This window comes from Leptinotarsa decemlineata, unplaced genomic scaffold (genome assembly GCF_025532065.1).
Source record: "Leptinotarsa decemlineata unplaced genomic scaffold, Ldec_3_MD MMD2_P_RNA_scaffold_2, whole genome shotgun sequence".
Classification (NCBI taxonomy): domain Eukaryota; kingdom Metazoa; phylum Arthropoda; class Insecta; order Coleoptera; family Chrysomelidae; genus Leptinotarsa; species Leptinotarsa decemlineata.
The window spans coordinates 14,998,136-15,061,685 of record NW_027412529.1 but is presented as its reverse complement, the minus strand read 5'-3'; the positions used below and the strand labels follow the sequence as shown (position 1 = coordinate 15,061,685).

At 35.7% G+C, this 63,550-nt stretch overlaps 1 protein-coding gene across 1 annotated transcript; it reads left to right on the top strand.

The window, feature by feature from the left end:
- The first annotated feature begins 4,406 nt into the window (after nt 1-4,406).
- Nucleotides 4,407-44,893, top strand: LOC111504278 (cytochrome P450 9e2). Its single transcript, XM_074184164.1, has 7 exons — nt 4,407-4,555; nt 5,768-6,042; nt 10,250-10,413; nt 29,347-29,678; nt 35,992-36,196; nt 40,329-40,568; nt 44,367-44,893. Exons 2-7 carry the CDS (start codon nt 5,837-5,839, stop codon nt 44,801-44,803), a joined length of 1,584 nt encoding a protein of 527 aa, XP_074040265.1. The 5' UTR covers nt 4,407-4,555; nt 5,768-5,836; the 3' UTR covers nt 44,804-44,893.
- The last annotated feature ends 18,657 nt before the right edge of the window (nt 44,894-63,550 follow it).

Here is a 63,550-nt window from a genome sequence, read left to right as displayed (position 1 = left end):
CTGAATCCCGATCTTGAAATTCCGCTGCTTTAACAGTTAAACTATCTGCAAAACTGCTATAAACCACATCCAAATCATTCGATTGATCAATTACTTCATTGGAACTATTGAATGATTTTATGTCTGGAAGATCCTTAGTTTGCAGACTGTACCGTCCAAACACTTCCATGTTCACTTTCATGCATTTATGGATATCCAACACTTCTTCGAGTAGTTTCACTACTTTCTGCTTAATTTCATTGAAGAATGTTGGGTAATCCATGTGGTGGTTTTCACTGTCCACTCGGTAGCTCACAATTCGACACTTGAAAGCTGTATTGACAATTTTCACACCTTCCCCATATTGAACACATGCATTTGTTCTGTGCTGCAACGTCCTCCGATGTACATTCATCTGATCGCTTGCAATAGTCAAATTGCAGCAAACGTATGTTTGCAGTGTTGGAAGTGCTGGGGGTGTCAACCGTTGCCTCTTCGATGTTGGAGGTCCATCACCATTTGCGGGTGTGCAGGAATCCCGCTGATGACGACGTAGGTTGTCACTACGAGTGAAACTTATTTTACAATCAACGCACGAATACATCTTGTATATAGGAATATCTACCGTACGAAAAGGAGAATTTGAAATGAGTGAAACGTTCACACCACACTCCTTATAAAAGCCCAACTCCTCCCCCCCACCATAACCCAAATGAGAGCTACAAGGTCAACATTCAATGCCACATAGCAAGCTCAAGGTAGGCGAAGTGACGAACGTCAATGTCAAACCCCACACTCAAGGTCAAACACCGCAACGCCGAACCCCACTGTATATTCTATACACGTCACGATTTCATTCAAGGTCAACATTCAATGCCATGGAGCAAGCTCAAGGTAGTCGAAGTGTCGAACGTCAAGGTCAAACCCCACACTCAAGGTCAAACACCGCATTCAAGCTCATACTACGTGTACGACGTTCAAGGTTAGGTGACGTCATTCAAGGTCGTGTGACGTCTCAAGGTCAAAAGGGGTGAGGGGAGGCGTTCAGTCGGCATTAGCACCCTACTAACGGAATCGTCTACAATCTTAGACTGTTAATGTTCAGGTATCTCAGCCAGGACTCTTGCACTTTTGCGCTGTCGCTCAATTTTTCGTCAATCTCCATTAAGATCGGTTTAGGTTTCTCAGTAATTCAATTGAGGCCCACATGTGAACCTTCCAAAAGAAATCGGGGAAATTCCTGGGCATCTTGATGGACAGATCCCAATAATCGAGGGGTAAATCTTTGAATCTGATTTTTAAAGAAGGCAGTGTTTATTACTCTATCAGATGAAACTTATGACCACAATTCCTCAATAACTTCTGCGAACGCTTTGATTGAAGAAACTTTCATACTAGAAATACTAGTACTGATATCTTCCATGTAAGTATCCTTATTTTACCAACCATCTTGTATTTGATAAACATTGGATTATACTGTTCATGAAACAGGTGTTTACAATATTTTTCAACACATCAAACCCAAGAGTTTTGACTGAAGAATGTATCTCTGATACAATGTTGTTACTGTTAATACTACGTTCGCCACTGCTCTCTTCTTGTGAGTAATCACGGAATTGATGACCCCTTCATTCGATCGGTAGGATAAGGAATGAATTCGATGCTAAAATTCCTAAAACTGAAATGAATATGGCTGACGTTCTGCATTCTACAACTTGTTTATATTTCTCTGTATCTTCTGAAGGGAACTTATGGGGAGTATCACAAGGATTATGGGAGGTTTCATGAGGAAACAATCTCTCATCGTGACTAGGGTATAAATATGATTTGAAAACAACGGGATGAAGAAAAATTTCATCCAATGAATGTGACAATGGGATGATGTCAAAAACAGAAGCTTAATCAACACGCTGTATAGCTTAACTAATTTTTTGGATCAGAAAGTTGGTACATCTTTTTTTTTTTAGTTTCTTCAGTCATTCTTCTGCTAATCTCATTAACAAAATTAAGAGGTAAGAGCCAAAATACACCGAAAATTTCTACAGCCACAGGATAAAATATAAAGTTATTTCCAACATTTCGACATCTCTGCTGTTTTGCTTTCTCACTGGTTATGGTAGCAGCACCTGCATTTTTGGACGTTCCAACTAAATGAGATGGAGCCACTGTTTCTACACGTGTGAAATCCCAAATGGCAGCTTTGCCACATTTCCAGGGAACAAGGGAAACAGCTATTGGTAACATTTTCAATTATGTTAGTTAGGTGATCATCAAACTTCTTGAGGTATACTTGACTTTTCCAAAAAGGAGAGCATCTCAAAGTATAGAGTAGTTTAGGAATGGCTAAACAATTTTTCAATAAAAAAAGGAAGTATGCATTGTTTATACGAGTGGAAATCGAGTGAAGGGAATCTATTTCGTTCTGCAAACTTTCACATAGAGTTTCCATAGAGAGTGGGGCCAAGTAGTTTTATTTCGATTTTTGCATGAGTTTTATACCAGAAACAACTTCCATAATGTCGGCAAGAGATTCTGATTCAAGACTTGAATTGGAAATCAATTCACATTTATCGAAGTTCAGTTCGAGACCAATTTGTTTTGAACTGTTAATCTTTAAATCCTTCAATATAATGTCAATATCATCTCCAATGCATCCGTCATCCAGATTCCAACAGCTGAATTCTGAATTCAGTTTTATAGTTAGCCTTGAGTGGTCAGGCAGAAAAATGAAGGTCCTTAAGGATCGCCTTATTGGAAACCACTCAAATGCTCACTAAAATTCAAAAAGAATAGAAATTTGTAGCATTGGTATATAAATCACTTTTGGCAAACACTTTTGTGACTGTTGTAACATCAAATTTCTCTCAATTATGTTGACTGCGTTTTTAAAATCCAACCTGAAAAAAATGTTTGATGATGAATTTGGATGTTGATGGAGATATCGTCGTGTTGCATGGGCGACCGCTTCGCATCTTCCAGGAGTGCTGAAATCAAATTGGATGGGAAGTAAAATGGAACCAAGGTCTTTTTTAATCTGAGAACAACCTAGTTTGGCCACTAACCGGCGAAAGAAAAACCGATGGCAGTGGGACGTATTCCACCATCTTTCTTTTTTGAGAGCACAGAAAAATGCACCTTAAAGTATTGGATAGATCTCTGGATTAACTCTCCCAGATGATGAAAAATTACAAAGAGTTGTCATAGAAGTAAGCAGTTCATCTCTAAAATTACCACCACTATAACTAAGACTGTCTTGTAAGTGACTTGGGCGAAAGCCATCTAGTCCTCCAGCTGAACGCTTTCACTGTGGCAAGTATAAGTTATTCAGGAACATGAAACGTTGAATTGCTTGTTTGATCAAGTGAAGGTTCAGATGCATTTGATATTGAATCGGCTTGAGGATGTTTAAGAATTAGCTTTGACAAAATATCATTGTCATAATCAGCGAGAGTATCGTTAGAACTAAGAATCTTAATAGCAGCTGAAATATCGCCCTCCTCAACCTCATTCGAAATAATTTTTGAGATATTTCCTTCGAATCGTTTGGCAATCGTTTGTGGAATAGCAAATTATTCGTTACTCATCGTTTTAATGTTCCTCTTCATCGATGTTGTTAACGATATTTTTCTCTTCTCTTTCGAATATTGTATAGGGAGGATCGTGATTGTGAAAGTAAGTAGATATACCCAACTGGAAAAGGAGTTCTGCATTACACATTCATCGATGACTTCAGATAAGACGAATGCTACGCAAATTCTAGCTAATCTGGGGATACTTCTCACAATATTAGTGGAGTTTTTCAAAGCAGCTAATCTTCTGAAAAATTATAATGTACCCTGTCCTGTTTTATTCGAGTCATTGCTGAAAATTTCAATTAACGAATCCTTAGACATCAAAATGTTATTTTCTGAATTTGAAATTGACGTTTTGTAAATTTTTCCATGATGAATTCTGAGGGTGGCTTTTAATCTGAATGATTTATGGCATGTCTTTTGATTGTTTCCTTTTATTATCACAAGTGGAATCTATCAAAATTAGTAAATTCAAAATTGAAAACTTGGACTGAACCAGAATGACAAACGTTCACCAGAATCGCTTGTGAGTGAGGAGGCATATGTCATCTTTTTAATAAGCTAAATTCTGTTAATTAATTTTTATTTCATAATTCTTCTAATAATAAACTAATTTTGTAGTTAAAGTTGAAATGACGACTTTCTGGCCAGAAAACATATCATTATTATTTATCAAGAATTAGAAATCAACGTTTTTTTCTGTGAAATGAGGTATTCAGACACTAGGCTGAAGTCAAACAAAAAGTGATTGAAACTATTTCAAACCGGATCCTTCAATCGCTGCCACTGTCAGTATACTCACTCATCAGATAGTGATGGAATGTTGATCAAATCGTATTTGATGAGTTATTAATCTTGATAACAATAAGTTATGATGATCTCAAGGTTATTTGCAGAGTATTTATCACGTCGTGGATATCACTGAGTTGAGTTGTTTTTTAGTTGCTTGCGGGCCTGTTAAAATTCAGCAGGAAAAGTTTTTTCACAGTTGTTCAGATTGGCAGGTAACCAACTTTTTGAATGATTTCATCATTTTTTCCATAAAATTGAATGATAAAGAAAGGGTACACAAACTTTTTGGATTCCAAGTAGGCTGATATTGAAATTTTAATACTCACATTCCCCATGTGAAAGTACTAGTAAATCATACTACCAATCCTGAATAAAAAAGTTTGATATGTATCCACCTATATTTTGTGAAATTTCAGTCGCAGTTGTCTATTTATTATTTACTCCTCCTGATTGAGAAGCTATCATAACCAATAAGTTAACAGAGATACAAAAGTTTTCAAGAAATTAATCTATACAAAGGTCTTGGTTACACATTTTTTCAGAATGAAATTACGAATGCAAATAGAAATTTCATTAACTTGAGTTAACAGAATCGAAATTTGAAAAAACACCAAATAATATTTTCAATTTAAGAATATTGTTCAATTCCGACATTGTACTTGGGATGCTCAGACCTGTGGCATTACATAGGGTTCTCTTCTGCTCTTCATGTACGAGAATGATCTATTTGTCGACAGTGAAGGCAAAGTCACTGTGTTTGTCGATGACACCATAAAATAGCATTCGAAAATGAGAATGCAACATAATGAAAATAGTGACATTTCCAAGGTCTCAACTGGATTCGAAAATCAAAGTGATGCCAACATATCTTTCCTCAAGACCTCGAAAACATATATATCATTGAAATGACCAGTGCATGACATTTCTCTAGGGAATTGAATTAAGATAGTAGAGAACTGAATTATTAGTTTAACGTTCGGATTTCGGATGACATTCTTTTGTTTGATAACCATATATCAAATTCATACAAAAAACAGGAATTGACAACTAGCATTCATGAGATCCAAATGCGAAAAACTTTTTTCTATATATCTACACTCCTACACTTCTTCATGTACTAGTGACCAAACTTATACTCAGTACCTTATATTTCTGCAAATCATTTAGAAAAGTCCAATCTATCGATATTTATACCGTTTACAAAAATCTCATTTTTTAATATTTTCTCTTCACCCCATTTCTAATGAAGTTGATTAGTCACAGATGGCATATATTACTTTGTTTTCAAAAGGTATTTGATTATTTTCAGAGGGAAAGTCGTTATTTCCATTCAATTTGTTATTAATATCGAGTGAAGAAGGGTTCAAACAAATGAATAATTTTTTATCTCCAGACTTCTGAAACAAACTATTGATTGATTCCAGATCACCAACTCAGTTGGCTAAGTAATGTCAATTTCCTTGTAATACATGAATCAGTAAGATATTTGCAAAATGATTGAGTTGTTCCTGGGAGCTGCTGCATTAGCCACCATTTTCTATTATTTTTACATTAAACCCATGAACTACTGGGGAGAGAGAGGTGTCAAACAAGAAGGTCATCCATTATGGCTATTTGTAGACAGCAGGAAATCAAAATATGGAAAAGAGAGCGTTTTCGATTCAGTTGTCAGGTCTTATAACCAATTTCAGGACACAAGGTAAGTGACTTCAACCTTAAATATAATTAATATTTCTTCAAGTTCACTATTTGAATGAAACTTCGGGAAAACACTGCTGGGTCAATTCTGACGGGTTTGTGTGCATGCTTGAGTAATGTTCAGGAATCACCTTGGTATTTGTGATAAGTTTTCAATAACTTTGCCCACCTGATACCAGGAACATTTCTACTTTCGCAGAAGATAGATAATGAGTTTCCCACTGCATGTTTATCACTATAGATGCAAATATCTCAGTTGAGAATTGAGAAGCTGGATCTTCCAAATCTATTTGTCGAAATGTGAGAAACTAATGAAAAAGTTGTGTAATTATTTAAAATAGGACCCATATCAGCATTTTCAGTTATATGTTTCTCCTCATTTTGAAAGAGTTCTTCTTATCTTCGAAGTTTATTCAATATTCTAACTTCTCTCAACTTCGCCTGGTGATATATTCTTTATATTATCGTATCTACTTCTGCATTGGTTTTTCCTCTCTACTGTCATTATCATAACTTCGGAAATTCAGTCTTCATCACTCTGATTCCCAGGCTAGACGGCTTCTTGGTAGAATCTGAGACAACTGAGATCTGTGCCTCTCCAAGAACATTTTCTGCATAACTTAGTCACTCACTAATAGTGAGACATCATTTTGAAAACTTTGTATACTTACCCGAATGTGTGGCTGCTCTAGTCAATTTTGTACAACATTCTACAAAATCAATAAGAAAAATGCAGCTGTGTGTCAGTCACTCAAAGATTATATTCCATTTTGTTTGGTGAAGGGAGTGTTGCGTCACTGGTCGAGGTGCCACCAATTTCATATATCTTCGTTTGATAGGTATTTCAAATTTTCATCCAATCCTCTTTTATATTTGTGAATCTGATTTGCCGTTCTCGAATAATGAGCAGTTATATATTTGTTTAGAAAATCTGTGAATAATCAGCATATATCTCAATTCCAAAAAAAAATATATTCAAAACTATTTCCTTTCTTTTCGAGTATATGAAAAAAAACTGTTGTTGTATATTATATACTCCAGATATGACACACCTCCTCAAAAATATCTAGAAGTATCATTTTAGGTGATCCAGTGGGCTGCTGACCAACAAACAGTACTGCCTTGATAGAATACGAATGCTAGTGACTACTAAGAAGTTCCTAGTGAGGCGAGTGAGAAGTATCGCGAAAAACCTCAGATTGCGCGAGAAACCTTCTCGCTTATTCCAAAAGCCTCCGAGTGTTGTGAGTAATCCGCTGACCGCTGATCAGGTGGAATATTCCTGGAAGGACACTCGCAGCCAGTCAACTCTAACACTCAGGCCCTAGTGCACTTCGAAACTAGCTTTAGGCAGAAAGTTTTCGACAGCTTGAGCTCAATGAACTGCGCAACCATAACTTTAGATGACGTTCGAAAAACCCTTGTGGGTTCGATATGGGCCTAGAGCATTCACCACCATCTGGCCAGAGTTTTTAACTCATAACTGGACGTAGAGCAGCCGATTGTGGATTGGTTTGTCGAGAGGAGTACCGTTCTCATCCCCAAAAGCGAAAATTTGTCGAGAACCTGCTCCTCGATAGACGTGTAACGCAGTACTGGATACAGTATGAGCGTAACCTCTCTATGGCATGGATTGATTACCACAAGGTATCACATGAGCTCATATTTCATTTGCTTAGGTGCCTTGACGTACACGACAAAATAATGGGATGACCTGAATACGACTCTAGTAAACTCATTCCACCACAACATCAGGTCAGGCTAAAGGCCAAACAGGGTGGGTTACTCTCAGAAAGGGTGTGTTTCAGGGCAATCCCCTCAGTCCCCTTCTGTTCTGTATCTCATTATTGTCATAATCCGTTTTGTTCAGAAATAGTCGAGGGTATAACTGTGGCACACTTGGAAATCGAAGGCACAAGGTCACCCACTTGTTTTATATAAATGATCTTGAACTTTATACCTCCCCATCAGACCTTGAGGGTGGTGAAAGACTACACGCATGCTATCGGTACGGAATTCGTGATAGACAAACGTGGCAACGATCCATCTCCAAAAAGAACAATGCATGGACTGAGCCATTCACAAGAGACAGTAGCAGTGGAAAACTCTCTCCGTGGCAAATATCAGCACAAATTAGACAGACCTGGTTATCGAAACTGTCAGGGAAGAACAAAGTTACCGGAACAATTTTCTTGAGGTTTCAATCTTGCTCTACTCATTTAGAGTAGTGAAGTTGACTCGAGGGGAGCTGTATCAACTTGACGTAAAGTTCCAAAAAGTAATACATCTCTATGGGGGTTTGCATCCCAAATCGTCCGTTCCTAAGTTGTACTTTCCCCGATAACAAGGAGTTTGGAGGATCTACACGAGACAATGGTACTCCATGGAGCCTGCAGAGTTGTCAAGGATTCGAATCCCCTTCTCTGCATGGTTCGATATCATGAGAGCATGAATTGGAGCATTTCTCTTTAGGGCAGCTGCCCTAGCAGCTGGATAACACGGTTTAGTTTTTCTATACTGAATGGGATGGTCACCGAGTTGAAACCCGTTCAGCAAAAGGCTAATATAAAAACCACAAAGATCTCTTCATTTCTTCGGCAGCACAAGGATGAGCCAATGCATCGGGCCTTCTTCAACGATATTGAAGACCTTGGCTTTTTAAAGCGCCTGACTGTTGCTTTCCTCAGGTCAGGTGGGTTGGAGTTGGAAATCGAAGGATTATTCATGGCCCACCAGGATGATGTCTACTGCAGTCGCGTGATCAATAAGAGGTTTCTGGCATAAGGTGCAGGGCTTACCGCGAAGCGTCTGAAACCCATTGACTCTCTATATCCATCGACATAACGCGGCCCCACAAGTGCTGTGTTACCACCAACGGAATTTTTACGGTATTGACGAGACACTGGTGTTTCCCTACGTTCCCAGGGATATTGAATCACGTATGAGGAACGACAAGTGCCAAATCTATTGAAATTGAAACCATTTGTTTCTCACTTTCAGACTCATACAAGCTAATTAGCCTGATGTAGTGCTTCCCGACTAACAGAGCAAGACGATATTTGTTCTGGCGAGAAGAATATCGTTCGAAAATTGAAAAAAAAAGGATGACAAAAAGAGATTTTCTCTTCGAACTTTTCAGAGTCTCTCCAGACTACTCTGTGAATATGGTTTCTCTCATTATTGTAGTCCTTGGTGAAATTAATGCCGGTTTGCCGCACTAATGAAGAAATCTCATCAGGAAAAATGCAGAACGCTGTCATTCTTGGCTCACTGTGCACAGGGCACATAGTTCTCGGACTCAATGATCAGTCACCCCGCGGTGTGGGTAGTGATCGTTGGTTAATGATGCTGGTGCTTCCTTCAGAATGTATCGAGGCGTCAGGTGATAGGGCCTGACCAGCGCAACCTTAGGTTGAAAATAATTATTATTATACCGATGGAAATGAATATGACTTTTATTGTTCACAATTGAACTGAAATCAAACACGAAATGATACAGTTGTTACAGAAAATAGTGATAGAGAAAAGGTAACCTGTTAGATCTAATGATCGATTCTTCCACTCGATCCTAGAAAAAGCGAATAAACAGTTTCTATTTCTAGGGCTATTAGAGCTGTTTGGTGAATGGATAATAATTTTGATATAATATAATATAATAATACAGATTTCTTTAGTCACGCATACTCCTTTGTACATTCTATTAAGTGAAGAGAAATAAATATCAGTAATAGCAATCTTCTGCATTCACATTCGGGGGAGTTATTATTGTTGATTTGGAACATTGAAGGTAGTTATTAATGAATTCAGTTGTTTGTTAAAGTTTTGGTGTGCAGTATTTTTGTTCTGGCAATGTGAATGCCACGATAGATGGGTGATTCACTGGAGAAAATATCCAATCTAACAATTTCGATGTGAAAAACTTCAGTTCATTAACTACGCGAAAATGTTCAATGTATAATAAATCAAAGGTGGAATGCACTAGACAGTTGACTGAAATCCCACTTTAGGGCAATCGTGTAACAATAACCAGAAGGAAAAACTAGTCAAGTTTTATCATTGACCAATGCATTGATGATAACTTTGAAAACTGCCTGTATTTGGACGTAATTGGAAGTAAGCTTACATTTTTTAGCGAATAACTTCCTCATTCATTGAAAGTTGTGATGTGTTCATTCTCCTGTATATTAATACTATCGCTTTTTTCCCAGATATCACGGAATATATGATTCCACTCGACCTATTTTGATAATAAAAGATCCAGAACTACTAAAACAAATCACTGTTAAAGATTTTGATCACTTCACCGATCACAGAAACCATATTGAATTGGATGTTGATCCACTATGGAGCAGAAATTTATTTTTTTTAAAAGGTATGTAGATTCAAATAAATCCTAACTAATAACATAAATACTAATTTTATATTGAACATGCCTGGAGAAGCTATTGATAGTGGAACGCGTGTTGTGGATTTGTGAACTGTTAAGTGAAAATCCAGTTAGTTACTCAACGATTTTCAAAAATCTGTCACCTCAGTGAGTAACATGAGCTACATTCTATTTGAGAGAATATCGGAGATCTCTACGAAAGTTCTAATAATATAATATGCTGCGGTGTGCCTCGACCGCCACAACACCACCTGGATCCATGCAAAGCGAGAAACATCGTGACCGTCATGCAACATTTGGAAAAACCATAATCAAGCGAAAAACAGCCAACTCCCGCCATGGGAGATGCGTAAGGTGAAAGCACTCGAATGACTTATAAATAGTCACCTTTTGGAGAAATAATTCTCTTTCCTCCGCTGACTGATGTATCCAGTCCTGATGTAGATGACTGGATTCGTCAGGAAAAGCCGGGACGGAGCCCAAAGCTACTTCTCGAAATCAGAAATTTCGAATCACACTCCTTGTGTGAATAATAATAATCAAAATATGGGCACAAATCAAAATGTGTCAAATGATAGTGTTTCAGACTTTTCTGGAAGTTAAGTCTGCTCAGGACAAGGATCAAATTCTCAAGGTCCAGCCTGTGACTTCTGATGATTATGATTGGTTCTCAAGACTTTTTTTGAAAGAAAATATCCCTCACCATACATATTCTCTCCCTGAAGATCGGGAAATCTGTGCAGTATTCAAAGGTAGGCCAAAAAAACTTGACAGTGAAGAGTTAGGAGCCAAGGGCTTTGACTTAACTTCTGACACGCGAATGAAGCGTGCACACAAGCCAATGCCAATGATTCTTGTGCTGGTTAGCAAAGACCAGAAGCACATCTTTGGAGTCAAATGCTTCCTGAGTGTGAAGGTTCAGGTTGAACCTTAGCACCCTAAAACTTCGGTGGGTCGGGGCACTGCTACAGGCCACTGCCGGTGTAATTGCTTGACAGTCCTCTCATTTGAGTCAAGTGAGCTGGCAGACACCACACCAATACCTGCAAAAAGGACAGGAGTGACCCCTCGAAATGCAACAATCACAAAGGGGTTCATACTGCAAACTACCGAGGCTATCCTGAGTACCCTAAGGCTCAAAAGAAGTCCAGAGATCCAGGAAGACCTGGCATTGTACTCGTACGGCGGAACATTTCATTATTAGACAATGGATGTCCGAACTAAAGAAATTCTGAAATTTCTGTAGCAACAGTTACTTTACAAATAGTGAGGTTATGGTTATTCTACCGAAATAATGTATTATTTATCGGAATATGTAGTCGAATCAACAAAGTATTTTTCTCGAAAGTCCACAAAAGCAACTCCGATTTTGACTATTTGGTTTTCAAATGTGTATTTTTCTATATTTTTTGAAATCAAAAATTCTTTGATTACTCATATGAAAAATTCAGTTTTGCGTAGACTTTTTTTGAAAATATCCTCCGGATATTGATCGTTTTCAAAATATTAGATTATAGAAATTTACTAATCGATCAAAACACCAGAAGTGAATATAAATAAAGGAGGAACCGAAGAAAAATCTTAGATATATAAATTATACATGTATCTCAATGTATCTCAATTCTAGAAATACAAAATTGAATAAATATGGATTAATTAGTTTTCTCTGCAGAAAACTGAACAAAAATAATATTTTGATTGAAGTCAGACAGAAAATGATGCTGATCATCCACTTGTCCATCGTCTCCAGATAAATAACCTTTCATAAAATTTATTTGAAGAACATAATATTAATGTGTGAGTAACATTGGCGGCTGAAGCACTCGATGAAAATGAATTTTTTCAACCAATCAAAATGAAGACGCCATTTCGACGAAATTCAAAAACATACAATATTTCATTGAAACGTTCAGAACAATTGAGTTTGTCGCCCACTTTCCCGGCACAGCACAACACAGCCCGTCCCGTCAAAATACGTATAGGATTGAAATGATGAAAATGAATGAACAACCGCCCACTAGCCCGGCACGGCACAATCAAGAGCATCCGCCGCCGGAAAGGATTCCAGATCTCCGATCCTGTCCAGCAAATAACGGTACGTGTTGTGACGAACTGGCCAAGTGAGCGCGTCGCTGGCCAGCGCTTGCCAGCACCAACTTGTCCAAACGTGCCTGGAAGGTTTCTGTATCTCTGTTTTGCTATTCCATCACTTGACAACACGGTGTCAGACGATACCTATGAAAATGGGCGAGGAAAAATTGAGTTCCTTATTGAAGCAGGCTCTGGAATATCCATAAGTTCTGAAAATTTGCCTGGAGTCATTCGAAAATACTCAAAAAATGTCTCCTGGTCTTCTTTCAGATCATTGGAAAGATGACTAAATTCTCCCAGATTTGCCCTCTTTTCATTAATGGGATTGACCTACATTCTTCTTTTTTGTAACTTTTTTTTTCTACATTCAATAATGCGGTCACTATAATGACTTCTTTGTCAGAACTGCTAGTGATAGACATGTCTCTGTCACCTCTCGTTGTCATCTGAAATTCTCTTAAAATCGAACAAACAGCAACTTCAGTACAGTGGTTGTAGCTGGACAAGTGGGCTATGCTACTACCTGGCGCCATCAGGCGACGGACAGTGCCGCGCTGTCTGTCGCTGACCCATGGGAAGCACCTAGTGATGCAATGAATGTATTGATTGCATTCTCACAATGTACGGTACCAAAACATTTGAATGGACTGCTATACAATTGTTTCATTGCATTAAGCTTGTCTCCTATTTGTCCGGCACGGACAGCAGGAAAGAAGGATGTTGGTCCATTTCATTAATCAAAATATGGCAAATCTGGGAGAGTTCCGTCATCTTTTCAATGACCTGAAAGAAGACAACGAGAAATTTCTCCAGTATCTCCGAATGACTCCAGGCAAATTTTCAAAACTTATGGATATTCTAGAGCCTGCTTTAATAAGCAACTCAATTTTTTCGTGTCTATTTTCATAGGTACCCTCTGACACCATGCTGTTAACTGATAGAATAGCAAAACAGAGAGGCACAAACTTCCCAGGCACGTTTAGACAAGTTGATGCTGGCAAGCGCTGGCCGGCGACGCGCTCATTTCGCCAGTCCGTCAGAGCACGTACTGTTATTCGCCAGTCCGTCAGAGCACGTACCGTTATTTGCCGGACAGGATCGGAGAGCTGGAATCCTTTTCGGCGGCGGATGCTCTTGATTGTGCCGTTCCGGGCTAGTGTCCTGTTGTCCATTCATTTTCATTTGTTTCAATCCTATACGTATTTTGACGGGACGGGCCGTGCTGTGCTGTGCCGGACAAGTGGGTGACAAGCTTCAACTTCAGAGAACAAGAGATTGCACTGTTTTCATAAATATACCGAATTGACAATTTGATGCTGGATGATAAAACCAGACAGGAAATAAAGTGAATTATTCTTTGAGAATTTACAAACAGAATCACATTATATTTACAGTTATTTATTCCGTGCTGCTTTTGTTGTACAGGATTGAATTGTTAATGCGATATTCATTGAAAATACTATACAGTTATAGGAGAAGAATGCCCTAATATTTTCTGAAGAATGAGGTTGGCAAAAACTAACTGCTTGAAATAAATCAAAATGTCGCAACTTGCAGCTGTGTCTTAAAAACTCTCCATTAGAAAATATGTTACCCAAATAAATAATCGATTGAAATATAACTTATTATTAACGATTTCTCTATGACACTCAAGTTCTATCTTAATTATATTTATAAAAAAAACATCAACGTTGTTACAATAGCAGTTTTGTTGTGAATACGTGATGCACGGTTTTTATACTGAGAAATTTATATATGAGTATTTTTTCAGAGAAGTCACACAAAAGTGTATTTCCTATATTGATGTTATATGCGAATTAGCATCTCACACGTATCAAATTACAAGCGATAACAGCTTCCTGCTAAAAGTGCTAATTGTGCAGTATCAGCAAGATGAACACTTGTGTTCCAGACAAAGCAATTGCTGACACTGTTCAAATATTGTTTTTCATACTAAACATATAAATAGACCCTGCGAGGTCAGAAAGATGTTCATCAATGATTTATTCATTCTCAAGTATAGTTCATATCAATTACTTATTCAGTTGATGTTCCAAGTTTTTCACATTATATTCAAATATTGTAATGAAGTGTTTATAAAGAAATAAACCAATTTTTTAAAAAGTGAATTGTGAAAAACAAGATATAACAAATTAGCGCAGTCGTGCGGATTCCTGAACGTCGCTAGAACAAGAAAATTCTAACTGGCAGCGATGGATTCCAATCCTTGAAGGAAACAAAGAACCAAGCCCTTCAAGGAAAAGCAGAACCAAGAGAACCCGAGGAGTCATCACTTGAAGAAAACATGAAACAAATACTGTAAGTCAACAAAGATTCATCTCGTTTATTGTATTGAATTTTATTTCATTGCAATGATCAAACAGATTGATTATTGGCTTATTGTCTAAACCAATTGTTGATAATTGCACAGATCAATTATCATCAAAATAATCGTACTGTTCGATCATCTCAAAGGTATTGAGTATTGCTATTATTGATTTATTACAGTCCAGTGAATCGATTAATTGAGCGATATCCCTGACAACGAAAATGCCCCTGAACCAATCCCTGAACCTATCCCCAAAATTGAACCATATAAATTGTCAGAGATATTTTCGGTCGTCTCTGAGTTTGAAGGAGACCAACTTTTATAAATGCTTGCGATTGTGCATATCAAATGTCAACTCGTGATCAAAGAAATCTTTTGACAATACACATTAAAAACAAACTTCACGGAAGAGCTGCCCAACTGATAAGCTCTCGAAACCCCGAAACATATCAAGAAATCGGACACCTACTGAATTTGAACTTTGGTGATACCTGAGATCTCACCCTCTTAATCCAAGACCTGCAAAGACTAAAACAGCTACCAAATGAAACCGCGTTAATATTTTTCAACAGATTACAAGTACATAATGCCAAAATGCACGCTTGTATTCAAAAATCTATTCTCACTGCCGATCAAAAGACAGCTCAATCGAGACTCATCGAAACCATGACACTGAATACACTACTTACCAGACTTGAACCCAGATTAGGACAAATCATACGCGCTGAAAACCCCAGAGACATGCTCGAAGCACATATGCGAATCAGGAGAGAACTCCAACTTTCGTATTTCAAAAACCAAAAGCATGACAAACACAACCAACCGAAAAACAACATTCCCAAAAGACCCCAACAACCTCAGTCTTCAAGAACGTGTAACTTTTGTGGACGCTTTGGTCATTCGTTGAACGAATGCCGCCAAAGACAACGATCACAACCTAATAACACAAATTCCTTCCAAAATAAGAACTTTCCGAAACCAAATTCTCCTCAATAAAATCGTCCTCAATCGAATTTTCAAACCAATCAACAGAAACCACAATTTCAAAGCAATCAACAAAGGCCGCAATTCCAAAACACCCCATCCAGGCCAAATTTCCAGAACCAAAACCAGTATCGTCCCTCAGTAATTCAACGCAACCCCAACTTAAATCAACAAAGAACACTTTGCGTTGAATATGAAGAATCACAACCTCTCCAAGATTATAATACAGAATATGAGAACTACTATACAGCTAGTAGCCAAGAAAATGACTATTATACTGATAATGGTCAATGCCGCAAGAACTTGAACGATACGATCAATACAACCAATATGATCAACACGACCAATATATAAGCAATTCAAATATCTCAGAATACCAGGATTTTCTTTCACTTCCAACACAACATCACCCTCCAGATTTCAGTCAATCCCAAGACATAACATCGGATATTCAAACCCAAATCCAATCAATGAACCTAGAAGATTATCACCCTAGTCTGAACTTCCCGGAACAACACTTCATGTAAGTTCACTTCACTCCATGAACTCAAAAAACTTATACTTTATCAAAGACCTCTCAAATAATTTCAAAATTTTAATAGATACTGGTGCAGGAATTTCGATATTCAAACCAAAAACTTGTGAAAAACACCTTCACCGATTCCCAGAAAATGTAATAGTCCAGGGAATCACGGACCAAACAGTTTTAATCACTGAATCGACCCCGATCAATTTCAAAGATAATGATCCCCACAAAGTCTATGTTCACAATCTTGATATTGAATTCGATGGTTTATTAGGATCCGATTTTCTGGAACATTATAATTGTATCATTGATCTAAAAAACAAACAATTAATTACAAATTTCAAAACAGTTCCTTTATTCAAAGTTATAGATAATGAAGTAACTGAGAATTCGAAACCAAACCAAATTTCAATTGAACCCAGAACAGAAAGAGTTTTCAAACTCGAAAGTAATTCAAAAATACCGACGCTATACTGTTAGCGCAAGAAAAAGAGAAAGTCAGAATACCAAACGTTTCAGTAAAAATTGACAAAATAGTGAATTTTTGACAAAATGCCAACGCAATTCCCAAAACAATCGATTTTTCAGACCTAATTCTCGAACCAATAACAGACTTTCAATCAATTTTGAACTTTAACACATCTCATAATGATTCAGAACAAATTGACAGAACTCAAGAAATAAAAAACCAACTCAGACTTGACCATTTAAACCATGAAGAAGAACAAATGATAACCGAATTATGCCTAGAATTTTCTGACATATTCTATCTTGAAGGCGACAATCTCACCTTCACAAATGAAATTAAACACACAATCGAAACTAACAAAGCGATACCCGTGTTTACAAAATCTTACAGATACCCTCAAATCCGCAAAGAAGAAGTCTACGACCTTGTACTGAAAATTGATTTCATTTCCTGCTGATTTCAGCAACACCCACAACATATTCCCAATACTCCATTCAACACATTATTAACACAATAGGAATTTTTCTTCACGAAGAAAGCACTTTGAAAATTCCCAATGATAAATGGACTCTTCTCGTCTACAAAGACTTGGACTCCATAGAATTTGCCCTAAATAACAACATCAAAATTTTGGAAAACATGCTATATACTTTCGACCAATCAAACCCTAGAATGTTATCCTTCAAAACCGAAGTGAAAACGCACATTAGTTTATTGACCCAAATATCTGACTCACTTGACTTGAAATATCGAGAAATATTTGCAGACACCCAAAATTATTATAAAATATCCAAACGAGGATCAATTAATGGAATAGGTACCTGGAAAGCCATTACTGGTAATCTAGACTCGTCAGATGGCGAATATTACACCAACTGTATTAATAAACTCACTCAAGACGAAAACCAATTAGAAAACCTTTTGAAAAATCAAATATCGGTGACCACATCAGTAATCAGAAATTTCAACACAACTATTCAAAAACTTCAGATCGATGAAGAAACCTTCAATTGAGATATCAAGCAAATAGAACAATCAATCTATAATATTTCAGACGATCTTGCGTATTATGAAGCACAATTGAAAACATTGGAAATATGTGAAACATTAATGGAAAGCTATCTTTTCTTGGAATCAACTCTTGATGACATCTTGAATTCAATAACATTCGCTAGATTGAAAATACTTCACAGTTCAATTATCACTCCAAATGACCTAATGAACTCACTTCAGGAAATTTCTCAATCACTCCATAAAAACAATCTACCTTTAATCCAATGCTCTCACATGCTGCTCAATATATCGAAATCATCGAACTTGAAGCATATCAAGTGGACAAAAGAATTGTTTTCATATTAAAAACTCCACTGGTCGAACCAGAAACATACACTCTGTATCGACTTTTACCAATACCAAATCCAGATAACCGAACAGGACTTCATCACATATTATTAACTGTTCAAAAATATATTGCGAGAGATGACGAATCATTGTTGTACAATTCCCTGCTAAAACTCCAACCCGGATGCAGCTCATTCGTTGGAAGCACTAGAATTCACTTCAAATACTTTGTCGATAGATATAAGAACGTCACGTACAAAAACCATGCCGTTCGAATACCATACAGTTATAGCGATCATCTTCCTGAAAAACGACATCTTCCAGAACTGAAACCGCTGAAACTCAACAAAATCAACGTTGACGAGTTGAACATCGCTCAACATAAATTACACCAATATTCCGAAGAATAGAATAAACCCATCAATTAGCCGTTTATGAACAAGCACATATCATGGTTTACATATTGCACTATAACATTGATCATTGTATTAATCATACTTTACATATTTTGCAAATGTAGACGAAAAGGACCTATACGAATCGGTATAACATCCACTTCGAATCAACCACCCCCGGATCATCCAAGATCAGACAGACAACCATCCCCAACTCAACACCAGTTTCCACAAGGAAAATGTTTTGTGAAAAGTTGCAGCAAAAAGCAACAACTTTTTGTATAAAAGGGAAGTTGTTATATGCGAATTAGCGTCTCACACGTATCAAATTACAAGCAATAACAGCTTCCTGCTAAAAGTGCTAATTGTGCAGTATCAGCAAGATGAACACGTGTGTTCCAGACAAAGCAATTGCTGACACTGTTCAAATATTGTTTTTCATACTAAACATATAAATAGACCCTGCGAGGTCAGATAGATATTCATTAACGATTTATTCATTCTCCAGTATAGTTCATATCAATTACTTATTCAGTTAATGTTCCAAGTTTTTCACATTATATTCAAATATTGTAATAAAGTGTTTATAAAGGAATAAACCAATTTTTTAAAAAGTGAATTGTGAAAAACAAGATATAACATTGATATCATGATTATTATTCAAACAATATAAAATATTATGTCATAAATTTAAAAAGTTAGCGATGTGAAATGATGTGAAAAACTGAAATGAGCAAGTAGCTTTCTGTAAACAATATTTGGTGTAGTTTTTCTTTGTGGTACAATACAATGTTACAATAATATATATATATATATATATATATATATATATATATATATATATATATATATATATATATATATATATATATATATATATATATATACATATATATTGTATTGTACCAGAAAGAAAAACTACACCAAATATTGTTCAACATTAAAGTTTAAATTTTTTCGTCGATTTATATGTTCAATTAATTGTTTTTTTACTCATTTTTTACTGTGAGTATGATTTGTAATTTTATTCATTGGCAAAAAACCCACAACTCAATAAATTATAGGCCCTGAAGAAGCTTCCCACTAGAAGCGAAAACTTGGCAAAGTAAAGCAGAGTTTTGATTTTCGATTTTTTGACTGAGAGACCCAGTTATTTCATTTTACTGTACATTTCTCCAGTCGCTAAGATTCTCATATGACACGTTCACATAGAGTAGGGCCTAAAGGATGACAGCACGACCAGCTGTCGAAAACGCTCGCAGATAATTAAACAGAAGTTATAGAGCTTCAAATCTTTTTTGTAACTTACATTAATAGTAAAATACTGAAAATAAAGGAAAATTTGTTGCATCATCCCAATAAATATATATATATATATATATATATATATATATATAAAGAGATATTTTATCGAGTGGGTATGATATAAAAATCAAAAATGATACAATTAATGGACACAACACTCCAAAAGTGGGGCAAACCGCGGACACGTGTTTCTGGCTATTGGCCTCATCAGCGCGGTGCAGCCAAGTGTAAAGATGGGCAACACTTGTTTGCCGACAGCAGGAAACAACACAAACGAACGGAGTCAACAACAGGAGCCAACCGCACATTTGTGGTTCCAGTTCGAAGACCTAGAATTCCCAGGCTACATCTAACATGACCACGTAGGCAGCTATAGCTATCTGCGTAACATCCAGGTCCAGGATATAAATACAAAGAGATATTTTATCGAGTGGGTATGATATAAAAATCAAAAATGATACAATTAATGGACACAACACTCCAAAAGTGGGGCAAACCGCGGACACGTGTTTCTGGCTATTGGCCTCATCAGCGCGGTGCAGCCAAGTGTAAAGATGGGCAACACTTGTTTGCCGACAGCAGGAAACAACACAAACGAACGGAGTCAACAGGAGCCAACCGCACATTTGTGGTTCCAGTTCGAAGACCTAGAATTCCCAGGCTACATCTAACATGACCACGTAGGCAGCTATAGCTACCTGCGTGACATCCGGGTCCAGGATATAAATACAAAGAGATATTTTATCGAGTGGGTATGATATAAAAATCAAAAATGATACAATTAATGGACACAACACTCCAAAAGTGGGGCAAACCGCGGACACGTGTTTCTGGCTATTGGCCTCATCAGCGCGGTGCAGCCAAGTGTAAAGATGGGCAACACTTGTTTGCCGACAGCAGGAAACAACACAAGCGAACGGAGTCAAACAAGTGTTTGACGATAAAATATCTCTTTGTATTTATATCCTGGACCCGGATGTCACGCAGGTAGCTATAGCTGCCTACGTGGTCATGTTAGATGTAGCCTGGGAATTCTAGGTCTTTTAACTGGAACCACAAATGTGCGGTTGGCTCCTGTTGTTGACTCCGTTCGTTTGTGTTGTTTCCTGCTGTCGGCAAACAAGTGTTGCCCATCTTTACAGTTGGCTGCACCGCGCTGATGAGGCCAATAGCCAGAAATACGTGTCCGCGGTTTGCCCCACTTTTGGAGTGTTGTGTCCATTATTATATATATATATATATATATATATATATATATATATATATATATATATAGAGCAGAAGGTGATCGTTGCTGACTAGTTAGGAATGGAACCAACAAATAATGGGGCTAAGCAGCAAATGAAAGAGTAGTCTTTAAAGTTTGTCTAAGCTTTCGGAAATTTAATAAATTCTTTCCATCATCAGGGATGAACTTTTTGAGCATGTTTCATATGATGGTTATGTAAAATATTGGACACAACTGGATGGATGAACATTGATACAATACATTTATAAAACTGGTTAAAGGATGTCTAATATTGGATAAAATATTTGTGAAAAACGTTACAGTTTAAAATTATTGTGAAGGAAGAATAATGTCATATATATATATATATATATATATATATATATATATATATATATATATATATATATATATATATATGTATATATATATATATATATATATATATATATATATATATGTATATATATATATATTTTATATATATATATATATATATATATATATATATATATGTATATATATATATATATATATATATATATATATATATATATATATATATATATATATATATATATATATATATATATATATATATATATGAAAAAAAAATCCAATGATAAACATATTTACATGTCATTCACTTTGAATTTACTTAAAATTCAATTGAAACGTTCAGGTGAAGTCTCTGTCATATTGGTGATTATCAAAATAAGAGATATTATTACTATCATTTTTGACAATGAGACTAGTATCCTGATAGTGGGAACATTTTCCCTTGAACAAATTCCACTTATCATTACTACCACTATCGAACAACTTTTTGTGAACCCATATATTTTCATATGGAAAATCACTCACATTCGTGGTTCAACTCCCCGCAACCCAAAAAAAATCAATAGTACCATAATTTATTATTTTTTGACTGACAGTCTTTCGAAGACAGCAGTCAAATCTTAGAGAAGTAATAATTGTATTTTACCCGAATTGCGAGTAATGGTAGTTGAAATGAATGGGAGATTATATGGCACAATTCCACCTCTAGAGTAACAGTATAATTTTTCCAGAATGATTATTTCTATTCAAATTTTTTATTTTATTGTGAAATTTTCTAACTGCAAGAAAAGATATTCCAAAGTGAAACATGTGAGATCTGATTACTCACTGTCTGTTAGAAATTATAGGATAAATTATATATCTGGCAACGATGCCAACACACCCCTCGCGCATAGAGAAATAACAGTTTTAAGAGCTTTTGGGTAGTTAGTCAAGTGTGACGATGGTAACACGTTAGAATAGAAGACAAACAGTGCATACATTGCACATTGTGTAATATTTGGAAATATAGTTTGTTGAAAGTACTTGGGCTTTCATTAATACTAGTGAATAATTATATACCGTCCACATTGGTAACGGGTTAAAACCCTAACATTTGGTCCTTCGAGCCGGATATATTTGGATAATTGTTGGCATTCACCATTGGATTACTGTTAGTTCGAGCATAATTCAGTGCATCAAGTTTGGATAATACTGCTATTAAGAGTGAAAATTACGGATGCCGATAGTTTATATCTGTGGTTGAGACTTTCATTTATTGAGACAATTTGGAAACTGTTCTTCAACACGAAACATAAGTCACTTGAGCGCGGTAAAAGACCGCATAGCAACAAGCAACACCCTCACATCGAGTGGTCGCCAGAAGTAGTGCTTAGCAAAATTGAACTCTATCGCCCCTTGACTGCCGATACGTTCAGAGGAGTTGTCAGCGACAACTTCTACGAATTGCCGGTGTTGAAGTTGGATAGGCGGTGGGCGTCATCTGCGACGGCGACGGAAGGATTTCTAACAACGTGAACTTCGAGGTCCACGTGGTGAAGAGCAGTGGGTACATTGGTTTGTTTATTGGAAGAACGAAAGTGAGTCTATGCATGTACCTCTATACCTATTAAGGCTGTTTTTTTGACTGTGTATATAGATTGGCAATTGTTCTATTTTCAATATTTATTTCATATTTTGTGCTATTTAACTACCTACAAAAATAAAAATACGATGGCAGAGGATATGAAAACACTAAACAGAAAAAGGGGTGTAGTGAAAGCTCGCCTAACACTTTTCAAGAAATTTGTAGATGTGTATTTGGATAAAAAAAATAATGGTCAGCTCATTGAAAAAATATCTTTGATAGAATTAGAATCAAGGATGCAGTCACATAACGCATTATTATCAGATTTTAATGAAGTTCAAACAACAATAGAAATGTTGGTAGACGAAAATGACTTGGAGAATCAATTGAAAATCAGGGAAGAATTTGATGATACTTATCATAAAGTTATAGCCATTTGCAAGGAAGTTTTGGATGGGTTCAATGTAAATATTAATGACAATTTCGATTATAATATGTCACAAAGAGCATCTGTTTTGTCCATACACAGTTTGAGAGCCCCTAACGCTATAATGTCACAACCTAAACTTCCACCTATTCCTATTCCCAAATTTAGTGGAGTTGTAGATACTTGGTTGGAATTTAGAGACACATTCAAGTCATTGATTCATGAGAATGACTCTATAGGCAACATTGAAAAATTCCATTTTCTTCGAGGTGCTTTAGATGGTGACGCCAGGCAAATAATACAATCACTGGAATTCTCTGCCATAAATTATCAAATTGCATGGGATTTACTTTGTGATAGGTATAACAATGAATCGTTATTAGTCAATAATCACCTGAAATCGTTATTTGCATTACCGTCATTGGTGAGAGAGTCGTTAAGCGAATTACGGAAACTCATGGATGCAATGGAGTCTCTGGGTTTGAAAATTGATTCTTGGGACATAATTATAATATTTCTTATTTGTGGGAAGTTAGATTCAAACACACTACGTCAGTGGGAAGAAGAGTGGCCTCGCGACAAATTAGCAACATTGAGTGAATTCAAAGAATTTCTGAAATCAAGGGCCGAACTCTTAGAAACATTAGAAAACAGTCATGTTGATAAAAAATCTAATCATGGTAAATTCAAATCTGATTTTAAACCCAGTAAATCTTTGGCTTTAGTGTCAAATATAGTTTGTACTTGTTGTAATGGTAACCACTCAATTGGTAATTGCGAAAAATTTGGAAAAATGAGTGTGCGTTCAAGATATGAATATGCTAAACGTTCAAAATTATGCTTAAATTGTTTGCGAAGAGCTTCACATATAAGTCGAGATTGTTTGAGTGGTAACTGCAGAAAGTGTGGTCAGAAACACAACACTTTGTTGCACTATGAAGTACAAAAACACAAAGGACCTATTGATGAGTCACTAAACAACCTTGAAACACAACATTCTAGGTAAATTAATGAAAGTGGATCAGCTGATCCTCAAATGGGTACTTCACAAATCACTTCAGCTAACACATCTACATTAACTACACTCAATGAAAATATAGTACATGATGGAGGCAATGAAGTACTATTGTCTACAGCTTTGGTATATGTGATGGATAAAAATAATTGTCCTCAAATCGCTAGAGTTCTTCTTGATAATGGATCTCAATCTAATATTATCACATATAGTTTTACACGAAAATTGGGAATTGAGTTGGATAATATTCAGATATCAATTGTTGGCATTAACCAGTCGGTATCTGAAATAAAAAATAGATGCAACATTACATTTCAATCTATAAAGAATAATTTCAAACAAAATATAATGTGCTTGGTTGTTCCTCAAATTTCGGTTAACATTCCAAACTATAACATTGATGTGAGTCATTTGAATATTCCTCCTCATCTTCCATTGGCAGATCCTGGATTTTCGAAATCCAGTCCGATAGATATCTTGTTGAAGCAGAAGTTTTTTATTCTTTGTTATGTATTGGTCAAATAAAGTTGGGACTAAAAAACCCAATTTTACAAAAAACATCACTTGGTTGGATTGTTTCAGGATCTATAGGTAGACACACAGGAAACATGATAACACAGTGTAATCTTGTTAGCAACAATCTTTCTCAAACTTCTGATCTACACGATCAATTGGAGAAGTTTTGGACAATAGAGAAACCTCCTTCCTTGAACAACTACATGTCTGAGGATGAGCAGAAATGTGAAGAGATTTTTGTTAACACAACAAAAAGATCTTCTGATGGAAAATTTATGGTACAAATGCCACTATCTGAATCACCATGTAAATTGGCAGATTCCAAAAAACATGCTTTAGATATGTTTTTGGGTTTGGAAAAGCGGTTGGCAAAGAATCCACAGTTAAGTAATATGTATTGTGATTTCATGGAAGAATATGAAATGATGGGACACATGTCATTGGCACCTCCATCTTCATATGATGAACAAGTGTCATATTTTTTGCCACATCATGGTGTCCTAAAGGAACAAAGTTCGACAACAAAATTACGAGTTGTCCTTCAATGGATCCGCACAAACAAGTAACGGCATCTCTCTCAACGACATACAGTATAAAGGTGCAAATAACCAAGACGATCTTTTGAAAATCTTGTTGCGCTTTCGTCAATTCAATATTGCAGTGTGCGCAGATATCGAAAAGATGTATAGGCAAATTTGAATAGATCCTCTGCATAGAAATCTTCAAAAAATCTTGTGGCGCAAAAATCCGGAAGAAAGTATCAAGGAATATGTTCTGAACACTGTTACCTATGGAACAAAATGAGCACCTTTTCTGGCTATGAGGTGTTTAAAGGAAGTTGGTATTCAAAACTTAGAAAGTGCCCCAAAGGCGGCACAAGCTATTTTACATCATTTCTATGTTGACGATTTTGTATCTGGTGCAGATTCTCTTGAAGAGACAGTTCAGTTATGTAATGATGTGTCATCATTATTGAAAGCGAGTGGATTTCCACTGAGGAAGTGGATTAGCAGTGATCCGCAAGTTACCGAAAAAATAAATGGCAATTTTTCTAAATTGGAAAATGTTCATTTCGGTGAGAAGGAAGAGAACAAAACGCTTGGTTTGTATTGGTGTTTTAGTTTAGATGTACTCAAATATAGTATTGATTTTTCAAAGTCAGACAAAATAACAAAATGATCAATTTTGTCTGATATATCAAAAATATTTGATCCACTTGGTTTATTGGGTCCTTGTGTTATCATTGCCAAGATATTGTTACAGACCTTATGGTCATTAAAGGTGACTTGGGACGAAACATTGCCGTCTGATATCCATACACAATGGTATCAATTGAAAAATCAATTTAATTCTCTCAATGATTTACAAATTGCACGGCGTGTAGTTTGTGCAAATCCTACTAGATTGGAAATACATGGCTTTGCTGACTCCTCGTTAAAGGCTTACGGGTCATGCGTGTATATAAGAAGCATAGATGAAAGAGGCAATATTCACGTTTGTTTGGTCGGTTCTAAGGTAAAGGTAACACCGTTAAAATCTCAAACAATTCCACGACTTGAACTGTGTGGTGCCTTAGTTTTAGCTAAATTAATAACCAAAATTAAAAGTTCTCTAGACCTTCAATTTTCAAAAACAGTGCTCTGGTCTGACTCAACTGTGACGTTATGTTGGATTAATACATCACCACATTTATTACCGACCTTTGTCGCAAACAGGGTCTCGCAAATACAGAATCTCATTGATCCAAAAGATTGGCGGTATATTAAAAGTGAGGACAACCCTGCAGATCCTTTGTCTCGTGGTATAAGCCCTGGGAGAATTGGTGATTGTGAAATGTGGTGGAAAGGTCCAAGTTGGCTATCACTTGCAGAGGAAAAATGGCCCTTATTATTTGTAAAAAACATTGAGCCAGAAAATATACCAGAAATAAAAATACAAGTTTCATCTTGTCATGCAGCACAAAAAATCTCATATTTTCCATTTAGAAAATTTTCATCGTTAACTAAAATGAAACGCACATTGGCTTATTGTTTAAGGTTCATTCACAATTGTAAAAGTAAATTTGATAAACGTCATGATTCGTTAACACCCCTCGAGTTAGAAATTGCTATGACAACTTTAGTAAAATGGTCTCAAAAGGAGTCCTTTGTTGAAGAAATAAATAATATTGAAGCGGAAAAACCGATTAAGTTGAAGTCATTTGCTAGCTTAAGTCCATTTTTGGATGAATCACATCTACTCAGGGTGGGGGGAAGACTTCAACTATCAGAATTGGATTATGCTAAGAAACATCCCGTAGTTTTGTCATCAAAACATCATTTCTCCTATCTTTTAGTCAAGTTTGAACATGAACGACTGCTTCATGGTGGTCCTCTCATGTTGTTGAGTTCAATAAGGGAAAATTTCTGGATAATTGGAGGTAGGAACCTAGCCAGAAGAATCGTATTCGAATGTATTAGATGTTTCAGAACTAAACCGAAAGGTATTTCTCAAATTATGGGTATTCTTCCTGAAGAAAGGGTTCGTCCAATGCCACCATTTTTCACCACTGGAGTGGATTATGCAGGTCCTTTTTTAATTAAAGATAAACCTGGTCGTGGTGCAAGGCTCTCATAATCCTATGTTTGTTTATTTGTCTGTTTCACCACTCGAGCAGTCCATTTAGAATTAATTTCCTTCCTTACATCTGAAGCATTTATTGCTACATTCAGAAGATTTTGCTCGCGTAGAGGTAAACCGAATTGTGTATGGTATGATAATGCCACAAATTTCGTGGGTGCCAATTTGGAATTGAAAAAATTGGCTGAATTTTTGAAAAACGATGAGATTCCACTCGTAAACTACTTTGCAAATGAAGGCGTAATTTGGAAATTTATTTCCTCCAGTTCTCCAAATTTTGGTGGTCTATGGGAGGCAGGGATAAAATCAACTAAATTTCATTTGAAAAGGGTAATGGGTAATGTTTCATTAACATTTGAACAATTGTCAACTCTGCTCACACAGGTAGAAGCAGCTTTGAATTCTCGACCATTAACCCCACTCTCCTCCAATCCAAACGATATGGACGTTTTGACACCATCTCACTTCCTGATTGGAAAAAGACTAACTAGTTTACCAGATCCAAATTTAATGGAAATTCCAATCAATAGACTCTTGAAATATCAGCATATTCAACTGATGTACCAACACTTTTGGAATCGATGGTCAAAGGACTATATCACCGAACTCCAGCAGCGTCATAAATGGCAAATTGAGCAAGATAACCTGCAGACTGGACAGCTGGTTATAGTACGTGAAGAAAATCTTCCTCCTCTCCAATGGAAACTTGGCCGTGTGTGTGAAGTGTTCTCAGGTCCTGATGGGAAGGCTCGTGTTGTTTCCATTAAAACAAAAAATGGTGTTATTAAAAGAGCTATTTCCAAAGTGTGTCCTTTACCAATTGACAATGCAATCACATAAATGTATTGATGCCTAATTTGTAGTTGTAAAATTATGTTATTTTCTTGTAACTTTACATTTCGTTTTGAAAGACAATCTTTCAAGGTGGGGGTATGTTAGAAATTACAGGATAAATTATATATCTGGCAACGATGCCAACACACCCCTCGCGCATAGAGAGATAACAGTTTTAAGAGCTTTTGGGTAGTTAGTCAAGTGTGACGATGGTAACACGTTAGAATAGAAGACAAACAGTGCATACATTGCACATTGTGTAATATTTGGAATTATAGTTTGTTGAAAGTACTTGGGCTCTCATTAATACTAGTGAATAATTATATACAGTCCACATTGGTAACGAGTTAAAACCCTAACACTGTCTTTTGAAATTATTTTCGGAATTATATCTGTATGTTTCAAACAGTAATGGAGTTTATTTTCACTCATCTACGATATTACTCGAAACTCAACTAGAAATATACTGGCATTCTTCCCTGATTCACTAATGAAGATCATCAATATCAGCAAGTTGTTTATTATAGGCATGTAGATCAAGTCGAATGTTTTACATCCATCGAACTGAAAGAATATTTGAAGCACGCATAAAGGAATACAGACACAGTTTTCAGAATGGAAAAATGATTTCCACATATGCTACACCTCCTCGTAGAGATACTCCAATTCAATCACGAATGTATGGAAATTAATAAATTCAATTATTATCAATATTGAATGAACTATCGAATATATTTGTTTAATTCTCCCCAAAGGAATTTGTTCCCATCTCGTTATCATACTCAGCTCTCCTACTTGTAATATTGTGATATTGTAATATTTGTAATGTAGCTATCACTCATGAAAGTCAAAGTTTCCAAGAAACTAACAATAAAAGAATGTGGCCTTAATGCACTTTCGTGAGAACTAGTAATATGATTTATAATTTTTTAGGTGAAAAATGGCGAAAAATGCGATCTATCCTCAGCCCATCGTTCACCAGTAGCAAAATGCGAATAATGTTTGTTTTAATTTCGAAATGCACTGAGAATTTTGTGAATCATTTTCTCAAGAAAGATGAAAAATGTATAGAAGTAGAAATGAAAGACACATTTACCCGTTTTACTAACGATGTTATAGCCACCTCTGCCTTTGGTGTGGAAGTCGATTCACTTGAAGAACCAAATAATGAATTTTATTCGAAGGGAAAGAAATCCACCACTTTCGAAGGAGTCTCAAAACTGTTCATGTTCATAAGATATCCATTGGTTCCTAAACTTATTGAGGTAAATAAAAATGCAGTTCTCAACCATCTTCCCGAATAGGAAAACTGAATCAATTCTATTCTATGATGTAATGGCTCAATGATATTCCAAATAGGAACTCCAAATTAAGCCCTACGAAAACATACGAGCATTATTCATTGTGAGGCAAGTGTATCAAATCTATTTCTGTGTTGAATGGAACTACCTTGAATGCGTTTTATGGGTATATTCCACACATATTGATGTTATATCTAACAACAAATAACATTCATCTATTCCTATCGATCAAAAAAATGTATACGTTAATAATATCTATATCATAGAACGACTATTCAAAAACCCTCCCACTGGTATGAGATTATCCACATATTTTCCCTCATAATTTTTTATAACTTGTTGAACATATTTTCTCATAAAATTTTTCATAACTGGTTGAACAATGATTCAAACACAGAACCCATTCTAAAAAAATGCTGATTCACAAAGAATAAATATATCATTCTGCAATAACGTTACAGTTGAATTATATTTTTTTAAAGATTGACCATTGAACAATTTCAATCCTGTCGATTATAGAAAGTTGTTCCGAAGAAAGTGAGTTTGTTATCAAGTACAGTTCCAAGAAAAAACAACTATAAAAGGGTATTTATAGAAAGTTCTCAGAAACTTTCAGAAAGGAAGATGTTTAATTAACTGGATTTTTTCAGCAGTGATAACAAAACAATAGTGAGATTATTTCGCTACAGGAAGACAATTCGTACGCCATAACTAGGTCAACTGTAACTTCATACAGTTATAAATTCAAGTTAGACAAGCAGGAAGTCATCAAATGGATGTTCGAGAATGATGATCTGGCGATTGTGTTTAAAAATACACAGGAACGATGAGAAACGTTTTTAGAAAGATTATGAATATTTCAAAAACTGATAAATATTTTTTTCTGAAGAGTGTTCACTTCGGCACTTTCTGAACAACAAGGTTAACAACTTTATTCTTTGCGGTGAATAGAAAAACAACTAGATATAAATATTGTGGACTGATTTTTGAATTTGGAAACGGCGATCCCCCAATATTGAGTTTACATATATGGAATTGGAAACAATCAGAGCTACCATTCCTGAATGTACTACTTATAAAAAAACGCTGATAAGGGTTTAGAAATTGATGTTCATAGAAAAAATATCCGACAGCTCGCACCATTTTCTTCAACATATCGTGGAGTGACTATATTTTCTTGCCAATACATTGCTTGTTAGCTTGTTACGTTAAACATAATACGATATCCAAAATGAAAGTTATCAGAGACATAGGTAAAAACAATGCAAAAGCAAAATATTCCAAAAATATGGTTGTTGCTTCATAACAAAATACCCCATTGAATTAGTCTGGATATGTGAAAAATTATACATACAATACAATACAATACGATGAAATAGTCCGACAGCGAAATGTCTTTATCGAATTCATCTCGATATTGCTTGTAAAGTAATTGTTTTTTGGTTCAAGACCTGATATTTGTAAGAGATTGTGGAGAACATGATTTGAATAAAAATCGGGGTGTAGATGGAGAATTCCACAAGAAGTACGAGAAATACAGATTATATCCAGAAAAATGTTTTGAGTATACCAGAATGAGTATTGAAACCTTCGATTATATTCTTATAAATATTCAACCAGAACTGTAGAATAAACTTAATGCAAATAGAATTTCAAGTGCCGCTGAAATATTGTTTTTGACATTAAGGTATGTAATTACCTATCTATAGATATCCATCTATATTAATCTACATTACGTATTCATTTATATGCCTATGTATAGAGGTAATATTTAATTAGCTGATTATATTTTGGAGAATTACCTATGATATCCAACAGTATAAACAACTTTTCCCAAGAAAGCAATGGTCGCAAACGGACTTTTTTATAACTAAATTTATTTGGAACTATCTTTGCCAAAAATATTATCAGCTAATTAAATGTTACCCTGTATATTGATATTTCATGAAATAGAAACACTTTCAGATAACTATTTTATTTATTGCAAAAATCTAAATTAAATGACAGTAATTTTTCGTACAACTAAAGCAAAAACAACTTCTAACCTGTAATTGACGGTAGACCGAATAATGAATTTCTAACTTTTTAATCAGTCTTCCAAATAGATGGTCCAGCTAGTATTTCAGCAATAAAAGCCTCGTTTTATCACTGCACTATTCGCCGCGACTGCCGCTCGACTCCGTGGCTCGCGCCGTACTGATTCATGTATTTGTTTTACTCGCCCGTCGCGCCGCAAGTTGCCCACGCGGTTCGCTTGGTACATTTCGCCGGTCGCTTCGCCGGTCGCCGTTGCGCGTGGCTTCATAATTATATTGCTATGCGTTTGTTTCAGTCGTCGGTCGCCGTTCGCACCGCGCGAATATTCGCATCGGCGAGTGACCCGTGGCCAGGCTGTAACTTACTGTCCTTCCATAGACACGACCGGCCCATGGATGGGTAGAAGGGATTTGTTACAGTCTCCCCCCTTGGTCTCGAACTCGCCTCGAGGATGGACCAGTTCTATTAGCTGGTTTCTTCTTCTTCGAGGGTCACCTCCTTTTTCTCAAACCAAGTGTAGGTTTCTCAACTTCACTGGCTTTTCATGAGTGAGAGATGAGATATAGTAACCTCCTAACGGTGTTGTTTGGTTATTAGGGTGGGCAACCTCATAACTGACTGCGGATACCTGCCATCTCTTTTCGAATGAAACTTTGCAGTGAGTCTTTTCGCAGCATTGCTAAGCGCGTGTGTCTGCACCCACACTAGGTCACCAATCTTGTAAGGATCCACATCATTTCTCCTGGCATCCGCATAGACCTTTCGACAGTCTTGGGCTTTTTCATTTAACGCTTTGATCTCTTGCCAAATGGTTGAAATTTTCTTTAGATAAGGAGTTATCTGGGGAAGGAAATTCTTGGTATCCGTAACGACCCTGAAATCATGTTTCACGTCATCGGAAGTTCGTAACTCGCACCCAAATGGTAAGTAGGCAGCAGTCTTCCTTATAGTTTCACACCATACGGAGTTCATGGCAAATCTGGTCGTTGCAAGCTTTTCAGGCCATGATCGATAATCGTGGTTAAATATCACGATTTTTTCTCTCGACCATGTTAGCTGATGGGTGATAAAGAGGGGTAAATGTTTCCTTGATATCCAAGGTATAGCATACCTGCTGCATAACAGTGGATACAAACTGTACGCCATTGTCGCTGATGATTTTACGAAAAAGTCCATAGCGGAAAAATATTTCGTTAACTGCAAGGCAAATAACTCGACCCACTTCGTAGAAATGTCTTCAACAATGAATATCCACCTTTTGCCACTCGGCACTCAATGCCACTCAAGGCATTTACTTACATAGGCGCATCCCTATGACGTAATATCTCTTCGCAATGCGTTGGAGAGTACGCAAAGCACCATGACAAGCGGCTTCTGGTGCGTCATGATATCCATTTAGAATTCTGGCTCTTTCATGAATAGGCACTACCAATTGTGCTTCTTGTTCATCTTCTTCTGGGGAGTAGTGGTAAAGTACTCCCTGGGACAGAATATAACCTCGATCTGTCCACTTGACAAATTCTGTATCCGAAGGATCTTCGAAACTTTTGATTATTTTTGCCAGTTCAGGATCTTTCAAGTGTTCGTTTCTTATCTCATTTGCTAATTCGATAATAACCTCGCACAACTCGCAAGCCACTTGTTCTTCATGGTCGCAAGAAGGACAAGACAAAGTATCGACAACAACATTCCGTTTTTCTGGTAAGTACTCTATCTTGATATGAATCAGTAAAGCCCGTCGTGCTAACCTACCAGTAAGGGATTTCAAACTGAGTAACCGTCGTAGTGGTTGGTGGTTGGTTAGCACGACTATCGGGGAGCCTTAAACATAGCCCCTGCATTTTCCCAGGGCTCACACCACAGCTAAGGATTCCTTCTCTAACGTGAAGTAGTTTCGTTCTGCGGCATTCAGTAAACGGCTCGCGTACTCTACAGGATGCTCATCTTCTCCTTCACTTTTCAAATGACGTTTGGCATTCGGGAGTCCACCGCTACACTGCCTTTTTTTTCGTTGAGTCGTTGAGCGGGCGAGATACTTCTGCGAAGTTTCCTACAAATCGCCTATACCAGCTAGCAGTTTGAAGAAAGGATTGCACTTCTTTGACGTTACGTGGTTGTAATTCGAAGTATCCGAAGTAATGTAATGTTCAGTGTATTTTACCTTGGCACTCGCATTTCTTACGGTTGGCGTGGAATTTGAATAATTCAAATCTATCAAACACGAGCTTCAACTCTTGTAGGTGTTCTTCAAACGTTCATCCAAATAACTGAGAATCACGACACTTCCGAGACCATGTCGAAATTGGTCCATTGATCGTTGAAATGTTCCGGGAGCTCCTTTCAATCCGAACGACATAAAAAGGTAACGATCTGTCTCTGAGGGCGTAACAAAAGCAGTCTTATCTTTGTCACGTTTGTTAACTCTTACTTGATGATAACCCGATCGTAAATCAATGATGCCCATGTATAATGTTCCTTTGGCTGCATGGAGTAAATCGTCCATTCGCGGAAGTGGATACGAGTCACTTGTTGTTATGGCATTCAACTGTTGATAGTCCACGCATAGTCGAATTCCACCATCTTTCTTAGGAACGAGTACGATCGGTGCGGCCCACGGACTTTCGCACTCTTCTATTATGCCTTCAGCTAACAGTCGATCGGTTTTCAATAATGACTTCTCAGCTGGGAACATTATATATGGAGGTAAGGCAATCGAAGGGTGATCGCCAGTGTTGATGTGGTGCTGTGCATAGACAGTCGGTTCTCTACCCAGACTGACTATATTCAGAAAGAGTTCGACTCGAGAACGTTTATCATCTGTAAGCATGGTGCCTTCGGAAGTCGAGTAGGAAGCGAGATCGGAAGAATTGGTGGCAGATTCAAACATCAATTCGTAGCAAACCGATTGGTTTTCTCAGAAGTACCACTTCTTATTATGAGCGTCTAGGATAAGTTTCGCATCCTGTATGAAATCTATGCCAAAGAGAGTTTTATTAGGCGCATCTGGGAAGATGATAAATTTGATAGGTATAGTCATGCCTTTGACTTTCACGTCAACACAGGTTACAAGGACATTCTCCATTTCACCTTAACCATCAGCAAACTTCACCAAAATATTTTCTTCAGAAAATGTTTGGCCTTCACGTTCCAAAATATCATATAATGCCTCACTAGCAACACTCTGTTTTGCCGCTATGTCTATGAGACCTTGACCGTGATGTCCTAAAATGTCTACATGAATAATAATTGGTTTGGAACGAGGGGCAATGAGCGTGTTGATGCTGTAAAATTCCATTGAGAACGTACAATATTATTACATGGAGGGCAATAAGTACGAATAAATCCTATCACACAGCATCCATAGCATGATAATGGGGAACTGATATCACTCCGAGAAATACTATCTGATGTTGATTTAAACAAACTAAATCGAGCGGTGTTCGAATCACGGGTATTATTCTGCTCGCGCGCAGATATTTTAGATTTTCCGTTGTCCTGAGAATTTCTGTTTGAAAGTTTCCTACATTCATCTTTTGTGTGGCGTATGTTTTTACAGTATTGGCAACGAACGATAAATCTTGACTTTGTCAAAAGTTCACTAAAAGTTTTTATTTTATCACGTGGAACTTTCTCTTTAATTCTACGATTCAATGACCCATAAACCATATCCAATTGAACCTCTTTTGTAAGAGTTCCAGAAGGAAGCTGTGCTAGTATTGAATGCAGTTTACAAATAAAAATATATGTAGAAGTATTTAGGTCTTGCTCGGTTGCGAATAGTTCACGATAGACTCTATGGTGAAAGGGATTTGTTACACAACCTCATTTGCTGGAATTCCTATAGAATGTTATACATTCAACAAAAATTTGATGCAACCCAGAACATGTGAAAGCAAAAATGTTCTTTGCTGGTATCAGTTTCAATACAGAATATTGTTGCAGTGTTCCGAATTTATCTTCAACATATCATACCAATATTTCAGGGTTTTTTACAAAGAAGTTTAGTGCAAAGCCTCCAATGAAATAGCTTCAAATCTCAGTTAACTGTGTTATCTGAATGGATTCGATTTTCATTTGGGAATGAAAGTACTGTGAAACTTTCATATTCCGTATATCCACATAGTGATTCGACTGAACAAATAGTTGACTAATAACCAGTGTGAAATTCGACCCAAAATCGATCCTTGATGAATGCCCTAATGATTTTCATATTCATGTCCCAAACTGAAATTTGTTACAGTATCTGCAGATACCATTCATGGATCCAGTAGTTTACAGATTCTTTTGCGATCTGGTTGATAATACCATAGAAGTCCGGGAAAAAAATAATATAATACGACCTGATATGATTCATTTATTGATGGAAGCGAGAAAAAGAGGACCTCACAAAAAAGAGAACTCTGGCGTGGATACAGGATTTGCCACAGTTGAGAAAGCTAACTTTGGTGAGTATGTGATATTCGTATCATATTTACCAAAATAAAAACTTAATATTGTTTTTCGAAAAGTTTAGGACATTCTCAAAGGAAAGTGATATAAAATGAATGTAAATTAAATTGTTTCCTCAAGGAATTCTTATACTCAAAATAGTAATGAATAATTTTTTACTGGAGTTTTAACAAAAATTAACTGAAATTAATTATAAAGTTAGGAAAAATCCGACTTCCAATGAAAATGAAATAACAATAGAAATTGTGTCAAAGCTATTTTGTGGGTCTTTTTGTCGTAGTCTGCAAGTTTTTTGGTCGACTTTTCCTTGAATACTGCGGTAGACATTATCAAAGGCAATAACGCAAAGGTCGAATTGCTCAAGTTGTTGTTTCGGTGTTTCAACACAGAAACTACAATGCTGGTATTTGACTCCACTTTTATATTATCATAGGTCAGCGTGGCTTATTTCTCTTCATTGTATTACCCGACCTTGTTTGTGTACAATTGAGGACAGGTGGCCAGATTTTATTAATGGTCATTGCCACTTCTTTTCTATTGAAAGTATCTGTGTGTTTTTGAATTTCTATTGCCTCTGTGAACACTCATTTATAGTATTCTTGAGTTTTATGGAGTATTACTATATTTTCGAATGAGATACTGAGAGTGCCATTTGTGAGAGCATGTTCGGCTACACCTGATTCGTCGGTTTATCGAATATGACAATTTCTTTTGTGTTCAGAAAGACAAGTACCTATACTTCTCTTCCTGGTTCCAATATAAACCAACCCGCAGCTACAAGTGATACGCTAGCTGGGATTACTTCGACGTTCTCTCCTGGGTTTTATGGCCGCTCGAATTCTCCATCGATGTACCCATTTCCTTTGAATTAATATTTTACGTGGTTGAGTTCCTCAGAGAGACCTTAGGTTCACACATATGCCGTGCTCTTTCAACTAACGTTTCAATAATATATCTCTTTTTCGTTGTGGCTGGTAGTTAGCGTTTTTGTAAAGGGTAATTTTCTGTCTGTATTGATTTTCTGTATACCCTGTGGTCCAATGTACCATGTACCACGTCTGTTCACAAGAACATCCAAGAATGCTGAGACCAATATTCAGGACAACGAAAACTATCAGAAAAAGTCAGTATGGGTACCCATCTTTCTGAATACAACAGAAGTTGTCGCCTCAGACAAACCTACAAATCAGCTGTAGCCGAAAATGATCATAAAAAGAAGTCATTCATATTATCTCACTCGAAGATACCTACACTTATACTAGATAAAACTCAAAATTACTATCCAAAACTATATAGGAAAGCAATTGAAATTCAAAAACATAGAGATAATATCAAAAGAAAAAGAGAGGAAATTAACATTAATGAAATCCTAATACCTATTCTTCATTGTACATAAACAAGGTTAGAATCCAATTAGGAGAAACGTAGCTACGTCACCCGAGTCAAATACCATGTAACAATTCAATTTGTCACAGTTGGTTACTTGTAGATGAAATTAAAAGAGGATCAAATAAGTAGGACAGCCTGTATGACACCAAGTATACATCGTATTTAGAATAATTCTATTATGCAGACACTATTAAAATGTTTCGATGTCTGTAAAATTTTATATTCAGCAAAATCTAAAATAGATAGAAGGAGTATTCACTTTTCACATAACAGAAGTCTCTATCTTTACGAATTATTCGAAAAATAATGATAGAATTCATTCAACCATACCCCAATCTTTGAATGATTCAATTCGAACTATTAAGGTTCACTGGTATATCCTTTTCTATTTAAACCCGTGGCGTTTTTGCGAATTGTTCCTGCTGGAGAAATACGAGAATTAATAAGGGGACTTTGGTTTCCGATATTCGAAGAAGGACTTATCAAAAAACTGTTGAGTGCATACAAGAAATTTCAAATTGTTGAATTTGATACATATTTTATGGATTTGAAAAAAAATTCAAACAACGAGTTTTGTTAAATGCAAAGTATTTCAACAGAATTATTGTGAAAGTTAAATATTAAATCTCACCTTGACGCCACACAAAATCCAAGGTAAGATTTCTTTCTTTAATTCAAGTCAATCTGTTATGAATCCTCGTTCCATTTCCAGGTATCTTTTCTCTTTTTTTTTCGTTTTCCTATTTCACACAACATTCTTCGAGAAAGATATTGGGATAGAGAATTAATTGGTCAAAAATTATATATGTGATCAGAGTTATTGAGTCCACCGAGTACCAATATCAATATCTAGGACATGATTTATAGATGGAGTCCACAATTTTTCAACTATCAGGTTTGCAGATGATTTTGGCAAGGTGTGAAATTCATTTTTCATTTCTTTTAAAAATTACATTCAAAGCTTGAAAGATCATATATAATATATCATTAAGATATATATTTATGCTGTAAAGCATGATCATTCATATGCGAATGCTATGAACATTATCTCTACAAAATAAAAAAAAAATTCAAATGATTAAATGAAAAAAGTGTTTTATACTTTTTCTCTGTAACTTTAAATTGAATGTGTGACACTTTTCTACATGATGAAAAGTATTAACTTTGTTTTTCCCGTTGCCACGTCTGACTTTTTACTATAACCTCAAGTTAGTAAGTACATTTTTACCATCTGTTTTACAATTCTGTTGCAATATTTTAAAATTTCTTGTAGATGTCTTGATAAAGGGAATAAACATTCTCGAAAGCTCGACCATATGACAAGGAGTATTCTTTAAACAACAGCCCAATAATATATATAAAATTATTGGTATAATTGGGGACATTCTGCGAATCATTCATGATAATTTTTTTTCATTGTATATATGTAAAATGTTTATTTGAAGATATTATAAGTCTCAACAATATTCTTTTATTTCTTGACACTTCATCTATTTCATCTATTTCTAATTATGATTGATTTATCAGTTGATTGATTATATATTGTCTAAATTCTCAAGTATGAGCTCAAACTAATTGGCGCCCTTTCATTGACTAGAAATAATTTTAACCTCTCATTTTTTGTTGTTAACTCACGACCCATTTGCTCTCCAAAAAATACTAAGAAACCGTAGGCATAGAGAATACCCAAAAAAAGGTATAACCAGCAAATCGAGCACATCGACCGTTATCTCATCCCCTGTGATAATATCTACCACAGTAGTAGTTGAAACTTCATGCATAAAAACCTGCAGACCACGGTGAAAAACCCGGAAAACAGCTTAGACACAGCTATCTCCGGCCGTGAATGTTCACATTCTTTGATCAACAATAAAAATTGATATTCGGAAATGTTGACTTCAATTTCATTTTATTTTTCAGTCATCGTCTTCATCAAAACACCAAAAAAAATTATTTTTGTTCCTTTAATTATTTTTTTGAATTATCTATATGCTCATTCGCTCGTATATGAAAGGAGAGTTTACTGCGATATTTTTATTTCAATTTTTTCTGTATGGATTTTCGTAGCTTTGTAGGTTCATCAAATGTATTTTCTACAGAAAGTCATGAATTTGTTTGGGTACCCCAATCATTAAACCAGATCTATTTTCTGTAAATAGAGTTATTCTGATTTCAGACTTATCAAAAGTCAACAGATACATCAAGCCATAGGACTTATTACCGATGTAGAACACAATCTTGAATTAGTTTCGAATTATTTTCAATTTTTTGTTTTTGTTGCTATCAAAGCGTGTTTTTTAAATTTTTTATCAATCCTATTGAAATTGCCGGAGGTTAAAGTGAGGAAAAATTACATTAGAAACTGTTTCAAGTAATCGCACTAGGGTTAATGTCATAGTGTCAATCTTGATAGCGCTATTTCCCAATAAAATGTGTCAGACAGACTCTATGGCAATATTGGCAATATGGCAATATTGTAGGTTTTGACATTTCAACATTTTACTTACACGATATCGTATAAGTCGTAGGTTCTGGAAAAAGCACAAATATTTTTCTGTGTTCAGTTGAAAAGATAATGTCAAAAGGGGTGAAATCAGGATTTCAGAATAGAAATAATTGAAATAAAAAAAATCGAAGTTAATATAAATGTTCTTGGGATAATTTTCGAACTATCGAAAAGTTTCTTTGTAAATTCTAAAATAAATCTCAAAATACAAAGTTGATTTCGTTTTTTTCCAGAAGGAGGGCACGCCTCCGAACTAACTAACCTAGATATCACAGCTCAGGCTGTGCTATTTTTCTTTGCCGGGTTTGACACGGTTTCTTCGCTCATGTGCTTCATGTCTCATGAGTTGGCTGTCCATCCAGACATTCAAAAGAAACTAAGAGATGAAATTGAAGAGACACTGGCGGAATGTGGAGAAGAAGTAACATATGAAGCAATATTGAAAATGAAATATATGGATATGGTTATATCAGGTGAGAAAGCGATAGTAATTTATATTTTCTGTATTTCTAACCTCAAAGTGAACTTGGCGACAGTATTGACTGATATGTCATTAACAAAATGTCAAATTATTTTGGGATAGGTCAAAGAAAAAAATACAAGAAAAAATAACAAGAAATGATGGGATCAATACAAAACAAAAAAAGGAAGAAATAAAGTGGCAATCAGGAAAATTTCAAATTGGACTGAATTATCTCAAATAGAATTTACCTAAAACAAATACTTCTTGGTGTTCGCATATTGATAAACATCGATAAATTGAATCAAAAAGAGCAAGAAAATTTTTAGTTTAGTAATTATCATTGGAACTTTCAAGCGCAGCATCAACAACAGGATAGAAGAATACAAGTGCCGTTATCGCCTTACGCAATCGGAGAAATTCACAATGACAGAACATCTTCCAATAGTAATGGACTACATAATAAAATACGAAGAATAGGCTGTTTTTTAATCAACGCATTATCACTCACGTTTTCATTGAAAATCCATTGAGATCTATGAACATTTCAATGATCTCAACAGCAGAGAAGAAGGTATACGGGTCTACATAACGTATCCAATACTTAAGAAATCATGAAATAGACCAGAAAAAAATCCCTTCAACATAGAAAACCCATCAAAAGTGCGAACCGAACAGGATGAGCATGTAACACCGTCATCCCCACCAACTGCTAAAATCATAAAGACGATGGAACACGGAGTCCGAAAATACCTACCACAGAGAAAAAAAAATCTATCTAAAATCTTTTCAAAATCTGTTTTTCCGTTAACCAGCTATCGCACCCCTACGAACGACAACCCTCAGAAGTCGAAACTTGTGCGAGCTAAGAAATAACGAGGTCTTACTTTTTGACGTGTGATTCCTAACACGGGTTGGACGACAGTAAGTGAAGATCGATCGTTCAGACTAGGGCTTGAACCACCGACCAACACGGCAGTCAATTCGAGTAAGTGAACAAAGCACCCACGCCGAACCGCTTGGCTACCGACCGACATTAACGTCGGATCCTTCGATGATCGGTGTCCCAACTCTGAACCGAAGATTTTTTTGAGTGATAGACAACCTGGTTCACTGAGAAAAATGACTCCTCAGCGATATACACTAATAAAAATACATACTCTTACGTTCTAGTATAGTACGTGGGCTCACTGTGAAATAAAAAATTATAGTTGAAGGGCACCTTACTCCATTCAATTTTTATATTGCTAATTGAACAACTTTCCCAGTAATTATAGAAAATATTCAACTATGTGGCCAATTTATTATTATTTATGATGAAATGGCTTTTAAGAAATAAATTTAATTACTTTATTTTGTAAATCCAATTCATTAGATAGAAAATCAAAATAAATTTAGGATAATAGAATAATGCTTATATTATAAAATAATTTTATATCCTCTGAAATAAATGAGTCCACTAAGGATGAATAGAAGTGACTTTTGTTATTTTATGTAATCTTAACTTAAACTTTCATCAACAATGTCAATACAATCTGAGGGTTCTAACTGAGTAAGGTTCCGAATGAAAAAATAATGAAACAAGATATTTTACCAAAACCTCTCAATTTAAAAATGTGGCAGAATTTTAACTTTCCTTTTTACAGTTTTACCTTTGGCATTCTAATGAATAGCTTAATTATGTACATTTTTGGAAAATTTTCACAAGGATGAACAAAATCGACATCCTTGAATAATATATTCGAAACTGCTCCCCTAGTAGAAATTTCTGTAAATCGATTGTTAAATAAACATCACAACTGATATATAAAATTAATGAATTCATCTGGTGGTGAGCGCAAATTTCCAAACATTTTTTTTCGTAGTATAAGCTTAAAAATAGCTTAACAGATTATTTACATCCAAAGTCCTGCACTTCGTGCTGGAAGAGTAACACACATAAAATGTATGAACTTGGAGAGCTTTTTTCAAAATGTATCCACAAACGTAAATGAATGAATTCTGAGCACATATATCTTCATTTTTATAATCATAATCCGGAAGGGCAAGGGCTGAAGAAAAGTGATTCTCATCTGATATAAATATATCATTTACGTTTGTGGATTGTATACTGATTAACAAATCATCTGAATTATTCCTACAATTCATATGATAGGAATGAAAATTATTTTGGCAAAACAACTTCCGGAATGCCCTTTGAAATTGTATGGGGGTCGGATTAACATTATTTTCGCATTGTTGTCTTACAGCACCAAAAAAATGTTCAAGACAATCTGAATTGAGTCGTCTCGTTTTTAAATATTTATACTCGATTCGTGACATTTTTGTCCTCTGAATTGAAAATTTCAAGGTTTTTCAAAAACGTTAAAAAACCTCTTCAAAAAAATCTAATTGGAATTTCGAACCTTCTAAAACGTTTTTCTATTTACAGGAATGTCGTAAAGAAAACGAATTCAACTAATGAAAAAGGTTATTGAATGTATCTATTACGTGTATTGTACTAAAAGAAGAAGCAGGAAGTAAGTTCATTGCCACGAATGCATTGGCAACTGTACGGCTTAGAACTTGTGTTGATAGACTCACTTTCATTTTTCCAAAATTGTTTGGATTGATTTGTGATTTGGTAAGATTTGGTGCGAATCTATAAAATTGCCTATGGCTCATAAAAAGAGCGCACAAAAAACCAAGATGTACTTTTACCTTCAAAATGAAATGGATATTCTAAAAAATTGTTTCTAGTGACTTTTATCAAATGGATCAAAAATATAAACAAGTTTTTTACTCAAATTCAGATTCTTCTAAAGTGACCCCTAATAACTTTGACAATTCATGAAAGTTAGAGGCCATGTCACTCACAATGCCATCAACATGCAGACCTATATTAGATAATTTGGAAATGCACTTATCCAAAATATCACGTAGATTTTCTGCTGGTAGCTGTGATTCAATGAGAAAAAGCAATCGGTTGTTTCCAGGGAGAATAAAGTCCTCTAGTCATAATAACGAGAATATTTCTACATATGAAATTCCTCTTATTTGCCTCTCCAATATCTTCTAAACCAATAATTTCATCACATCCTGTATCAAAAAAAAAGATTGGATTTTAAAGCCATCTCATCTACAGATATCACACATCGCTTGTCCTATTCGTGCATTGTTTTAATTTTGATTTCAAGTGCCTTAAATATTGCTGAATTTTCCAAGCCCGGCCTATATTCTTTGCAAACATCGTTTTGTTGGAAGAGTCAATAACTTGCTAAGACGTCTATAATTCCTAGAACTTGAGAAGTAGTTGATTTCTCTCACGATGGATTCTTCAAAACTAATTACCTCCTGAAAACTCTTGCTTAAATAGCATAATTTTAATGTATACCGAGTTAGGTAGGTACCTTTTGTAACATATTTCATTATGTTTGCTCAGTGCTCACAGACTAATGGAGCCAACTAAGCCCGAGAATGACGGGGAGACAACCAAGTTGACGCATGCGTTTACGAAACAGGGACACAAAATGGCCGTCTTTGTCGCTTCTCTGTGGTAGGTATTCTCGGGCGGAGTTCGCCAATCAGTCGTTGCTGAGACTTCAAAATATAACCTTCGTCCTCGCAGTCAACCCACATACCATCGATGATGTCTGGCGCAGTAGCAGACGGAACGTTTTGTACCACAAGTTCCATTTGACCATAACTCTGATTTTATTACCGTGAGAGCTTATGTTTTTATATTATAATCAAAATGCGGTCTCCACAACTAACAATGAATGGAAAGGGTGAGTTTTAATAGCATCCATTAATTAATTCAATTTTATTTTAGAATCTTTGAGGAAGTGGCCAAGTACTATATCAACAGACCGAGTTTGTACGAAACCTTATACGATAGAGGCAAAGAATGCAGGTGAAAAACCTCTACATATTGAAAAAGGCACATTATTGATGATACCTTCAGTAGGAATACATTATGATCCCAAATATTATCCAGATCCAGAACGTTTTGATCCGGAAAGATTTAGTGATGAAAATAAAAGAAAAATTGACCCTTTCACCTACATGCCTTTCGGACTGGGACCAAGACTCTGTATAGGGTCTAGATTTGCTCTTTTAGAAACGAAACTGTTGTTTTTCCACCTCTTATTGCATTTTGAATTGGTTCCTGTAGAAAAAACTCAAATTCCACTAAAACTTTCTAAATTTACATTCAACTTAATGGCAGAAAATGGATTCTGGTTGGGCCTGAAACGATTGAAGAAATGAATCACATAGTTATTTTTCAAAATTTCAACTATCTCTTGAAAATTGTTGGAAATAAAATTACTTATAGTTCAATATATTGACTCTTCTCATGACTGGCTTTGATCTTTAGATTTCCACTCTCCAGGTGTTACCAGATATAATTTATTCAGTAAATGGCAGATCTGGTGGTCCTGAAGGCCATAATTTTCTACTCTCAATCCAGAGCCGTAGAAAATTTTCGTTTGAATATCGTCAATCAACACAATTGCCGCTATTGATCTGATTCATATCTAGGAATTTCATACAATGTGCTTTGGCACAACAACAAAAACTCGATGTTTTTTTAATAAATTATCTCAATTTTTCTGTAATGGAATAGTTAGCTGTGATAGGCTGAACCTCTGAACTGTTCTCAAAAGACTGTTTTTGTTGATAATAAAGAAGACAGACGATTTTCTGTTGATTCCATAGATCAGCGATTCTCAAACTGTTTTTGTGACGGAACCTTTTTGGAAAGCGAAATACTTGACAAAATCCTACAATAAAACAATAATGTTTAAAAGCATGATAAAAGTACAATGTAACAGTTACTTCTTGATAAATTGATAGATATAGCCAGAGTTATCAGTCGACTCAACTAGTTGTTGTTAGACGTAACTGGCCAGAACATGAATTCTTTGTGAAACAGCATCGTTTGATAGCGGTACAGTAGAAAGAAGCTTTGCAGATTTTTCATCGAGCATACATTTTGTTATGTCCACTTTTATTGAATTATGAGCAGGTTAATAAACGTTTGCGCTCAAGTGGTGATTCATCAAAACCAGAGGCGAAAAATCCCTGCACGGGTGAATCTAAGGCAAAAACCCTCATATGGGAAAGTTGTCGCGGGTGTCAAGGTAGGAATCTGGCACCTTGACAATCCGAGTATCTCATTGATGATGAAACAGCAGAGCACATACTTTGTGCCTGCCCCACGGGGGCCCAATCGGGTTGTTAGAGTTCAGCAGAGCCGTACTCTCACTATTTGTCCTGAAAAACCACCCACCATATAAACTAATCGGCTTCGTTAAGAAGCTGGGTTTATTTGATCAATTACCTATGAATAGGTGTGAGCCACAATAAACCCTTAAGGGGTTTATTGTGGCTCACACAACAATTTCTAAATGTCAGCTCAACTTGGCAGGTGCCATGGAACTACTAGGAAGCAGTTTACTACACAGCATACAGAGAGATGAGCCGTTGGTATCATTGTCTTTTGTCAGACAGTTCAGTGGTTCTGCTTAGCACCACTGATGAGACCCGGTGAATCGAATTAGTGCTGTCTGGTGTTGAATCACAAGTTCATCTAACTGCGTCCAATTTCGTTCGACGGTGGTAATACTGTTACATACAGTCATGAATAAAATTTAGTTGTTCGAATGAAGCATACTCGTACTGTTCAAAGAACGAGTATTACAATCTGCTGAAATGTCCAAACAAATGACAACTTTTTAGTTTTCATATGAATATCCACAATGTTGACATTGGGATTTGTTTGATCCAATTTCATTTCCCTACCAAGGAAAAATTTCATCTTGATTTTATCAGTACCTACTATTTTCTTCCCGACATATTGCATTAGTCTTGTAATGTTTAAAATCACGAATCTTTATATCATGTTCGGTACGAATGGCTAGAACGAAAGTCTTTAGAAAGTTTGTTTGAAGGTGATTGACAATGTTTCATGATGATTTTCATTGGTTCGGACTTCCATTGTCTGATATATGAAATGATTTGAAATTCCTGAAAACCTAATAAGAAATAAGAATTAAAGGAGAATAGCTGGAAATAACAATTATATTGGGCATAAAGACCTGAAAAGAAATAACATGTCAGAAAGATTGCAAAGTAATTTTTTTTGTGGAAAAACAAGTACAAATTTGAGCAGGTCCAAAAAACGCCGGAATGAACCTGCTTAAATTTGCACATGATTTTCCATAAGGAATGGCTTAGGACTCTTGCAGCTATATAACTGATATAAATTGGAAATTAGTTCAAAAATTTAAAATAATCGGTGCCATACTCACTGCAAGAAGTCATTATGGTTATCACACGTGAAATAGAAGAAAAATTTGAAAGTAATGTACTGAATTAATGCCTGAAGGACGAATCTTTCATAAAAACACTGGTAAACAATGTATCGGATGCCGTGATGAAAACTATTGAAAAAAAATTGTTGGACCTCGAAAACAAAACTGGAGAACTACGTACAGATTTTATAAATCATAAATCTGAAACTGAATATACAAAAAAATCTGGAGAAGACTATCCAAGACATTAGTTGCGATAAAGATGAAATTGAGAAAACACTCGATCATTTAGATCAGGGGTCTCCGAACTTTGAAGCCTTCGGGCCATAATGATTTTTTCAGTTTGTTCCAAGGGCCAATTTCTGCCCTCAACTATATTTCTAGACTAAGATAGTCGCAAAGTGCGTGACCTAAGCAAACTTACGCTTTTTTTGCATTTCAAATATTATTGTGTATTGTGGCACTTAACGACATCTAGTGGCGAGTAGTGGTACTATGTACTATATTTTTCAGCTACCCGCTAGGTGACATTAGGCGTAATTGAATATTTGGAATTACCGCGTTGGTTCGAGAAAGTTCTGGTTCTAGCTAGTGTATTCCGATCACCTCAAGATGGCAGTAATAATTGCATATAAAAAAGCTAGCGGCGCAACTGCGAGTTAGTCTGCGTAGGAGTGGCGAAGGAAGCGAAACTGTCTATTGTGAAATAAAGTAACACCCGTCAATAAAAGTATTTTGATTTGACTTATTGTTTTTATGTGTGATTTGTTAGTATGAAAAAGAAGCGAAAAATCGACAGTGAATGCAGAACGTTCCAAGAAAAATTGATTGAGTCTAGTAATAAGGTGCTATGTTTAATTTGTAATGAAACCATAGCTGTTCTCAAAGACTATAACATTACACGACACTATGAATCGAAACATCTTAAAAGTTACTCCAAGTATACAGGAATTTTGCGGAAGGAAAAATTTGAAGCTTTGAAATGCGGACTCAAATCGCAGCAATCTTTGTTCACCAAAGCGAATACTAACAAGACTCTGCAACTCACGCCAGAAAACGCCGGAAAACGTGGCAAACCATTCACCGATGGAGAAATGATAAAAGAATGCTTGATTGCAGTATCCGAAGAAATATGCCTCGAAAAGGTAAATTTATTTAAAAGTGTCAGTTTGTCAGCAAACACCGTGGCTCGGAGGGTGCAAGACATCACAGAAAATATATCATCTCAACTGTCTGTCACAAATGGACATCATGAGTGGTTTTCTCTAGCATTGGAAGAGTCAATGGATGTGTCAGATACTGTTCAGGTGTTGATTTTTATTCGCGGAGTAGATAAAAGCTATGGAGTGTATGAAGAACTTCTTGATATTGATAGTATTCACGGCACGACAACTGGGGCAGATATTTTTAAGGGAGTTGAAGATGCCATTTATAAAAAGACCGAAATATGTATGGTAAAAATAAAGGAGTAGTTGCACTTGTGTTAAAGGCTGTAGAAAATGATGGTGGTTCAAAACCATTAGTCTTACATTGTATCATTCCTCAACAGTCCTTGTGCGGAAAATGTTTGGATATGTCTGAAGTTCTAAAACCAGTCATATCAGTTGTTAACTTCATCAGATCCACTGGGCTGTATCACCGACAATTCCGCGAGTTCATTCAACAGATTGGAGAAAATGATTTACCACATCATACTGCCGTACACTGGCTTAGTTGCGGAAAAGTCCTTAAGCGCTTTTTTCAACTTCGAGCAGAGATCGAAATATTTTTAAATGAGAAGCAGCGCCCTTTTGCCGATTTAGAAAATAGTGAATGGTAGTGGAAGTTAGCCTTCTATGTCGATTTGACAAATCATATGAACGAACTGAATTTGAGATTGCAAGGAGAAAATCATCTTCTCCTTGATTTATACACCTATATCAAATCCTTCAGGCAGAAAATAATACTATTTCAATCACAATTACGTAAAAAATGTTTCACACATTTTGAAACATGTGAAATATTCAGCCACACTACAGAGACTGAATTTCCCGTCAATTTTTCAATCGAAACTTTGAGTGCTTTGAAGATAAATTTTGATACTCGTTTTTCAGATTTTGATGCCATTGCGAATGAAATTAAGCTTTTTCAAAATCATTTTGATTCTGACATTGAAACCCTGGCTCCGGAAGTCCAAATGGAAATTATTGATTTACGGTGCAGTGATATGCTTAAGAACAAATATCAAAATTCATCTTTGTTGGAACTTTATTAGAGTCTTCCACTGGAACAATTTGATAATTTGCATAAATTTGCTCGTGGGTTGTTTTCTGTTTTTGGTACTACTTACTTGAGTGAGAAACGTTTTCCAAGATGAAGTACACAAAGAATGTATACAGATCTCAATTAACCGATGAGCATCTTAAATCTCTTTTGATTGGTACAAGTAAAATTGATCCACAACTACAAAGTATTGTCGGTGGAAAATCACAATTACATAAATCCCATTAGTGTTTATGTTTTACTGTGATTCATTTCAATTATTTGTTAGTTAATAATATGATTAAACTTAGATACTTAAGTTAAGTTTTCTTTGTCATCATTTCTGTCGTTAAGTTTTACTTTGCAAGTAAATAAAACCGAGTAATTATCATTCTGTGTTTTCTTCTTCAACTCATCACAGCAATAGTAACAACAATTAGGTAATAATTGGCTGTCGCGGGCCAGATTGATGACAGTAAATCATTGGCTGTCACGGGCCGGATTGATGACACTAGCGGGCCGGATTTGGCGCGCGGGCCGTAGTTTGGAGACCCCTGATCTAGATCAAGTAAACAGAATGAAATATCTCAGATTTTTTGGCGTGAAAGAAAAATAAGAAAATACAAGGAAAGAAATTTTGAAAATTCTAAAAATACTGGGTTATCATTTCAGAATAATTTCTAATGCTGCGGAATGTTCTACTACTGCTCCTCATTGTTGGGGTTGTACAGGATGTTTATTAAACATGCGGCCAAACTTTAAGAGACTATTCCATGAACTATTCTAGAGATATTTCATCCTTTGTTGATTTTGGTAGGGCACTTTGTTTCGGAGATACGGAGCGGAAAAGAATTTCGACAATAACAATTCATTACCAAAAATGACATGTTATGTTTCTTCATCTACAAGTACTGTTGAAAATGACCAGCCCTGCTTCAATCTTCTCCTCGTCGACTCCCGAACTCTTTCAAAAATACTAGGATCGTCTCTAATTGCGTTACACTCGGCAAATTGAATGTCTGCAGCCCTTTGCTGTAATCGGAATGTTGTTGATAGGTACCAACGGAATTCTTAGATTTTTTATTACTTGACAGGTCCAGTGTATACTTTTATTTCGTCTACGTTAATAAAATTTCAAAATAATTGAAACTGTTATTGTCGAAATTTTTTTCGCCCCGTATCTTCGAATCAAAAATCATCAAAGTACAATATATTATTAAAATATTTCAAAGAATAGTCCAAAGAATCCCTGTCAGACAGTTTTACATTAACTCTCTGAGAAAAGCCGTAAAGCTCAGGATACCCAGGTAATGGGTAATGGGATACCCAGGAGTCGCCTGACTCCTGGTCAGTAGCAGAAATAAGTAGAGTGAGGGGAACTGATACTTTCCGAAAGCCTTTGCAAAACATGCCACCGTGGACTAGCCTACCCAAGCTAAGGTGTAAGAAATCGTGCCGACAGCTGAATGGCCGCAGGGTGATATGCGGTCACGAACAATCCCCTTGGGAAATTGGGCAAAACTTCATTGTAATCAGCCTACCTCTGGTAATGCGGGGCTCCGCCAGAGGTGACCAACTCTCCCCTTGTTACTCGTGGGATCACACATGAATGAAACAAACCCAAAAACAGAAATAACAACGGAAGCGAAAACCGAGGCGAAAACCGAGGCTGGACAGAAATGGAACAGGCTGCGCCTGCAGGAAGCTCCCTCACTCCCTCCACGGAGGGAAACCCCCAAAAAGGTTGAAGAAGCTGTTACGTTTCAATTTAGCACTAGATCAAACTGCTCTTATGTGACCTTTCAAAACACTACGTTACCTTTTAAGATCTTTATTCAAAGGATATTAACAATGTAATTAAGTTACAAGTAGATTTTATTCATTCAACATCATAGTAATGGGAATCTTCCGTTCCATAGAAAACTATACCTGAAATGTACAAGAATATATGTATGCTCCCTGACTAACTGCTTTGACCAGTACTTACGCATTCTCCTATTGCCAATCGACGTTGGAGATCCGAAATTCCGCGCTAGGTTGAAATAGTTGTTATTGTTTGTTTCTCAGTTTACTTCGCCTATCATTTTTCAGCCGTTGCCTGCCGTATTCTCTATACCTTTCCGAGAATATTTCTTGCATAGATTGTTATTCATCACTTCCAGAAGGTTTACTGACATATTAGAGCCATATCGCCTGAAAAACAATATTAGTTAGCTCTGGTTTCTGAATACTGTTTGAAATTTTCGGTAAATATTCTGCATAATATGAATGTCCAAATATTCGTACTGAATGGGTAAGATGTGGCGACTTACCTTATATGTTTCTATTCCATCGCATGAATAAGGATTGGTAAATAGTTGAAAATAGGTTGGAACAATATTTTTGTAAACATTCTAATACAAGGTTAAGAGACAGCTGTTGGTTGACATCCGCCGAACTTTCGTAGTGTCGTTCCGACGAACTACACCGAACTAGTTCTACAGTTGTTCACGGGTGGAGGATTGATCGGTTACTCAAGTTGTCAAGGGTTGTTTTAGGGTTGCATTGCTTTGAGAAGGAGTTTTGATGGGTCATGGACTTGTTGATATTGTCTCAAGTGGCTGTGGAGGAATTGATAGGTATATGATGTTGTGCACAGCGCCCCCTTGGTGCTTGTAGTGTAGATTGGACGCACTGTGGCAACAACTGGTTAGCTGTCAGATGTGGCAGTCTCTTAGTATTCGGAAGTTGGCCTTCGATGAGCTTGGTTCGGAGTTCAAGGGTACCATCAGACTGATTGTAGGATATATATGGTTGTATTTGTGCCATCCTTCACGGGGATTATTTCTACAAGTCAGGATTGTATAGTGGAAGACTGATTGGTCATTTTGGTGTGGATATTTGCAGTCTGAAACTTAAGCTCTTTTGAGGATTTGTGGTGGTTACCGAACTCGTGCCAGGTGGAAGGATTTCCGAAATTAGGTATGTCTGAATCACTGTCGCATCTCTCATGTGGTCTTAGCTATGACATCACCTCTTCAATTCTACAACCTTCGTTTCTCGTCTCTAGATTCATAAGAAACAGAAGGCCCTTAGTCACTCATCAAGTCCCAGTAGGACTTCCGTGCAGAGCACCGCACACGAAGAAACGTATAGAAAACCCCTTGGCCAGGGGTTTTTCCTGTTTTCCTGTTTTCCGGTTTTCTTGTTTTCCTGTTTTCCTGTTTTCCTGTTTTCTTGTTTTCCTGTTTTCCTTTTTTTTTCTTCTTTCCTTTTTTTATTTATCTTTCTGGATCTTATTTGGTGATCCATTACTGGTCCAGCTTGTTGTGCCCTACAGGGTGATCTATCTTGGTGGTGCTACAGGGTGATCTATCTAGGTGGTGCTACAGGGTGATCCATCTCCGCCGTACTACAGGGTGATCCACTTCCGTCGGACCACGGGGTAGCCTAACACCATATAACGGGTGGCCCAAAAGGAGCACGCAAGTTATAATTGATTTATTTGAATATTGGTGACATACTGAGTGATTTGAATAATTGTTGTCCTTATGTTTATTGAAACCTGTTGATATAGTGTTTGTTTATCGTTTATTGATAAAGAGTTTGTTGATTGATACCAGATTGATATAGTGATTCATCTGTGAAACGGAAATTAAGGTATATTCTTCCTTTCACGATTGCTGATTGACACCGATGCGCCTACGCCTGAGCTCACGCGACGCAAACGAGTTTGTCTTACCTTCCGATACTAGTATTTACGATTTCACCTACTCAATTTTCGTGGTAGTTTTACTCGACGTATTGTAGTTTTTTTGAGCGTCGTTACTACCGTAATTTATGGCTGATTGAATTCGTGGTTATATACACCGCGCTCTTGTATTGACATTTGAGCATCGCGTAGTAGTGTGAGTATCGCATTGTTGTCTTAGAAGCGTTGTTGGTTAATCCATGTAAGTTAGGATTACTGAATAAATCATATTGGGGATCTTTATCTTTCATTTCCAATATTAATTGGTAAGTTATTGATATTGTGAGTTACTTAGGGTATCTGGAGGATTAAATTTACCTGGCGCCCATTAAGATCTATTTGAAATTTGCTAAGTTGTTTAACCCACTCCCGTCTCCACTGTTTAGCTTAGCCGCGGATACCCATCTGTCTTATTTGTTACCGACAGATGATTCAGTCTCCTCTTGTGGTTTGTGAGGTGACAAAGCCACGCAACGATAATAATGTCGCTGCACCTTCCAAAACCTTCGCGGAGGCCACCGTGAGACACCTCAAGGTTGCCAAAGAGAGTGTGAGTGTGTGTTCGGCGAGTCTTGGCCTACACCTGCCAATATAAAGGATATGTCTCCTAGTGACCTGTTTACCTTCCTAGAAAGGACAGGAGGAGGACAACTCCTCGGGAGGATGTTCAATGGGTCACATGTAGCCTAAGTGCTGTGAGTTTACACTAACCGTCCCTACTCTACAGATACAGAGAGATGTTTTCATTTTCTAGTACGTATTTTCTAGAACGTTTTTCTGAATATTAATTTATTTTCTAGTACGTATGTAGCTACACCTAACGTGTAGGTAGTTAGGAGGGATGAATATTTCGAAATTTCATTTCGAAATATTAATTTCCATTCATTCATTCACTCGAATACTCATCAATCTAAAGACAACACGAACGAAAAACAAAAATGCAACTATAATTTTCAGAATGATTCATTCACTACGTCAAAATGCAATTGCTACTTTTTTATTCACCCGTTCGGCATTCCCCCTTTGCGTTTATTTTCTGGGGTGATTATTTCAATTTGTCGATAACGCTCCAGATATCGATTCGAATTGTTGGGAGTAGAGGGTAAAAAATATATTGTACATGAAATCCTCAAGACAAATAATGTATTTATTATACAGAAATCAAAATAGTTCAGGTGTAAATAGCTTTTCAGTTACCACATTTTATGTAATCATTACTTCAAAAATTACCATTCTGAGCCATCGCGGATATTTAGACCTTCAAGATAAGTTGAATTTTCTGGTAAATATCGAAAGGATTAGGCTCTACTATCGATGAAATCTCCATCGAGTAGCACCACCGTCCCGACTTTTCACGGTTAACATCGTCATATTTCAGTCAACTCACATACAATATCCTGAATAAATTATACACATAAACCTCATTCTTGAATATCTCCATTTATTAGGATATATCTCATTCTAACGTGTGTTAGAAATCACACGTTGAAAGGCAAGACCTCGTTAATCCTTAGCTCGCACAAGTTTCGACCTCTGAGGGTTGTCGTTTGTAGGGATGCGACAGCTGGTTAACGGAAAAAATAGATTTTAAACAGATTTTTATTGGTGAAAACCATATGACAATCCGATCGATAGTTATTGAGTTTATTGCTTTTGGACAGACAAACAGACAGACATATAAACATGGCAGAGGACTAATGGTGATTACATTCAACTTTTTGTACGATGAGTCAGCATTGACATTTTCTGGAGGTGTACTCAAACTTCAAAAGAAATCCTTAGAATGCTCTGGGTGCTTTATGGAGGCTGTAGAAGTTGTTGAGACTGATTAGTTATCTTCTGATATATCATGAAAATATTATTATGTATTTGGATTATCTCGCAAATTGATCATGAAGTAATCTGAATTTCTCAGAGTAAGATCCCTGAGAGTAATCCATTCCTCATAAGGATTTGATGACTATTTCAAAGAGTGGGTCGGCAAGTTAATCTACAAAAAATTCAATTTTCTTCAATATTTTCAAATATTCAATTCAACAAAATAACAGAATATATAAATAAAAAACCCAGACGTTGAGATAGGGAGTCGTTATTTAGATCTGATCAGATCAACAGATGAGGAGTAATTTATACATCTACTCGCGTTCCCTGGGGATTCAGTACGTATTTTTTCTGCACGATCTTGATCGAGAAATCGTCGTACCTCAACCACCGTATAGAAGTAAACACTTATATACGGTGCCTCCGTTTGTAGCCGCGTGGATGGTATCGGTTACATAATATCCCATGTTAGCCTCTTCGCCGTCGTGGTACACGATGGCAAATAGTTATCGAATTAAAATGTAAGTCGAATTCAAATTTCAAAGCCTCAATGATCATCGGGCAACCTTCGTTGAAGTAATCGAAAAAGTTCAAATGAAATATGAGGACAACGGGAGTATTACTTGCTCCCATGCTTCAAACTGACCATCCCCTCTAATCTGTTTTTGGAGACGAATACTTCAACCTCTCAATTTCGAGAGGCAGCGTGAGGAAATGCTGAATATTTTCAGCAATGTGATCTCCGACATGATGTATACTTGACTCTAGTTGCCCCTTATCGGTGTACTGGCGAAGAGGGTCTTTCTATTTAAATATCTATTTTTTTTTTAAACTTCAACCATCCACTCATCACTTGAATCATTGTCCGTAGCAGAATCAACCTTCAGTGTAACATTCAAACAAATCCATTACCTTCAACATTTCATCATTGAGACCGCTCAAAAGAAACTATACTGTTTAAATTGAAATGGTATATTATTAGGAGAGATTAATTTTTGGGAAAGATAGTTGTTGGCCTTCTACTCATCCATCTTGATACAAAATATGTAGGAATCTTTCCAATATCGATGCTGTCTTTCCACGCAGCATTTATGAACTGGTCAAACTTTCTCAAGAGCTGGAAAGGACACAAGTAATCAAATTGAATATTGAATTACAGACAGAAATTTTATTAATTTCTGTTAGTAAATTTGATAATTGAATCTCTGGGATTGATGTGTAAAATAGGTGGAAATGAAGCTATATTACAAATACATTCGAAAGCTGTCCTATATCAAAAGTGGAAATATCTAAGCTGCAAATTATACTTGTTTATTATCCCAGAATTTTTTTGGAATATCATTGCTATCAGTGAAATTTTGCATTGAGAGTTGACGTTTAAGGAATTGAAGACAGATGCGATGTCCCTTTTCCGGGATATCTATTTGGTCAGAATCTCTCGATCTACGACACTCTTGATGAAGCGATTCAATGAAGTATAAGTATTCCATTCACAAAGTGGCTGAGCACACACCAAGTAACACTGTCCACCAACCAACGTCAAGTTGGCATTTTGAAGAACAGATTTTGAAATCCAGAACTGTCACATTTTTCAGTCATGGGTACGTATTCAGTATTCATTCAATAATTTGGAAATAGAAATACGACTGAATTACTCATGTTAATTCAACGATAAATTTCAATGGAGATATATACTTCATCAGAACTATAGAGAGTTCAGGAAATAAATGCTATATCACTTGCAAGAGTAATACTCTGGAACGGGTCCATGCAATTCATCATAATGTACTCCATCATAACATTAAAGGAGAGAAATCGCAATGCATCATAACGCTACAAGATCATAATCGTAAGCCGTCATAATCGCAATTCATCATAACGTAAAACATCACAACGTACTTGACGTGCCAAATTCCACAAACGACAATATTGTTTTATTGAATTGTGATTCAAATTTGAACAAATTGTTGAAGTTTCCAGAGCTGAAAACAGTTTTAAAGATATTTTGAACTACGCTGACATTGCCAATTGGAAAATACGTATTTATGTATTAGTATTTTGAGCTGATACTTTTTTTAAAGATGATAAAGTTTATGACTCCTGCCTATATTTCAAGTTAACCTCATTCTGAAACTATAAAAAATAAAAAATATCACCACTCAATGAGAGAGTTTTGTTCAAGTTGCCAACCAACATTTTTCATGAAAAATCTCTATCACTTTAATTGTAGAAATTTATATAAATTCTTGTACAGAAATGAAAACTATACCAGCTGCATATCTTAATTTTTAAAAGAGGTCCCTAATAACTATTTTATGGACAAAATTAACTTTCTAGGGAATCTAGGGAATGTTGTGTGTTAGGTATGTTTGATTTCTAAGGATATTTTTGACAGATGCTATGCCATTCACCAACTTCACAACGTTCATTTTTGGGGATGGATAGAAGAATTAGAATATCATGCAGTTTCTCATTTTTAATTGTTCTGCAATAAATAATTTTCAAAGTCATCAAACGAACGTCTAGTTTTGGTGAGATGCTTAGCAGTTTATGCAGCCAACAGAACAAACAGAAAAAACTAAATTCTATCTAAGCAATTATGACCAAAACTCTCTTTTATTTTGAATCTGATACTGATACTAGCTTTCGAGTTCAAAGACAGCGAACAGTATCGGGAGGCATTTTGAATATGAGAAATATTTGCCGAGCAATCACGTAAAAAAATTCAAATAGAAATGAAGGGAATGAATCGAATGTGGACTAAATAACTATAGTTTAAAAAAAACTAAAAAACACGCTTTCAAAGAACATCGAACTAAAAAGTTAATTCGTTTGGAAGTAGAGGGGAAATTTGCAGTAATACTTTCAGAAAACAATTCAGTCTTGATGTTTTGATTTGAAGTTTCATTCAAAATATTAATGGACTGAAAATATTTTCTCACTGAATAATTTTATTTTTCAAACCAATCTCTTGATTTGTATTTCAAGTACCTAAATTCAAATTTTTCGATTATTCGAAATATTTAAGTAACTGCATTTTCTAGGTCTAGGTACAATTTACGATAAAGTTTTCATGGTTGAAATCCATATTCTGGTTGGCTTTCAAATAATTGAATTAGATTTCAAAATGTATCTTCCGTTTCGTTCAAAACTTTTTTTGTAGTGAATCACGGGTAATTGAAAATATTTAAATATTTCATCTGTAGAACAAAATTTCGCTAACACTTATATTTCTTAAAATATGTTTTTATTTTAATTTCCTTTGGAACAACCTATCAAGGAGGTTACGTATAGCGCCATCTGCCCGCGAATAGCTCAAGCAATAATTGATAGTTACGTATCTGCCCGCGAATAGATCAAGAAATATCAAATCTTTAGACAATGCAATGAGGTTACGTACACCGCCATCTGCCCGCGAATAGATCAAGCAATAATGCCGATAATTCTGTCAATACAGATCCCGAGCTTGAGAATTACAAACAAACGTAGGTACATACAAACATACATACATACATACAGGTGAAGCTAATATAAAGCGTGTAATAATAATAATAAAAAACTAAGATAAATATTGTTCATTATCCTACAAACTTTTCATAAGACCACTTTGCATATTTGAAATAGGAATGTATTCCAATTCTGAAGAGTTGTAGTTAACCTGTCGAAATCAGTTAACAAATTTAACGTTTTCAAAATTTATTGTTGTTCAAAAGTCTCATGATTTGCAGGATAGAAAAGTGATATTTTCAGATCATTACTGAAGTGTTGAAATAGCATTTTTTCTATACTTTTTAACTGTAGATAATAGCTACCTAGCAGGCTGTAACTACAGTTTATCGCCATCGTTACACTATTCGCGCCGAAGCCATAATAGTATATTATGCAACGATCATGTAATGATCATGTAATGTTATTAAGACACGAGCAATAACCGGGATACGAAACGATCCGAAGGTGAGTTTTGTATGGTATATGCGAGTGTATTAATAACCATTACATGAGAGTTGCATACGCTAGTTTTTCTAAACCCGATAAATAATGAAAAACTATAAATATTATATTTGAAAGGGTTATATTTTTAGGAGTGATTAATTTTTTGGGAAAGAAAGTTTTTGGCTTTCTACTACTGTTTCAGGAGGACTTTCTTTCAGTTTGTGTCTGAAAGTTACTTATTTGCATGATCTACACATCCATGTATAGAGTTACTTATTTTCAAATTGATTAATCCTTCCTTTCTTTGGAAGATTCTCTCATCCATTTTTTTTTTTTTTTGTATCAGATGGAGTAGTAGAAAGCCAAAAACTTTCTTTCCCAAAAAATATAAATATTATATTTGTATTGAACACATTCACAGTAATTAACTCATATTTTTTTAAAAAAACACAAACTCAAAGGTATTATCATGGATATATGAAAACTATAAAGATTCTAATTATATTCATATTGAATATAACAACTGTAATTAATCTGATCTTTTAAAAATATTGGAGTCGATGGTATTCCTTCTATATCGCTGTTTTCAGACATTTTGATAATATAGGTAGGTAATATGAAAACTGATTTTGACAAATAAAGCAATTAGTTACTTAGGTTAGAATCTACGACAAACAAAGGAACAGGATTCTTGATTGAAAAATTATGGGTTTCTATTGGTTGATAATCTGTATCGTTATGAAAAATCTGTATCATAATGGATATCATTATGAAACGGATTATGGTCATATAAGTGTATTGTTAGAAAAACACCTATACGTTACGTCTTTAATGAATAACAATGTAAAAAAGTGAAAGTTTGAAACACGAGCGTTGTTGAAACACTTCTCATCAGCCTATTTCTGTTTAAAATTTGTTTTTCCAGCTGTCGCACCCCTACGAACGATAACCCTCAGAAATCGAAACTTGTGCGAGCTAAGGATTAACGAGGTCTTACCTTTTAACGTGTGATTCCTAACACGAGTTGGCCGATAGCAACTGAAAATCGATCGTTCAGCCTGGTGCTTGAACCAACGACCACCACGGCGATCAATTCGAGTTAGTGAACAAAGCACACACGTCGAACCGACCGGCTACCGATGTACTAAAATGTCTGTGGTAGCTATGGTTTGTTTACAAACAGGTAATGTTCCCACATGGTTACTCAAATGTAATAAAAATACTATGACGATATAATGAATTCTGACAAAAATAATGAATTCTGAAAAAACCCTTCACCAGAAAAATCCTGAGCCCATAACTTCGACTAGTGCAAAAATATATTTACTTCTCATATTGGTGCTATAAGATCATGTTTTTCATATCAAAATCACAAGTGAAAAACAGATTTTAGTCGTCAGTATCAAAAACAAAGCTACTGTGGGAACTTGGTTATAGGTACCTATATTTGAACTTCAATGTGAACCAATTTTATTATTTGAATTTTGGAGCATATTCTTCTTAGTTATTGACTGGAAAATTTCAATAGCATTGAAAGGTTAATTATTTCGAGAGGAAAATTAATGACACAAAATAATAATATTTTATTATTAACATGAAAAAACATTTTTTCAAACAACGAATGTATATTCTCAGATAATCAAAAACAACCTAAATGAAAGAAACAGTACAAAAATAATCTCAGGCAATAAAAAATCAACAAATTTAAAACAACTCAACCAGTACCTATATATTATAAAAGCTCATCCACTTTCATAAAGTTTTAAAACTAAATAAGACTAGACACAATTCATAAATAAATAACTGATGAATAAATAGCTTTTATTTTCCTTTATTTTGTAAAAATTACAAAAGAGCACTAGTATGCAACAGTAAACAAAAGAATCTAAAAATCAATGATGTACAGATGCCCAATACTTTGCTGAATTCTATCATGTAGATATAAGAAGGAATATTGTTAGAAATGAATTACTCATATTTTGAGGACTCCTTAGAAATAGCATCCAGAGTACTTGGTGTACTGGGTGATAGTAATACTTCTCGTTGAAAAAAGTGGCTGTATCTGTTAGTTGACAAACTTTCAACATGTTTTAAGAGATCTTTGTCGTCGGAGAAATTGAGTATTTTCTGAAGTTGGAAAGTCTCAATACCATTCAATGACAAATTAAACAGTAAAGGTAAGCAATACTACATCCCGTATGACTCCTTATGAAACCAATATCATTAATTCTCTCAGAGTACACTTCCTTCCCTACCTCATCAGTTTCAGTTTGTGGTAACGGTCCGTCATGAGACCTTGATTTACCCAACACAGATTATGTGTTGCAACATATGCAGTAAATAATAATAATGAAAATCAAATAAATTCTAGTGAAATCGTGGTCCTTGGATGAATAACACTTGTGTGGAATCATGATATTGTCTAGCTTTAAGACGGCAAAAATCTTAGCCTGACTAATGCAGAAAGTCGCTGTATTTGGCTCACTTCGTCTTTTCAGAATCCGCAATTTCTGAGACCAAATACCATTTACAAGAATGGCACCACCGCGCCCTTCGTATGTGTAGGACCTTCAAGGGGAAGGCTTGACTAGAACTCGGAAAACAATAAGGGAAAACAATAATAATCACAGCTAATAGCAAACTAAATAATAATTTAGTAAACACTGGCATCACAGGTATATATGCATGTGTGAGTGTAAGGAATGTGTAAGTACAAAAAAACTGTAGTGTAAAAAGAAAAATACATGATTTTTCTTAGCTAGCATCTAAAAATGTCATAACATTTGTTATAAAATATTCCTTTTGGGAATTACACAGTCATACTTGTACATACTATACAAACTGAGTGCCATTATCAAAGAATATATCGTAGCCAGATTTATTTTTATTTATGTATTCAGATAGAACCCAAGTTTAAATGCAATAGTCTAAAACTATATGTTGGACAAAACTATATGTTGGGATTTTTTATTTCAAATAAAGGATTTCAAAATAAAAGTGCTCCTATGAACTAAAACAGTTGAAAAAAATTCTTCAAATAACATACGTACTATTAAAAATAACTTAGAGGTGGGAATGCGATATTTGTTCTGCAGACTGGGCAATGACTCAAATCCAGACGGCTTGGATTATAACTCCTCTCCGAGCAGTACCCACAGAGCCTGTGTCCACACATCAGAACAAACCGCATCTTTCTGCTGAAGCAAGTTGGACAGGAATTGTTTGTTTGTTGTTTGGGTTGTTTTGGTTTGATTATAATTGGGTAGATTTAAAATATTGTAACACATATCGTGGTTCTTAATTTTGGAACCTTGACACCAACAAAGTCACACTTTTCACAGAATTCAAAGTTATATTGATAGTTTTGTAACTTGGTATTTCATTAATTTTGTTCACACAAAATAATTTGGCACTACCATTACTTTCATGTCATTCTACAGCCATATTAACAATTTGAGAACTTCAGACACAGAATAGAGGCAAATAAATCGATCTAGAATATATTCATGATAATAACCTTCAAACTGTTTTAAAGTTTAAAGAAAACACAGATCCAATCAACCAATAGCAATGGCCGATGGCGAATGGTTTTATGGTGTAAATGGGTCTTCAAGGCAGCCAACCGTCTCAAAATTTCATTCAACATTATAATGCAGAATTATGAAAAATTAGAAAGAATGAAATAATAAATTCAAGTAATTCATCATATTTAAACTTCTCCACTGTCATAGAGCTCTTCTTAGATCTTCAATGAGTTCAAAACTTCAACTTCTGCCATTATTCCCACGTAGTATAAGCGAGGATTATGATATAGGATTATGACAAAGTACGTTATGATATATTACGTTATGATGTTTTACGTTATGATGAAGTACGTTATGATGCATTACAGTTTCTATCGATTACGATTATGATCGTTTGATGTTATGATGCATTGTGTTTATGATCGAATGATATTATGATGGGTAGCGTTATGACGGAGTACGTTATAAAAAAGTACATTATTATGAAGTATATTATGATCAATTACGTTATGAAACTGTACATTATGCCGCTGTACGTTTCTATCTTGTACTATATGATCAATTGCGATTTCTATCGTTTGACGTTATAATGGAGTAAATTTCTGTGTACTACGATTTCTATCTTGTATATTATGATGCATTAGGTGTCCCCCTCTGGAACTTCTGGTCGGAGATTGGGGATAAATCTAGAATTATTGCAAAGGTATCCCTGGTACAAATATGAAACCCATAGAAACTGCATCAGAACAATCTGCAGAATGCAAAATAATCAACGCAATGTACCCAGAATATGCGATCAAAATGGGATCAGCTGAAAATTAATATTGCTCATTTGAAATAAATGATACGTTAGAAAATTCAATTTAAGAATGTGATGAAAATGAAGAACATATTGATTACCCATACAAAAAACTGAAAAGTGACAATAGAAACAATAAAAATATTTTCAAAATTCTTTTCGAAACTATCAAAAAAGTAAGTTCAGAAATATAGTTAACCTTTTCATTGAGTTTGTATACTCTGTATATTGTAGGATAAAACTAACACCATAAAAACGGTGTTATGTGAAAATGAAAAAAATAGAAAAAAAGGAAAAAAAGACAAAGGACAGAAATAAAAAAGGAAGAAGAAAAGAAAGGAAGAAGGAAAAATAGTAAAACTGGAAGAAAGAAAAAATAAAGGAAGGAAGAAGAAAAAAGAAAAAGTAAACACACATACACGAGAGCTATTGGAACTATTGAATACAGATCAATTGACATAATTTATTTTTTTTTAAATTACTTCAGAGATGCGACTTCGTTCCCTCTTGTTCATATAAGAGGACCTATGATTCCTCACTCACAAGCGATTTTGGTGAAATTGGGGACAAATGTGAATAATTTTATTCATTTCACGTGTTAGTGTAGGGGTGTTTGCATTATGCTGTGTAATGCCCGCTCTAAGCAGTAAC

Coding starts and splice junctions, on each gene's coding strand:
- LOC111504278 (XM_074184164.1), top strand. CDS start 5,837: ATGATTGAGTTGTTCCTGGGAGCTGCTGCATTAGCCACCATTTTCTAT. Junction 6,043..10,249: donor AACCAATTTCAGGACACAAG/GTAAGTGACTTC, acceptor CTTTTTTCCCAG/ATATCACGGAATATATGATT. Junction 29,679..35,991: donor TGGTTCCTAAACTTATTGAG/GTAAATAAAAAT, acceptor AATTTGTTACAG/TATCTGCAGATACCATTCAT.